Raw genomic sequence first — 72089 nt, 5'->3', positions numbered from 1 at the left:
ACTACAGTTAGCAGGAATTTTTGGAGGAAGGCATGTGGTATAGATGCGACCTCAAGGACTGTAGTCCGACTTATTTTGTCCAGAAATCTAGATTCAGGAAAAGCTTTTCTAACCATTAGAAAAAAACTACAGGACTAGAAACTGAAGCTTAATGCCCCTATGACCACATGTTACTTGCTTCTCCTATCTGTAATTTCCTTACCTTTTACAACATGAAATTTTAAAGTATGCTTTTAGGTATAGATAATCAGTTAGAGGTCCCTTTGACAGATTTAGGTAGAGTACTTTCTAGAGCAGGAATGGGGAACTTTTCCAGTTTGAGAGCCACATTCCCTCATGGATAACCTGCTGAAGGCCGAATGGATATCCTTCTGGGGGATGTGGCCAGATGTGAAAGTGGGCGGAGCAACAGTTATGACTCTTTCCTTTGTACGATAGGCTGCATTCCATGCAAATGCCAAAGGTTTCCGCATGCACACACCTCTGCATCCTCCATCCAGGTGAGCAAAGGTGAGCAAAGCTCAAGGATACACTCCAGCCAGAGAAAAATACTTAAGAAAATACAGAACAGGACCCATTAGGGATGTATCCTAGGGAGCGCTAGATAGAGAGGATTTGAGGAGGGGGGTTGCTGCATGTCCTTTAAGTTCTCTGCCCCTGGTCTAGAGGATGTGGTGCACAGCCCTCCTCAGTACTCTTACCTGTAAACATCAAATAAATAAAGTGGAGCTTATGTCAAAATCAGGACAACAATCCATACTGCTTAAGATCATTGGGGATGCCAGGGTGGTGGCCCTCTTTGGCTCCAAACCAAAGTATCCTGTTTACGTCCCAGCACCACACCCGACAAGAGGCCCCTAAATTCTTTGGAAACTTATTTCTAATGCAAACCACAGTTTCTTATACCTCCTTCCAGAATGAGACCACAGCAGAGGGCAAATAGCTAAAGCTCCCACCATGGTCCCAGCCTGGACTGGAGACTGTGCTTGCAATTTGCAGATAGATTTGGGGAGGGGGGAGGGCTAATGAAGACAGACCCTGTGGGCCAGATGGGAATCCTCTGCAGGCCATATACAGCCTGCTGACGGGCAGCTCTGCACCATCCCTGCCCCAAATGTAGGGAAAAAGGGGTAGAAGAGAGATAATAACTTCTCTGTCATTTTTGCCTACAGCAAGGCAAGGAAAGCAAACACAGTGTTTTGTTTTTTGTATTGTGTTGTGTTCAGTTACATGCAGTGCTTTCTTTTCTTAAAAAATGTTTAGGGGTACTCTCATTTTCCTACCCATATTGAAATACTGCCCCTCAATGAGGCCAAGCTTAGATTCACAAAATGTTTAGAGGTATGCATACCCCTGCGTACCCCCAGGAAAAAAAGCACTGGTTACATGAATACTAGATGCTATACAAATATCCCATTTGCTCTTAAGTCCAAAAGAAAACCTAAGCCTACTTTAGAAGATCATATTTCTCCCACACCCATATACCTTTGAACATGAATCTAAAACTGGAAAAACAAAATCTACAACATATCTCTAAATGAAGCATGCCTTATATTCTAGATTGGTAAATTTACTCCAACCAGTGACAAATTTGCATTTACCAATACGTACAGTGTAAATATAGGAAGCAGAAAGGAAATGTTCTCATTACCTTAATCCTTTTCTCCCCTCCCAGTAAGCATTTGCCAGATATTCTATGACAATAAATCTGGCTTGATCCTAAATTGTCCTCACATTAATTTTTTAGGGGGGGGGGATCATTCTGACAAGTGCTGCCCATTTAATTCTAATGTTTAGCTACAACGGGTAATTGCATTAGTCTTGAAAAGCATTTTGTAAAGTCTACCCCAATCAGATTTTTAATTTAATGCACCATCAGCTGTTTTTATGATAATATTTAATCTGCAGAAACAAAACTAGTGCCCTATGACTATCTATAATATTGGAGAGAGAATGGGGTTTAGCCATTCCTTCCTGAGGGATGAGGCACTGCTCATTACAGTATGAATAATATATGTGGATATATTTATATTTGCCTTACTGTCATGATGCTAAAAATAAGTAATGGGCTGAATATCTCTATCAATTCTTAACAATTAAGTCTGGGAAATGGGCATCGCAAGGAGAGGGAAGCACACACTGTTGTTTTGCCACAACAGTAGTAGTAGCAGCAGTTGTTCTGCGTTCAGCCATTTTGTTTAGAAAGGAGGACTATATTCATAAAACATGGGCGGCTCGTACTGTAAGCAATCTGCTGCACCAGTGCTGCTGAACAGCCTCTGTCCATTTCAGTAAGGCTGCCACAGGGGTTTGCATACAAACCGCTGTCGAAATTGGTCAAAGTTGCTTAGCTAAAAGTGCATTCCTCCTTACAATCTGGGATCAGTACTTATGTACAAGGGCAAATTAGCAGTACTTAGGTCAGCACCGATGAGAGGATGAATAGGAAGCTTGCAGCCCAACCCTCCCTGCCTGTTGACTCAGTAGCAAGTCCCATAGTGTTTAATGAGATTTTGTTCCATGTAAATGTGCACAGGACTGCAGCCTTGATGTTCTGTTAGGAGCTCTCCAGACATCCTTTCTATTATTGGGCATTCAGGATGATTTGAGCCCATGATGGTTGGTGGGTAACAACAACAACAACAACAACAACAACAACAACAATAAATTTATTACTTATACCCCACCCATCTGGCCGGGCCTCCCCAGCCACTCTGGGTGGTCCCAACATAAAACACAATAAAACATCAAACATTAAAAACTTCCCTAAACAGGGCTGCCTTCAGATGTTTTCTAAAAGTCAGGTAGTTGTTTATTTACTTGACATCTGATGGGAGGGCATTCCACAAGCTGGTGCCACTACTGAGAAGGCCGTCTGCCTGGTTCCCTGCAACCTCATTTCTCGCAGTGATGGAACCGCCAGAAGGCCCTCGGCACCATCCTGCTTTAAATATTGCCTGCTAAAGTTTTGGGTGAGCATGTTGCTTCGTGTCCAGTCTGAGCATGTCCCATAGCTTCCCACTGAAATCCTGTAATTTTTTATACCACAAATGTTCATCACGGGGGTCTCACTTTAGTTGCCCTATAGCACAAGAATGTCCCTTGAGTGGCAATAATGCAGTAACATTGGGGAAGCATTGCAGAACAACTAATCAAGCAGAATGGTGTGTGAACGATCCAATATAAATCAATCACTAATGCCCTATTATTACATCAATGATGTGTTGCAGAATACACCAACAGTCTCTAGGGACCCTGAGCTGCCTATTGGCTGTGGAGATTCCATAAGGCAGCACATGAACACCTGTAGGAATGCTGGAATCCAGGGAATCCAGGTGAAGAGTTGGAACAGGTTGGTTGGATAAATATAGGTACGGAAAGGAGAGGTGACAAGCAAATTTGGAAATCCCAGCCAACATCTTGCAATGTGGAGGAAGCTTGAAGGAACATAACACTGCAGGTTGCGAGAAAGCGGGAGTAACTGTTCTGCCCTTCTTGGGAAAGATTCCCACTAAATGCCTGCTAAGTGCAGAGAGAGGCATCTCCCTTAGTCCTGCAGAATCAGGCCCTAAGTTTCTGTCATCGCAGGAATCTGCTGGTGTGTGTCTCTCTGTGTGAGTATGCATTTGTGTTATCTCCTTATCTTACAACTGAATGTCAACTACCTCCTCCGTCCAAATTATGAAAAATATCACGCAGCACCCTGACATATTTACAGTAAGTTTGAACTGCTTCCTGCAATAACATAGATTAATGCTATATGAAATCCCCTTTCATATAACTACAGATATAGATCCATACATCCCTAGAGATATTGGAGTGAGCAGTAATTTATGTTATGGTATGTTACGTTCCTATCATCATACCGTATCGTAGATCATGATCCAGGCACGAAACCAAACCTCAGGAAAATTTATGATGCAATAACTAAAATGAAGGGTGAAAACTTGCTTATTAAAGTGAAATCTCTGCTCACTAAAAATATATATTTCCCTTTCACATGCAATCACAAAAGCGAACTAATCATTGTGACTGGGAGCTATGGATTTTTTGTGTTTATTTTATTCTCTTATTGTTACATTTAAAAAAAATTGGACTTGATAAACGTAATGGTTTTGCATTATGTTCCCAATGTACCTCTAAATGCTCACTTGAGCTCCCTGTTATTAATTTAAGTAGAGAGGGAAGAACTGTGGAAATGGAGTGAAAAATAGTAGCAGTTAACTACTAGTAGTTGTAGGCAGCACTGCTGAGCGTGAACCTCCAGGGGTAACCTGTAATGATGATCACATATTTGTTGTCCTTGGCCCTCTGGAAGGTGGAAATAAAGCTTAAATTGTAGTTTCACTAAATGGTGACCTGATTATCTATTTAATTCAGGAAATGCCATTGTGCTATTGTAACAGCTGCAAGTGAGAGCAGCAAGATAACTGAAGTAAAACAAACCACTCTTGATGCTGTGCACCCGCCTATTTTTATCCAAACAACTTCTGGGGTTTTTTTTTTTTGTTTTGTTTTGTTATCTCCTTCTGTTTGGTTGCTTATTCCCTGGAAATGATGCAGAAGGCTCTTTTTGACTGCTGTGATTAGCTTGTTTGGAAGCTTCCTCTGCTTCTCCCCCCCCCCCCCACTGCCGTCGCCACCCAGCTCTTACCCCTCCTCAAAATTCTCCCTGTCATAAATTTTGCATTACTTGGTGCACACAATAATGCGACATAAAATTAAATAAACAATTTAATTAATTTAATTAAAATTAAATATTAAACATATTGTGTATGAGGATCCCGTGCCTTTGATTTAATTGGGCAGGAGTACCCAAAGCAGTTTGGGTAACAGTGAAGAATAATTAAAAACAACAAGTATGGTTGCCTCTGGGCATGAAGAATAGTCGGGGAGCTTCCTCCTGAGAAAGGTTTACTTAATTAAAACTAAACTAATCTTGCAGAAGAGGAGGGGGGAAACTTGATAAGCATTTCATAATACAAATCATAATCCCCAAAAAGTGAAGCGCATATTCCTTCTACATGGCACATGAAGAGAAACCTAAATCGTTTTTGTTCTGCCACAAGGTCTCTTTGGCCACACATGTGAACACTCAACAGACACACTTAGATGGCCTAGATAAGTAAGTTTTTGTTTTTTTAAAGGCACAAAAGGCCCATCGTCTATGTACCTCAGCTAAAACGCTCTTTATTGCGTCTTACCATTACAAATATATAATAACATGCAGGAAAGCACAGTAATCGTAGTCCCTTTCCTTCCTTTAAATCCACAGCTTTTCTGCCAGCTCCAGTCACCTTATTTAAAAACCAAGCCATGACTCATATTGGCAGGTGGGCCTTTTGGTTACGTTTCCATATGCCAAGAAGAAGGGCTGTGCTGAGCTTTCACAGACATCCCTTAAAACACCTTCCATTCATAATACACCATATTCTTTTCCTTCGCAGAAGGATAGGAGCTGATTTACACACGGCATTCTATCAATACATGGTTTTTGCCAAATAATTGCAGTTATACAATCCACAGCGGCGGGGGTGTGGGGGGGAGACGAGGAATCCGAACGCTATGAAGAAGTTGGATAAGTCCCAAGGTAGCACACTGTACGAGCCAGACATCAAATAGACCCGCTTAGAATTGCCACACAAACCACTGTCCTCCAATGGGCTTACAAAAACGTTGACAGGTTTTATAGCCTGATTCAAAAACAAATGCCTTCTTCTAACACGTTTGGCTGCGGCAACGGTCTCAAGAAAATTACCTTAGCAACCTGGTATTAAGTGAATGTATTGAAATACGTCCTAATTAACATTTTAGGTGGATGGTCCCGACATGAGAGAGTCTTTTAAGCTTGTCTTTTAAAGTCACTGTTTTGTCTGGAGGGAGCTTTGTGAAATAGGAATATACAAGTGAAGACCTGTGTCAATTTATGAATGTTTTGGGTGTATATACATTCTCGGTGTCACGGGTGGGAAAATTCAGGCCCAAATGCAGTCCTTCAGGCCCTTTTATTTGACCTTAAGAACACTTCCCAAGCCGCACTTCCTCAATGGCCCTGCTTTGCCTGCTCCTGCTGTCCAAATGGTTTTATTTACTTGAAATCTGTCCTTGACTTCTAATAATGCCTCTTGCTTAGTTGGACGGAGGCCAGTGACGCATATTTGGGTGTGTGTAGAAAACTGGACTACTGTACAAAAATGAACTTCACCTTAGTTGTTCTGCATCTGACCCACTAGAATGTGGCTCTCAGAAGGTTGCCCAGAAGGGAAAGTGGCCCTCAGATTGAAAAAGGTGCACCACTACTACTCTGTGGCCCCATTCATAAAATAAATTACTCCCACTATTAACCACACCATTAAACCACTAGAATACCACTTTAAACAGCCATAGTTTCCTCCAAAGAATTTTGGAAGTTTCTTAAGGATGCTAAGTGGTGTTAGGAGACCCCCTAGTCCACTCCCAGAGCAATTGTTGTTGTTGTTGTTGTTGTTGTTGTTGTTGTTCTTGTTCTTGTTCTTGTTCTTGTTCTTGTTGTTGTTGTTGCTGCTGCTGTTGTTTATACCCCACCCATCTGGCTGGGTTTCCCCAGCCACACTGGGCAGCTCCCAACAGAATTAAAAGCACCATAAACCATCAAACATTAAAAACTTCCCTAAACAAGGCTGCCTTCTAAAAGTCAGATAGTTGTTTATTTCCTTGACATTTGATGGGAGGGCATTTCACAGGGCAGGCACCACTACCGAAAATGCCCTCTGCCTGGTTTTCTGTAACCTCACTTCTCGCAGGGAGGGAACCACCAGAAGGCCCTCGGAGCTAGACCTCAGTGTCCGGGCAGAATGATGGAGGTGGAGACGCTCCTTTAGGTATACTGGGACGAGGCCGTTTAGGGCTTTAAAGGTCAGCACCAACACTTTGAATTGTGCTCAGAAACGTACTGGGAGCCAATGTAGGTCTTTCAGGACCAGTGTTATATGGTCTCGGCGGCCACTCCCAGTCACCAGTCTAGCTGCCGCATTCTGGATTAGTTTCAGTTTCCAGGTCACCTTCAAAGGTAGCCCCACATAGAGTGCATTGCACTAGTATTCTCAGAATGGCTTAACAATCTTTCAAACAATCTTTCAAAAGGAACTCAGAGAATTCCTCAGAGCTCTTGGGGGGAAATGGGGTCTCCTAACTGTGGGATAACCAATCTCCTATAACCAACATACTTCAATCTAATTAATGCACAAAGGGGTTAATACCATAAAGTAAGCTGTCCTGCCAGGCTTAGTGAGGTCACTTCCTGTTACCATGGGAAGAAATAGGTAAGCAAACCTATTGTTAACTTCCCAGTCTACCTGAGAAGTTCAATTAGGAAAGAGGCTTCAGATTGTTGGTTGCTGGTTGCTCCAGCTCAGACCGCATGGCTCTCATCAGCCACTCTTGAGTTCCTATACCAATTATTTAGGAACTTCCATCATTTTGTAACTAAAACAAGTTTTACTGCCTGTGCAACTTTTTCTGAATGCTTTATGGAAAAGCACATGAATCTGACCTTTGGAGAGTTTGTAAGTAAATCATTTTAAACTTACCTAACATGTTATCTTTTACTATGCTAGGGGAAGAGGAGAACTTTGGAACTCACTTTAAAGGACAGATTTTAAATGTCTAACAGCCTATATTTCCATGCTTTACTTGCTGCATATATTGATATTTAAAATCTCTGCTGGGGTTCACTCCCCAAAGAATACTTTCCTCAAACTAGGATCTTGGTATTCAGCAATTCTCCTTTAACACCTATTTCCCTTTTGCACCAGCACTCTTAAAAACATCACAGCTCCCAGGATTATTGAGGAGAGGGGAGCCATGACTATTCAAAGGGGTATCTTAGTACTTTAAACATATGATGTGAATGTGGCCTATAGCAATTCTCCCTTTATCTTTCCTTAGAGTCCTGCTACCACATTCACACATAAACACACTATAGGCACTCACAGTCGAACAGCTGACCTCAACAGGGTGCTCTAGTCTCTTTCCTGCCATGCTCCTTCCCACCAGCAATGCAAAGCCTATCCATTCCTGGGACTTGAGCTCTGACATATAATTAGCATTCTATTGCACCTCAGCAGCTGAGCCAATGGACTTATCTTATGAATGGCTGCAGAAGCTCTAACAGCCAATAGTCTTTGAGGTCTGAAGGACTGTTCTGCAAGTTGTTGGGGTGTTTCGTTTTTGTCTTGCTTACTTTCTGTTTTCAATTACCGTATTTACTCGAATCCAATGCTCACCTTTTTTTGGCCAAATTACGTTGTGAAAATTAAGGTGCACATTGGCACAGTACAATAAAAATAACAAAAATACCTCCTAACCTCAACTCCCTAAGCCATTTCCAGCAACTTTAGGGTTCACGGTGGGGCAAGAACCACCATATATTGGCAGATATGTGCTCTGTGCCCTGCAGGTTTACTCAGAACTGTGGTGGACTTTGGGCTTTCAAATTTCAGCGGCACCCTGTGTAACACCAACATTTAGCACCCGCCCCTGCCTCTCACCTTCCATTCTAAGTCATGGTTGCAGTGCCCTCTTAGCTCAGTGCCCAGTGCGGGCAATTCAGTCACACTCCCCCAAATCCACCACTGCTCAGAGGTCCAGCTGAGCTCAGGTAAGTTACTATGTGCACATGAGTCTGCCGTGTTAATTTTATCTCTCGGCGGCCATGATAAGCGCTCTAAATTAACCAATGCTGACTTTGCCTTTCCAGATTGTCAAGCAGGCAATTCTTGTGTCTTATCAAGCTATCTCCACGTGTCTCTGTGAACAGCGCCTTTTTGTCCCAGAGTAAAACCAAAACACATGCACGGGGGGGGGGGGGGTTCACTTCCAAAATGAAAGCACTGGAAATAGCAAAGGAAGCAGCATAAAATGCGTTGCAGGCCATGGAAGCATTAAAGAGTAGTGAGGCAACATGCAGTGCAGACAGGCTCTGCCACCCTTTGCACTCTTTGCAGCATTAACCCAAGTACTTTTTATAGTCATTAGCAACTGTACTAACGAGAAGTTCTGTAAGGGAGGGGTGCTCTTACACTGATGTGCAGGCCTGAAGCTTCTACTCTGGCCGTTTTTAGGGCTGAAAGGGTGACATTCGCATCTCCTACCTTTAATTCCTTGTGACTTTGAGAGAGCCATACGATTTTAAGCTCCCTACAGAAACTTTTTTTGACGCCCTCCTCAAATAAGCAAAAAAGGATCTGACTTAAAAGCTTCTTGGCCTTGACCATATTCCCTGCCAATTAGATCCATGAGTTGTGTCAGGTTTCAGAAATGAAATGTTAATCCAGACAAGGCAGAGGAGCTAAGACCATAGCTCAATGAAAAAGCACATGGATTGCATGCAAAAGGTCCCAATTTAAACACCGCCCCCTCCGCCTCGCTTCTCCGGGTATGACTAAGAATTGGAAAGAAATCTGTCTGAAACCTTAGAGAGCAGCTTCCTGTGTTGAGCTAGATGGGCTTATAGTATCAGGCAGTGGCATGTGGTGAATTTTTTCATAGGGCAACAGTTAGGGCCAGAGGTGCCAGTTTACAAGAGCAATAGGGGGAGAGGGCGATGTTGCACGTGTGATGTAGTGACATCCCAACGTCACTGAGCTGATGTTTCCCAGGCTGAAGCTTCCCAGTATCTGACAGGCTACTGGAGCCCTCCAGCCTCCTTCCCCAAGCTGGGCAGGCTTTGGGAAGATGGCGGGAGGGCTCTTGGACCCTGCAGAGCATTGCACCACCTTCTAATTTACAGTTAGGCAACTGGCATAGTTCCAGCCCCCCCCCCCAGCCCACAGACCACACATCTCTGATATCAGGTCCCATCAGCCTATTTTAGATGAGTTTGTGCTCCACATGAAGTAACAGGTTGGCAACTCGGGGGTGCTGGAGAAATCAGGCATTAACCGTGCTCATTCCCTAGTCCAGATAGGATTCCTGCAACAACACAATGATGTGCAACTGCACAAGATATGTGGGCACAAGATATTGGTCATAACATTATGTTTGCTGACTGGGAAAAGTTGTGGACCACCGGTATGAAATTCACGGCATGTAATGCCCTAAGAGAGAATATTATGAAAATGATTTATAGGTGGTACATGACCCCAGTCAAGCTTGCAAAAATTTACCACTTAACTGATAATAAATGTTGGAAATGTAAAGAGACTGAAGGTACATTCTTTCACCTTTGGTGGACATGCCCAAAGATTAAGGCTTTCTGGGAAATGATATATAATGAAATGAAAAAGGTATTTAAATATACCTTCTTGAAGAAACCAGAGGCCTTTCTCCTGGGTATGGTCGGACAATTGGTGCCAAAGAAGGATAGAACATTCTTTATGTATGCTACAACAGCAGCAAGAATACTCATCGCAAAGTATTGGAAGACACAAGATCTACCCACCTTGGAAGAATGGCAGATGAAGGTGATAGACTATATGGGACTGGCAGAAATGACTGGCAGAATCCGAGACCAGGGAAGAGAGACAGCGGAAGAAGATTGGAAGAAATTTAAGGACCATCTTAAGAAACATTGCAAAATTAATGAATGTTAGAATGACGTTGGTTTAGAAATTATGTGGTTTCCAGCTGTAATGGTTAAGTAAAAAGAAAAGAAAGGCTAAAAATTAAATGAAAAATAAGGGAGAGGATTTGCTGAATTAATAATTAGAAATTGGAATACAGAAAGGGGAAGTATGAGGAAGTCGGGGAAGTAAGTTATAAGAAAATAAGAGATTGAAACTATACTTGTTTTTTGTGTTTGTTTGTATTGTTGTTTTGTTTTGTTTTTATATAATCTTTGAAACTTTAATAAATATCTTTTTTTAAAAAAAAAGAGATGTGCAACTGCTGTTCATACCATCTTTCATGACTTAAAGAATCTCAGTTATTTACAAGAGTCTTCAGATTGCCCAAGGTGTACTAAGGGACTGTGCCTAGTAGTATTCTGTTCCATTATAAAATAATATTATGTCTGGGTAGGCTTCCCTGAATACAAAAGTTCTTAGTAAAAATGTTTCTACGCACACGGGGGGGGGGGGGGAGGGATGCATACACACATACACCAGTGGTGAACTATGCCAGGAAGAAGAAAAATGTGATTGTCAGAAAGATTTCCAAAGTACAAAATAGATGTTAAACTCAGCAAGCAGAACAAAACAAAAATACTAGTAATGTTAGTAATGCTACACCCACAAAACATCACAAATCTGTTGCACACCTACAAAAGCTATCATAAACTTCCTGATCCAGCATGCACAATAAACACAAGAGCATGATTCTGATCCTTTAGAACAGGGGTAAGATGTTCTTAGATGACAACTTCAATCATCCCTGATGAATGACCCTGCTGGCTGGGACTGATGAGATCTGGATTCCCACAGCATTTGGAGGGCCACAAGTTTTCAGAGTTGGTGAGGGAAATGTCACAGAATTTAGTAAAAACAAGATCAGAAGATGGTTGTTGTTGTTGTTGCTGCTGCTGCTGCTGTTGTTAGCACAACAACTCTTCAGCCAGACCAAAAGCAGTGCAAATGCCAAGGTACGTCCAGAAAGGCATGTTTAGAAGTTTGGTTTGTGACACATGGTGAAGAGCTCAAAGCAATTCTTCAATCTAAACACCGTGGGCTGGATCTGATGATCTGTTGCAGAGTCATATCTTCATAACAGCCAAAAGTGAAGCTAAAATTTGAGTGAGGCGTGCCACCCCCAATTAGTGATTCAGCTCATTGATGCTAATAAGATAACTCTCCCGAGTAAGTGATGCCAGGTCTGGACAGGCCCTTTTAGAGTTGTCATTCAAAGATTCTCATGATTGCAGTTGCTTGAGCGTGAAGAACAAAGGTTTCTAGTTACAGAACCAACGCCATATACCCCTTTGATTTTGCAGAAATATTTGCTGCAAACCCAACATTCAAATTCTTCTAGCATGGCCTGGCATCATTCGAAGATGCCTATCGTGTAACAGTAGTAACGTAAAACAAATGTCTAGATATTAGATAGGTCTGTTTGGGATAAGCATTCACTAGGTTTCCAGGTTGCTGGGGGTTTTATAATTACAGTTTATTGCAGGACACCAACACGCAGATAGCAATAAATGTGTTGCCTGAAGATGATGTTCTTTGATACATTGGAGGGTTCATAATCCTTTGTAATATACTCTAGCTGGAATCCTTGCTTTCTGTGTGTAAAATATTTCCAGAAATTTCTGGGTGTGCTCCAACCAAAGCAAGGCACTTTTGAGTTTCGCTGTTTTGAATGGGAAGGATGTAAACATATGCTCATATTATTTTATTTGTTAAATTTCTATACCACCCTTCATCCGAGGATCACAGTGGAACTTCACAATGGAGCTTAATTATGGCTGCATCATGCCATCCATAAGCTGTGGAAAATGAACTTCCAGCATTACTAATGACCCTGCTTGCTACAGATATTCTGTGTATCATTCGAGGCAAATCATGGTCCCCCACAAGAGGCTTAGTTGGGGATAGCAATCAGCACTGGGTGGGAGCTGCCATTTTAGCTTCCTACAATCCCCATACATTGCATTGTTCTAGAGCATTGAATGAAATTAAAAGGGTGGCTCCCAGACCCCCAAGGACATTCCCCATGATATCTCCAAGGAACACTGCATTGGGGAACACTGGGGGAAATTAAACAGCAGCCTCCCAGGGCAGGATTCAGTGTAGGACACTGTAGCCCTCAAAAGATTATGTGTAAGGACACTGGACCTCTTTGTGATCATGGCTAAACATAAGTGAATTTCAGATATTCAAGACGGCTTTGTATTAGAGCTTGGACCTGTTGCTTCAGTGGTGAAGTAACTCAAGAGTGAGAGTTTATATAGGAGCTGGCTGTTAGGCAGATCCTGATTCTGGCAGGTGCTTGCATGCATTTCCCCTTCCTCCTAAGTAGCCTCATAGGCAGTTAAACAGCCACTTTGCCAGCAACTCTGAGGCTCTTGCATGGCTCATCATCTCTGTTGCTCCTTTGGTCCTGAGAGTTTTGTCCTATTAAGGACTGGTGGCTGTATGTTTCTCTGCCTACAAGTTTAAATGTCATGACTTCCTGCAAAGAATCTTATTATTATTTCAGCAAGGATATTGAGAATTCTTACAGCACAGCATGAACATAATAAAAACTAAACTAAAAACAGCAACTGCAGCAGCCAACACTGCAACAAATGGACTCTCACATCTCTAGATCCTAAAAGTAGCAAGCAAATGGTATAAACAACAAGGCAATATGAAAGCTTGTGCAAATAAGAATATTTTCACTTCATATGTCAAACTTATGACCACAAGGACCAGGCATGCAGATCTGGCGAGGACACACAACAGGTGATGTGCCACCCATAGAAAAAGCCAGTTCTCCAGTCCCCACCAGCCTGACCCAGAGATGGACCTTCCCAGATGACTTCAAAGCATGGGCATCATACAAGAGTAAGTGGTCCTTGATTTCAATCCTGATTTCAAATCATATTATCCACATGTTACACTGAAAACAGGTAGAAGTTGTCTCTACACAAGTACTAGTGTGGAAGGGTTACAGCTTAGTGCTAGAGCATCTGCTTTGCATGGTTCCAGGTTCAATGTCCAGGTAGGGCTTGGAGATAGCCCTGCCTGCAGTCCTGGAGAGCCACTTCCAGTTAGTGTAGACAGTACTGGGCTAGACAAACCAATGGTCTGACTCGGTAGAAGGCAGCTCCTTATGTTCTTAGGTGTTTGTGAGAAACAGAGTATATTTGTTGATATGTGCAGCTCAGTAATTTGTGTGCACAGATACACAGACTGTACATTTGTCAAACATAACATGTGAACACCCCTGTAGTGGTGGTGGTGGTGGTGGTGGTGGTGGTGGTGGTGTTGTTTCGGTTAATACCAACATTTTTAATTGTGCCCATAAATACGTGGGAAGCCAGCAAAGCTGTTTCAAAACTAGCAGGATGTGTTCTGCATTTCGAACTAATTGCAGTTGCAAAGAGATCCTCAAATACAGTCCCACTGGCAGCATTCCTAGTGAAGGCTGGGTGTTACTGGAGCATGGATAACCATGACTCAGCTACCTTCTGTCCAGGTGGGGTTGCTCTTGCCGCACCACCTAGGCCGGTGAAAGTGCTTTGTGTCACTAATGCTGTTTGAGCATCCAAAGCACTCCCAGTCTGTCTATCTGATCTTTAAGAGCAATGCTATCCAGAAAATATTGAAAATCCCACATGTAAGGGCATCTTGACGGAAAACCTTTTTTAACAGAGAACCAGCGTGTGTTTGTGTTTTAAAGATGCAGTCTACACTCACCTGCCTACTACTGCTTTCAAGGAAACATAAGCAGGTCAAACAGACCATCTACTAACAGCAGCCTCATCTTGTCTTGATGTTGAGCCAGCTGTCATCCATATGCTGATGACATTTTACTCCACTCAGAGGGTGGAGTAATGACATTATCTCACTCAAAGGGTTCATGGAGATTGAGGACAGAATGGAGGACAGGATAGATCTCTAGAAAACATCATAGCACAGATTCCATGGTGCAGAGGGCAGGACTAAAAAGACATGGGCATATTCTTATAGGTACACGGTTGCTTGATTGTTTATTCCTATTGCTTAAGAGGAAATCAAGAGGGTTCGAGATTATGGGGACATGGAATCTTGAGACTAACAGTATAATATAGCTAAAAGCAGATGGGAACTTGCTGCAGAAGCAAAGCAAGGCTCATAGTGCCTGCTTGGGCAAGAGGTTTTGGATAATGGCAGCATGGCAACTGTCTTGAAGATGAATCTAGGCGTGGGACATGGTGTACTGCATTAGGAGCCTTTTGCTCATGAGGATAGAACAGCAAGACAAGGAACTGGGTGATCACTGAGGAGCAGACAAAGATCTGGGGAGTCAACTAGAAAGGACACTGCAAGTTGGGTAGAGATAGAAAAAGGGGGCTAAAAGGTCCGATAGATATAAGTGGCAGAGATATGGGTACGTTCTGGAATGAAGGAACTGAATGAGTAAGTATGAAGCAAGAAGGACCTGGTGTTAGACACATGAGAACCTATGCATGTGTTGTTCATTTTCTTTTATTTCTTGCTTACTCTTCATTTTGTTATAGTTAAATTACATTACAATAAATATTTAAAAACATTTGAAATTGTCTGATCTATCACTGTTTGGTTCCAGAGGTGAGGAGACCCCTGTGAATTCCAGGTTTGCATCTTCAAGCAGAGTTATAGGAGCCTTACTGGCAAGTGTGAAGTGTCACATCATAAAACTTCTCATAAAATGAAATTCCACAGCAACAGCTTCTGGAACTGCCTGTCAAATAGGAATGGAAACATCTGGGTGTGGTACCACTTAGTCCCTACCTGACTAAGTGATCCAGAAGGATGCTTGATGGTGTCAAGGGCTGCTGAGAAGTCTAAAACAATCAGCATGGCCACATTCTGCCCCCACCCCTATCCTTCTTCTAGCATAGGTCAGGATAACCCTGAGGACAACCAAGGCAGTTTTGGTGGCAAGTCTGGATCGAAAGTCACAATGAAAGCGATCAAGGTAACCTGTATTATTTAGGAGTGCCTGGAGATGCAGGACCACCAACCCACTCAAGAGAAAAAGCTATTAGCAACTGGTTGGGTAGCTTATCCTCCACTTCCAGGCTCAGCTTCTTCAGGAGTGGCTTCATGATCACATCCCACAAGGCAGACAGGCCTTCTCTCTGTCTCTCTCCTAATAAAGCATTTAGAGTCTCTTGGAACCAACCAGTCACCACACTTCTATCAGATGTTCTAAGCTGTTGCAGGCAAGGATTGGGTAAAACAGTGCCAAGTCATATTCCTCAGAGCACCCTGTCCACATCCTCGGGTCACAATAACTGAAATTCATCCATGAGAAAATGACTGTGCAACTACCTAGGTGCTGTGATAGATATGAGTGGTTTTGTTCTCAAAGTTATTTATTTATTTTAAATATTTATACACCACACACTCCACTAGAAAATTTAACAGGGTGGTATACAGCAGAAAAACCACAACATTACCATAACATCAGTATAAAAAATATCAAAAATCTATTTTAAAAAACTGGGATATTTTTTAAAAATGCAATTTAAAACAACAACTCTTTCTGAATTCCTATTGGCAAGAAGTTCCACAGGGCAGATCCTGATGCACTAAAGGCTCAGTCCCTAATAAAGGCTGGCTGTATCTCAGGAGCAAAAATGTCCCATTGGAAGATCTTAGGGATGGAGGTGGAGCAAAGGGAATCAGGTAGTTCTTAAGATGTTTTGGACTCAGTTTGTTCAGGGCCCTTGTGAATTTATACAGGAACCTTGAATGGGACCCAACAGCAGATTAGCAACCTTTACAAATGGGTCAAAGACATTCCCTAGTTCCCAGGTAGGCAGCATAATTACCCTCAGTTGTTGGACTACCCACAATCACCTCTGACCAGTGGCCATGTTGGCTGGGGCTGGTGGGAATTGTTGTGCAACAATATCTGGAGGGCACAACACTGACTGCTCCTGCCCTGCCCTTTGGTTATAGAGCTATATTACCCAGGGTTCCCTGGTAAGAGAGAATGACTGTTCAACCAACTGGTAGAGTAGGTATGCCCAAGTATCCAGTGATATGCATGATGCTATAAGTCCACAAAAATATGTAGATGTGTTGTTTTTGTGGCAATGCAAGAGAGTAGCTGTGATTTCAGATTTGGTGGGAACATGAGTAGAGCAAAGAGGACTAATACCAATGGGACTGTACAAAAGACCTAACTCCATTTGGGAGCTTGTCTTGGATGTCTTTCCTCAGCCAATACTAGTCTTGTTTAGATGCTCGGTTTGGCTTGAACCAGAGTGTCTATAGACCTCTGTCTATTTCCTTTCCCCAGCCCCCCACAATAGTAGCCCCAGGGCAATTTCACATACTAGGTAACTACAAATCTGGAGGTCCACCACATGTCTTCTCATAACAGAACCTTAGTCAATCACAGCTTTTTAAAAAGACTTTGTCACCCTCTCTATCCATGTGTTCAGATGTACACCAAAAAAGTATTTGACTACACCTACCAAAAATGTAATGCATGAATGGCATGTTGGAGATTATGTTGGGCAGGATTTTGAAAATGACTTTGGTCCTCAGCAAGAAGAGGTTGGAGAGGAAGAAGATGAAAAAGCCCACCTCGTTTCCCAGTGTCTGGTTGCACCAAAGCCGCATTATTTGGGAAGTGATAAAAGGGTGAGGAATGGTGGTGTCTTTAAGCAGTTAAACATTGCCAATAAAGATCTTGCAAGCTACACAGTTTATGTTAACATTAATCATGTTTAACAAGGTACTTATCAGAGCCAAGAAAGCATAGAACAAAAATTGTTTCAGGCTTTTCCTTCACCTTATTGTAATGAAGAACTGCCAAATGTTTATGATTGATTTACTGGAGGGGGCTTAAAAGATGCCTTGTTCTTTTGAAGAGGTGGCTCTCTCATACTCTTAAGTGACATCCCCCATTCTTCCATTTTTCATTACATTTTTTTTAGTCACCACTTCAAAATAATAAGAAAGCACTTGGGACAGGCCTGTTGTTTTTCTTTCCTTCCTTTTTTTTTTTAATGAATCACTTAATTTCCTTCCCACACCAAAGTTCCTTCCAGGGCCTGCCTGGGTGGGCCAAAGAAGCATTTAATGATGGAAGCAGTGAAGATAGGGCAACATGGTTGACAAACACATTCTCATTCTGCATCCCAAGGCATCTCCAGAGAAATAGCAGCACCTTAATTGCTTGTGCACTTACACCCTGGATGATGCTGAAGGAGTCATGGTCCTTCTCTGTTAAATTCTTCCTGCCCAAAATGTTCTATTTAGCTTTGCCTGGTCTGAATCCTCAGCTTCATGTGAAGTTCGTGTTCTTCCTCCCTCTGATGAATGCTAATTACAGGCTTACATTAAAACTTTAAATTAATGCTAATGACAACCATCTTCTTAATACCTTTTTGAGTGGGTGAAGGGGGACCGAGATGCAAATTGGCAATGGGATTTAAAGGCACTCGGATCTTGAAGACGAGCAAGCAGACCCACTTTGTCAGCTGACTTGAGAATGGAGACCTCCACTGAGGTTAACAGGGGCAAGAAGGAAGAGGACAGCACTTCATAGACTGTATCCATGAGCTTACAGTCCAAAGATACACTCCTATGCACACCTATCTTGCTTCTTAATTGCACTCACTTTGGAATAAATGCATGTAGGCTTGCATTGCAAAGTAATGGATGGTAACCTTTCAACAGTGTCCAATCAAGTCAGTGCCAGCCCTACCATGTGGCAGAGTGAGGCAACCTTATCTCAAGCAGCAAGTGCTCATGGGTTGTTTTTCCTGAGCATCCTGCTCTGTTGCCACACAGCCTGTCCTGGGCTTCCTGTATCTACCTGCTGTTTCAGGTGTGGTTAAGTCTGTTGTCCCAACACTGGTACTGAAGCATGATGCAGCTGCCAGTCCAGTCAGCTTTTGCACATGGAATGAGAAGGGGACTGCTCTCTGGTCCTTCTCCTCACTCAACAAAATACATTTGGTTGACCCCACTCAAAGTACATGGAAGTTAGCTCTATCACCTCCTTTGATGGAACTGTATGAATTGAAAATCCATGTGCTTTGGCTTAATTGGACCTTGGATCAGACATCTGTCTGCCAACAGGAGGCTGACATGGTTTCTTAAAAGACAAAAGATTTTGGAGAGGTGTGTCCATCTCCAAAGGGGACCCTTTGCAGGTGCATCGGTTCTGGCTGATATTTACTTATGAATACAAAACACTCGGGCCTTTAAAATGTTTATAGCCCCAGAAGGGTTGGGCATTCCCACAACATGTGTAGGTATGTGCCTGTGGGAGTGCAGCCTCTTCAACATTTTGGTGAGGTTCCTGGGTGTATCAGTATCAGTTTCCGTGGTGTTAAGTACCACCTGTAGGTGAGTTTCAGGGTGAGTTCTTTTCTTTTAGCTGAGATTGATTTAAAGAGAGGTTTAAACCACATTCTAGTCCATTGGGTGAGGTTAATTTCATAGCCTATGTCATGCTCCCATTGTTTTTTGATTGCATCAAGGGGGTCTGTGGGATTTTTGGAGCAGGATTTTGTATATTGTGGATACCATCCCTTTGTCATGTTCCCCTGCTGTCAGGAGAAGGTTTTTGAAGGTGGTTAGGGACCTAGAAATATGCAAAATAACTAAACAGGTATTAGAACTCACCCCAGAACCAGCACTACTGAACATCTTCCAAGATCATAATGACGACTCACATTATACAGAGCTTATAACTCTCAACAGCCAGAAGCCTCATAGCCAGACAATGGAGAGACCTGTCAGGGTGAACATGGACCAGTGGTACCAAATCGTTGGGAAACAGCCTTACTAGAAAAGCTAAGCAATAAACTGAAACTGACACTGGGACAAATAGAAGAGGACATCTGCACCCCAGTATGCCTCCCTTTATCATATACACAGCCCAACAAGACCAGAACAAGAACCCACCAACAGCATACCAATCAATCTGGCTTACTTGACTCAGCAAGCCCTCCCCTCACCCCCATTGCAGCCAACCACAGACAAGCAATCATACCCTGGTCCCCCAACCAAGGAAATGTAACAAGTGAATAGAAAAAGAACGTATGTGGTTGACGCTGACACGAAACCCCACGTGTACACTGCAAAAATATAAATTTCACCACCTCCCCCCTCTTCTTCCTGACCTTATACTGTACTCAACACTAATGTCTCATAACAAATATAACTGATCTGTAGAAAAGACTGTGCAACTTGAAAAAAGAGACAAGGCATGTACTTTTGTAAGCCAAGAAAATATTTAATAATAATAATAATTAATAATAATATGGCCCCCTTTTGTTTTGTTTTTAAATGAGCATCCATTGATGTTTGAATGCCCCTCTGTCACATCTCCAAATGGCACAGCCTTAGCGGGCGATTCCAAACCAGAGAGAAACCCACCCACCCCCGGGAAACTTGGGAAGTTTGCCGTCCCGGGGGTGTCACCACTCCGGTGGTGGTTTTTGTTGGGTTTGCAGCGCTCCTGGGTTTGAACTTCCAGATCCTTATCTCCTGAAATGGTTTCTGTTAACGTGCTTGCGATTTCACAACCTTGCCCCGTGTCTATACAGCCACTCCACTTCTCCCGATCCAGCTGAGCCTCCCTCCGCCTTCGGGAAGGCGTTCCCCGTAAAAAAATAAAGCAAAAAAATACCGACAGCTATCAAAACGTTTTAATAGACGATCTGAAGATTTCGAGAATATATCTATTTATCATCTATCAAAACGTCCAAGAAAATACCGTATGAGATCTGATCTTCCGAAATTTGTGCCTTCAGCTGGTTTTTATTATCTTGGTTTTGATAATAATAAGAGAACACGCACACCAACCAGCACGCACACACAGAGGACGCCTTTAATTTTCCTAAGGCTCGCCTTCTGTTCATTGTGGGAGACAAGTAATCAATGTTTTGTTTAGCAGCATTCAGGAAAAGGGCGCAAATGCGAGTGTCTCGCTTCAAAACGAGGATATTTTCGATCATCTGGAGCTTGAAGCAAACTAGGCCTTGTGACTTTCGGGGATAGTTTCTCTCTTCGCTACACACACAGTGGAGTTTTTTTTTCCCCTTCCTTTTAACGTCACGAAATAAAAGCACTTGCTCAGTGTGATCTTGTGCGTGTTTACTCAGAAGTAAAGACTGTATACTTCAGCAGAGTTTTCTCTCTAGTTAATAAACGTGGCCTTGTGGGCCTAAATTACCTGCCACACTTTTCGCTCGAAATCATTCTCTATCTAAAAATAAATATTAAAAAAAAAATCTCTTTCTGTCTATCCCTTCTCGCTTTCCGCATTAAATTATTTGCTCAAATTATCTGAACTTTACACCGCTACCTTACAGCGCGATTTCCTTCTTCCTAATAAAGTATACTGCAATAGTGCGATTCTGATATGAGCATCATGCAAATCCATCCCGGAAAAATAAAGGGAGAAGGCAGACTGGCCCAACGCTGCGCAGAGATTTATTGGAGGGGGGAGGGCCGTTGAACTGAATGGGGGTTACTCTCGCATCGGATTGCAGCCTTCACACTGCGAAGAGCTGTCGCTTGGACCCGCTCATTCTAAAATTACACACACAGGCGCGCGCACCCACCCACCCACCCATAGTTGCAGGAAAGTCAAGCTGGTCGTTAACCTGTGTTCTCGAGACTCAAATCAAGTACTCGATGAACGTCCCCTCCCTGCTCCCCCAAATCGCCAAAACATATTTTAAAGTATTTCAAAGTAGTGCATTGGTACTGGATGGGCCGGATAAAAAGTATACTTCTATTACACACACACACTCACACACACTTATATATAATATTTTAAGAAACTGGAGCATTTTTTACTTTTCTGGTAACACCTCAAGCGACATTAAAACAAAAAACAACCATCCTTGCCACTAGCGATCGCCCCATCTTTTAATGCTGAAAGCCACCTTTTCCAAAACGATCCAAGTGGCTCTTTTGTATTCCTGGCCCTGCGTCGCTTCCAGCCATCAAAACTTTCATTATGTAAATAATACACGCTCCTTCGAAGGCAGATGGGGAATCGCGCGCTCCTTTTACATGGAAGATTTGCTCACCTGGTCATCATCGGATCTCGGAGCAAATGGCATTGAGTTCCAGCAACGTCTGAGCTCCCCGGCTTACCCAACCGGGGAAAGGCTTCATTAGCAAGTTTGCGTTCACTCTTTTGACGCCATTTGATTTAGGACCCAATGTACTGCTCCCCGCCCCGCTCCTGACAATTCCAAGAATAAGGGGGGGGGTTGTGTTTAAATGTTTTGCTTTAGTTTAACAATTTAGCACAGAAACTTTAAGCCTTAAGAGTACTAGAGAGGGGGGGCGGAATGCTAAAACGTCCATTCTCTCCTATGTAGCCTTTTCCCGACGTTTTCAGGCTTCAGTTGAAAACTTCTTTTCAAGCTCACGTCCAGTCAAAATCGTGTTTCCTGTTCGGTGGCCTCGTTGATTGATTCGGTAAAATAACATTTATTTACAAACCAGCAAAAAAATGTTGCCGGTTGGAGAAGACTAATGGGCAAATGACCTGAATATACAAGGCACGCTTGTATATTCTTGTGTTGGTCCACTTCCTGGCGACTTTGCACAAAGTTTGCACAAAGTTGCATTTACACCCCCAGAGTTGCATTTACACCTCCAAAGTTGCATTTACACCACCCCAATCGCGGCGAATGTTTTTTAAAAAAACTGTGCGGACACCTAATTACTTCGTGAAATCGCTTAACCCGAGCAAACTTTTTTTTTTTTTTTAGTGATTCTCCTTATGCACACTCAGACAAATTTAACCTCAGTTTCGGAGACCCAGTGTGAGTGTGTTTTCACCTCTGCCCATCTTCATTACCAGAGGGAAAAAATAATATACAAATAATTCCTTATACAGTGAACAACTTTTTCCATGGCACCGATAGGATAGACAAACAAATAGATGATGATAGATGATAGATAGATAGATAGATAGATAGATAGATAGATGATAGATAGATAGATAGACAGATAGACAGATAGACAGATAGACAGATAGATGATAGATGATAGATAGATAGATGATAGATAGATAGATAGATAGATAGATAGATAGATAGATAGATAGATAGATAGATATAGATAGATAGATAGATAGATAGATAGATAGATAGATGCTGCATTTTGCAACCTTTTGCAATCAGCTATAGTGCACAAGAAATCAGCAACCATATCATGGTTGTTATATTTTTTTTAAAAAAAAACAACTCCAACAGCCACCCTTAAAGTCCAGATCTGTTTCCTTATAGGAGGATATATATATATATATATGAGGATTGTATATAGGAGGATTTTTTAAAATCCTGCATATAACCTATTTACTTCGAGAAAATATGTAATCAGGAACGACTTGTTTCTTTGCAAAGAAAGAAAGAAAGGTTTATTTTGACATGTCCTCGGGCTTAAGGAGCCATCAAGTTTTCAACTTCCTAGGAAATATTTCCTTATCCCTCCCTCTTAAGGAAGCGTATAAATACAGGCTAGAGGTGAAGGTCAACCAGGCAGCTGTTTTCAAAGGCACGGGCAGGGTGGGGCACCTTAAGCAAACAGGGGTGTCATTAGGGATGGTGGCAAAGCGCCGGCCTTCACAACTCGCTCTACCTTCTCGTTTCCTTCCATGTCCCGCTGCAGTAGACCAAGGGACTCAAACTCCTGCTCCCCAGCTTTCTCACACACGCAAACTTTTATTTCTGTGATTTGGGGGATTAAAGGAAATCCTTCCCTCTTTTTTTTTGCTATCTGTGTTGAGAAACTTTTTTGTAGCTTAAAAGCAAGAAACTAAAAAGGAGGGGAAGCTATATTTCAGATTACACACACACACACCTTTCCCTCACATTGTTTGGCCATCAAAACAGCCGCCGCGCTCAAGATAAACATCGTTAGCAAATCATTGTAATTGGGACGGTGAAATCTGACCTTTGACCGGGGAAGACAGAGCTCACAATAGTGTCTGCTTTGATTCCTGGAAGGAGGGACAAAGGAACAAGCTCCTTGACAGAAGTCATCGGTAGAGGCACCTCCAGAGGAAGGGGGCAGCGGGGACAAATGAGCGCGTGGCCTTCCCGGGGAAGACCAAAGGGCCCGGCCGAGGCCAGTCAGTCCCCCATCTGAATATGTAAAATAGCGGCGGAACGGTCGACCTTTGCCATGTGCGCTCCGAGCCACGCAGGAACCTCTTACCAGGAAAGGACAGAAAGGCCGGAGAGCTGAGAGGGAGGATGGGGGAGCTTGGAGTGGTGGAGGTGGAGGAGATGGAGGGAGAGACGAGTGATAGGTGTCTTGAAAGATACGTGCAGAGGACCCAATCTGAAGAGGCTCCTAAGAAATGGCTGGTTCACATGTGTAGGCACAACCCTAAACTTCCATGAATGTTGTAAACAAGCATGGGGGTGGTGCGGGTTTGGCTTCGCCTTCTCCCCGCAGTGCTCTTGCTCTCACGCGGGGAAATATTGAGAAAGATGCTTCTGCAATTGCAATCGGATGCCCACAATCCCACCATATTAATTTGCCACCTTATTTTGCTTAGTGTGCAAAAAAAGGTTCTTAATCTATGTTGCTCCCAAAAGCAATCGGACTCATCAAGTTAGATGGCAATGCTATACAGTGGTACATCGGGTTAAGTACTTAATTCGTTCCGGAGGTCCGTTCTTAACCTGAAACTGTTCTTAACCTGAAGCACAACTTTAGCTAATGGGGCCTCCCGCTGCTGTCATGCCGCCGGAGCACGATTTCTGTTCTCATCCTGAAGCAAAGTTCTTAACCGGAGGTACTATTTCTGGGTTAGAGGAGTCTGTAACCTGAAGCGTATGTAACCCGAGGTACCACTGTACTGTGTACCGTTTTAGCAGGAAGTAGAGCCCATTGAACTTGGGGTGCTTCGCCACAGTACAGGGCTGACACGTTTCCCTCTCTCATCTGACGTGAAGCGCAAGGTTGGTGGTTTCAATGTTGTAAACAGACGACCTCCTGATTCTAGCAGCCCTCTTTCGGAGGTGGCTTTCTGGAGAGTGAAAAAAAAAATAGTCCTAAATAGTCAACAGCAAGTCACCTCCCTAACTTCATAACTTGCAGGTGTGTAGTCTGGGGGTGGTCATGGAACTAGCTGTGACACTGAGAGCTTAGTTGCCAGGATTGCCTTTTTCCAGCTTGTAAAGAGAGCTACACTGATTCCTGGACCGGGATGGCTTGAGCACAGTTGCCCAGATTCTGGTGACCTTGGTACGGTTGAATTACCGCAGTGTGAGGAAGGCCCAAAGGCCGCAGCCAATGCAGAAAACTGAGGCTAGGCTGCTTGTGGGAACAGACTACTTGCAGGAGCTGACACCTTCCCTGCTTCCCTGCGGGGTCTGTACTGGTTCCCAGTCTGCTACTGGGCCAAATTCAACATTCTTTTACTAACGTGCAGCTGGAAGCCAGGTTACCCGAGAGACCCCTATAAACCCAGGGGGTCACTACTTTCATCAGGAGAGCTTCTAAAGTCCCAAAAATATCACAACAGCGGGGTTTTCAGGAAAGCTGTCCCTGTTTGGTGGAAGAGCATCCCTGTTGAGCTGCGACAGACACCCACTATTTGTAATTTGTGGGAACCACCGAAAACATTTCTGTTGCCGCCAGCTTTTCCAGCTGGGAGAGAAAGGTGCTTGCTTTTCGGTCTCTGCCTACGGCACCCCGTTTTGTTGTCTTCAGACTTAACTGTGGTCGTTTTCTGTGATGTTTTTAAACTTCCTTTTAGTTACTTTTACCTTGTGCTTATAAATCGCCCTGAGACTATTATTATTATTATTATTATTATTATTATTATACCACCCAGTTGAATATCCTGAAAACTCACTGTCTTTGTTTTGATTGGTAGATGATGGGACAGTCAGTTAAAATTCCACTAGCCGCTTTGAGAAGTGATTCTCCTTCAGGCCTTTTCACTTGAGGAAGAAATAGTGTCAGCTTCCCAGTTCACACACAAACACACGGTGCAAATCGTTAGTAGAGGATGGGATCAGCGTGCATTGGCGATGTGGTATTTTGGGGTCTCTCACACTCAGCTTACAACGTCTCTCTCTCTCTCACACACACACACACACAACGTTGCTTTTTTGGGGTGAAAGGGGATTAAGATCTCTTGGAAATGATCAGGTATCGGGAGAGGAGGGAGCCCCTCTCCGGAAAGCAAAGACGGGACAAGGCGAGCACAGCGCCGGAGGTGGAAACAGCAGGTGGTTGAAGTTCAGTTGCTTTTACGCGGCTCTGGAGATGCTGCTCGCCTTCCTGTTTGCTTGTTAGAGCTGGCAATTGGGGGAGGGGGGTGCATTATTCAAGGGGAAGCATTCCGAAGGTTGCCAAGAGTGAGCCTGGCTCCCTGTGACCCTGAGGGGGAAAGACTGTGGCAAAGAGGGCAGGTGCCTCTCACTCCCTCCTCCCACCTGCTTGGCTAATGTTAGCAAACGGGACGCCGCCTTCGGCATCAGCAACTGCTTTGCGTCCGCTGCTAAAGTCGTAGACTTATTCTGCTGTGAGAACTATTTGCTGTGAAACTTGTTAACAACTTTCGGGAATGGATTTCTGCGAGCTACAGGAAACAACCCCACCAGCCTCACACGCAGATGGGTGTGATTGATCGCCCGCGGTTGTGCACGGGAACCGCTGGCGAGGATTCACCGGCGGAGAGCCGTGCCCAGCACACATCCCGGGGCTAATAGGCAAATGCTTACTCCGTTTTCTCGCCTCGCCTTGCTGGGCGCGCCCTGATCTTTTATTTCAGGCCTCGCCGCTTGAGACAGTATTTGCCTTCTTTCACTAACTTGCCACGCGCAGCGACGGGCCACCTCCGGCCTCCCTTTGCCCTCGAAAGCTAGGGAAACGTTTCTGCTGCACCCTGTCCAAAGCGAAAGGCCAGCCAGGATCACTTCACATGAGCAACGCTTGGCCTTGCCTCCTACTCCGGTATCTATTGCGTGTCCTGTGTTCTGTTGCCCTCTCATGGACGTGAGCTTGATCAAACAAGCACGCGAAGCGCAATCGCCCCTTTCCGAATGGCTCCTTGGACCTCTTTACTGGTCGACATTTTCGTGATTTATGTAGTGTGTGTTAGCCATGTTTATTGAGAGAGGACAAACACTGGGCTACCCTCCTCTGATTCCGATCACTCACGCACATGTCCATTAAAACCATTGGGATTTCAACATTAAAAATAAATTAGGATATTTATTTGTAGAGAGGTGTGCTCGAACATTCTTTTTAGCATGCCCAAAGACGTGGCATTTCGATTGTCCTGCGGCCACACTCCCTCCTGCAGTTTTGCACAGGCCCGAGTCAAAATTCCACTGATCATTTCCGCTTTGCCAACATTCGAGGGTGGAATGTTGGAACTTTACGAACATTCGAACCCGGGGGCGTATCCCTTTTCAACTGGGCTTTGATGGTTCCTTCTTTTTCCCCTTCCTCCTCCTCCTCCTCCTCCTCAATGGAAACAAAGCTCTCCCCTTTGGTATTCAGCTTTCTGGCAAATTCAGAGTGGGCACAGAGTCAAACCTTGTCACGGTGTCTTCTCAAAAACCTGGTGTTGATCAACACGCCGAGAAACAAATGGACAATAGAAACCTTTGTTTGCATGTATGCAGGCCGCTGCAGAAGAAAAGGGAAGCCCTGCGTGATTAGCACGTTTCAACCGCGATTCACAACAAATGCATTTCTGCTCCTTGGAGGAGATAGGAGGGCGTGTGCATGGGATGGGTTAAAAAAGAAGAAGATATAAGCATAAACTTTCATATGCTGAGTTTAAATTATAAAGTGGGCATTCGCCTGCATACATTCATGTGCGCATGTGGTACTTTGGAGAGAAAGATCTACGTTTGTAGATATGAATATATTTGTCCCCACTGAAGTCAATAGCAAAATTTCCCCTGATTAGATACATAAGCTTGCTCTGTTTAAAATCAGCGGGTATTTTGCTACGATGACACCTTACATTTTTATGTATCTGCACGCATTAGGCTTGTGTTAGTAACTGGACCTGGCTTCTGACTAAATAAAAAGAAAGTGCATTATCTCCTTCACAGCTTCAGTAAAAAGGCGTGTCCGTCGACAGGAAGAAACTGAGAGCTGGATTTGTAAGGATTTATATATATATCTATATATATATATATTTTAAAAATTAAATAACAAAGTCCCAAAATGTGGAGGGGGTTTTCTCTTCGGCGTTTTAACGACAGCAAGTAGTTATTTTTTACCCCTTTCTTCCTCCCTGTTCAGCAAATAAAAGAGGAGGTGTGGCAGGTGGGTGGGGCTTACCTTTCTATAAATATCCCTGAGGCTATGAGAGGAGAGAAATAATTAAAACGCCTGCATATCTCTCCGCGAGCAATAATAGCACCGCCCCACCTCCTATTTGCAAAAGGCCGTCGGTTTTCGTGTGAGCGGGTAGGGCGGCTATTTAAACAGCAAGCAGTGCCAAGCAGCAGCTCCGAGAGAAATTAATATATGTTAGTTAGTTTGTTTGTTTACCCGCATCATTTGCCTTTAATCGATACTGTTTGAACTCCAGACTCCATTTAACTTTCTCCTTCTGTAAAGCGACTGAGTAGGAACTGATGCTTCAAGTTCAATTGTTTTGTTTTAATTTTATTTTTATTTTTAAACCCCTTCATCACAGTTCTAAGGCCATTGCAAGTGTAAAAAAGAAAACTCCATTCTTTGAGGTTGCTCCGAAGTATTACCGTATGTATTTCAAAATTACCTTCTGGGTGACTTTGCCCAATCTCTCTCTCTCCATGCAGAAACAGCCTGGAAGCTGGAAGCTAAGAGCAGGGCAGCCTCATCCTAGAAGAGTTTACTGGGAATTTATTTAGTTATGATTTAACAAGATTTATATACCGCCAGAGGTGCCAACTTGAATAAAAGATTGTGGGGGCCTAAGTAAGACCCGCCTCACATAATCGATCACATAACACAGTGCGCGCACACTATCTGAATGGGAGTGGCAATCAACTTTTCATGGGCCCAGCCCCCTCAAATATTTTATCGTGGGGGCCGAAGCCCCCACTGCCCCTAGGAGTTGGCTCCTATGTATACCCCTGAAGCAACCACACCAACAAAGATCTAAACGGTTTACATGAATTTAGTCCCAATTTTGAGGTTTACTCCCAAGTAAGTGTGCATAGGATTGCAGTCTATCAGGGTCCAGAAAGAGGAAGCAGGGCCTAACCGGAAGTGGATGTGTTTAGGACTGCAGCTGTGTTTAGGATGTGTTTAGGACTGCATCTGTGAGATGCTCCTTAAAAAAACAAGGCCCAGATCATGATTAGGAAGCTTAGGCGCCAAATCCATAGAGCAGGGTCAGGGGACCTGTGACCCTCCCAGATGTTGTTGGGCTCAAGTGCCACCTGCCCCAGCCAGCTTCGCCAGACCTCGGGGATGCTGTATCCTGAAAACATCTGGAGGGCGAAGCGTTCTCCATCCCTGCCACAGAGAAATGGAATTGGTTCGAAACAAACAAAAGGCAAGAAATTTGAGCATCGTGTGTGTTTAGGCCACTGGCTTTTGTGGGTGTTGTTAGTTTAGTTAGTTAGTTAGTTAGTTAGTTTTTTGAAAGAGGGGACTAGAAGATCAAACTTTACAGGCAAAGGAGTGGAGTTTCCTACGGGACGAGCAAGTGGGGGAGTCAAATTTTAGTGTAGTATTTTCTATGAAGTACAGCGCTCACTGCCACCCCGATGTCACCTGAGACCAATTCTAGCCTCTTCTAAGGTTAAGCACAAATTAGCTAGATGGTGGCCTCGTGGTCCTCCCGCTGAGCCGTGAAATCCGCTGCGTGAGTTCACCAATGGCCATCTCTCGGCCTGACCTACCTTACGCGGTTGTTGTGAAGGGAACATGGCAGGGCGCCCATGTACGTAAACTCCGTGGAAGGAAAGGTTGGATAAGCTTTGACCAGAATCTAAATCACCTCATTCAGATGGGGTTTCCTCCACCCACACGTTTACGGGAAAGGTTAAGTTTGTTATGGAAGACCTCAAAACTCTCATCAGTTTCACGGGCCACGCTGTCCCCAGCCTTCCTGAACCGGTTGCTGCTTTGGACTACACTCCTATCAACCCAGATCAGGAAGCTGACTTGGGGCTGATGGGAGTTGTAGTCCAAAGCAACTGAAGGGAGCTATGGCACAAGATTGGGGAAGGCTGCTCTGCGTCATTCTCTGAAGGTAGAGGGTGCCCATGTATGGAGGGAGAGGGGAAGCGCTGCGGAATCCTTTCGCTTTATTTTGAACGATGGGCCTATCCACTCAATTCTCTCCTCTGAATTCAATGGTCCCGCCCGGATCCTATGTGCCCTTAACTTGGGAGAAGGTCTCATTGAGCTCAGTGGTGTCCACTCCTGAGTAGACATGCTTAGGATTGCGTTGCAGGTATTGTACCTTACTTGGAAATGGAGCAGAAGGGGGACTGTTGGATCACACTTCTTTGGGCCAGTGTGGAACGGCATGTAAAATTAATGGTGAGCAACAGAGGTGGTGTCAGTTTGTGTCACGAAATGAAATATTTTTCAGACATGGCAGACACGCACACACACACGTCTCCAGAATTTCAGTCACTGGACTTTATCAATGCACCCAAGAAACCCCAGTCTGGACGCGTCGTAGCGGAATATTCGTAGTCTGGGCGCACTTGAATTTGGGCTATAAGCCTTAACACGCTTTGTGCAGAGCGAGTTCCATTGTCCGCAGCAAGACTGTGAGTCAACATGCCAACAGTTCCATTAAACTACAATATTTCCATTAAAGTTGTTGTTTTTTTTTGGGGGGGGAGGGTTGATCTTATCTTAAGGGACTAGATTTCGTTCCAACCCAGCGCCGTGACTTCCTAGTGTGCCAACGTTGCCATTCAGCAGCAACAACAAACATTTAAATTTTTATCTTTTCCGTGCGTGGCCCGTGACCAAAAGAGCAGCGCAATCCTCTTAAGTTCCTGTGAGCTCGATGGGACTTTCTCCGGGATACACGCGTGTAGTAGCACTACACCTTCAAGCGCAGAGGCCCTTTGATTTCAGGGGGAGAAATTTAAATAGTTCCTTCTCTTTCCCACTGGAAGGAAGGGCATTTAAGTGCCTTGGTGGGGAAGTGCCTTGCCTTCTTTCGGTTTTCTGCGTTATGTCAGAATTGACTCAGTGTTACAAATCCCGAGCATTTCAAGGGGAGAGAAATAGACGCTTGTAAACAAAGGATGGCTTTAATAGCGAAGCATCATGAACTGAATTCCACATTGGTCAGTTTTTAATATATACATGAATAAATGAAGGAGTGGAAGGGAAGCGACATAGGAACATCGGCAGCTGCTTTATACTGAGTCAGGCCATTGGGGTACCGAACCTACTGGCTGGCAGCTCTCCCCAAGGGTATCAAATGGGGGCCTCTTCCAGCCCAAACTGGAGATGCTGGAGAGTAAAGCTGGGACCCTCTGCACCAAAATCAGGTGTTCTACCCTTGAGTCAAGGCCCTTTCCCGAATGCTACGTCCGCTATTCCCGCTGTTACCACCCCCACTACCATTACGACTAACAATAATCATACCCACCCAACGGAATTCAAGCAGCCGTCCTAGCCATGTTTTACTTGAAAGCAAAGCCCACTGAAATCAGGGGACATACTTTGGAACAAGGCCGCCCAAACTCTCTGAATTGCGAGTCAGTTGGACTCGCTGTTACCTAGGGATCAGTGGTCCACGTAGCTCAGTAATTGTACGCACTGCCTGAAAATTTACCCGGGAGATGCCAAGGGAAGGAACTCGGGACCTTTGAGGGCAAAGGATGAGCTCTGTTCCTGAAAGTAGTGGGGGGGGGTGGCTGTGCTTAGGGTGCCCCTTTGCAAACGACTGAGATCCGGGACAAGAAAAGAAAGAAAGAAAGAAAGAAAGAAAGAAAGAGGGCGCCCGGCTTTGAGGTCACGCCCAGATGCCCACAAGGTACTTGACAATTTCATGGAAGAGTCACCAGAACACAAAATTAATACTGAGCTCCTACGACCGCGGTGTCTCCAAGCAAATTAAAAATGGTGTCTGTTCTTAATAATGTTGGCCTGCCAGAGAAGGCGGATTTATCCACCTGCTCGTAACTGTTAGTTCAAGTGGCCGTCCTCATGGGCACGGGGGAACTCTCTTGGAAAGCGAGGCCATTTGCTCCATCTCAGTGTTGGGGGTGGGGGGAAGGAGGAGTAAAAAAAAAAAATCCCTAACATTAAAAGGCCGAATTTACTTAAACATTTTAAAAAGGCAATGGCTGCTCGAAGAAGGCCGCGGAGGGAAAGCCACCCACCCCCCCGCCCCGCCATTCATTATGCCGCGCTGCTAAGCAACCGTCTGCAAAGTACCGATCATTTCCCCTCCCCTCCTCCCCTCTCCCTCTCCTGCCTCTATTGCTCTTCCTGGCGAAAAAGCGCCTCAGTAGAAATTCAATATGATCTTGGATGCGAGGCAGGGAGCTGTCAGACAAATTTCTCTCCAACCCATCCTGGAACTCGAAGGAGCCAGGAAATTTCATGACATTATTAGCTTTCATTCATTTCATATTCACACACAAACACACAAATATATCATCTCTGGGACCGAAGCACCTTATTTCTAGATCTTTGGTGGTGTTCAGTCTTCCTCCACAAATATTATACACTAGCTCAGCATATCCCGTTGAAACAAGTTAGCCCGGAAGATAAAAGTCCCTTCTCTTCCCAAGGGACTTAGGCTGAGATTTTGGGTTGTTGTTGGGTGTGGGGGTTTTTGTGTGTTTTTTTTGGGGGGGGGTAGGTCCATTGCACTCAGTAAGACTAATTTCTAAGTAAACATGCTCAGAGTCGGGCAGTTAGTAGGACTACAGTTCATTGGATTGGGGCCCTACTATCCCACCCAGGGATCCAACAGCGAGGGAAGAAGCTGAGAGCAAATGAGCAAGGGAAACAAGACGTTGGTTTTAAAAAAAATTCTCCCCACTTAAAAAAAATAATATGGGAGAGATATATGCCAGATAGATTTAGAGATAAATGTATATAAAGAATAAGAAGAACAGGGTATTTTAATATATTAATGTATTAAAGGGGGAGTGGGGTTGGAGAACAGAGAAGAATTACAGAATCGGTATATATCCTGAACACAATCTACACTTTATTTCAGACTACAGATTTCTGAACATAAGAAAAAAATCTTTGGCTTGCAGCAAGGGGTTCAGTCTCGCAGTCTGTGGGTCATAGTGTTATTGTTCTTACTCGGTAGGGTGGGGGGGAGAGAAGAAGGAGGAGGAAGAAGAAGAAGAAGAAGAAAAAGAAACACCACACGCACACGCAGGAAATGAAAGAGAGGGAGAAAGGCACACACGAAAACGCGACAGGGAAAAGAAGAAAGGGGGAGCAGGGATGTCGGGAAGAGCCAGACAAATTCTTTAAAATCAGGAGGCTGAAAGGGGGGGCTGGAGGAGTTGAGAGCTATAATTAAGAAAAGGAAGGGGGGGGAGAGACCAAAGTGGAGCTGGTGGGCGGGGAGGGGGGAGATCAACGGCTGAGCGAATAGAAAAACGCTACACATCATTATCATCATCATTTCTTACCTGAAATTAAATATATACAAGATCATACGATGTTTGGCTATATAGATAACTTTTTGTTTGTAAGTGTTCGGGGTTTTTGTTTTGTTTTAAATCGGAATCCTTATAACTATGAATAGACAATAAATTTGATTCTTTTCTCTCTCTTAAATAGCACCCTTCCAAGTCCCCCACAACTGTGTGTCACTGCAGGAAAGAAGTCCTTTTGTGTTTGTCGTGTGTTTTGTCTTTTCCCAAATTGTCCTCTCGCGCTCTCTCTCTTTTTAATTGTTCCTCTTTGCTTTTCTTTTGCTTTGTATGGTTATTCTTTGTCTTCCCTGGCGATCAGGTTCATAATAATAATAATAATAATATAATTATAATAATAATAATAATAATATTAAGCATCAAAAAACGAAAAAACAAAATAAACCCGACAAGGTCTGTGCTCTCTGGGCGCGCTCACTCGCTGTCCTCTTTGTCTTGCACGGTAGTGGTGGAATGATTGTAGAGTCCCTGCGCCATGAGGTGCAGCGCCAGACCGTTCTTGATGCCCGTGGCCTTCTTGATCTTGGCGCGCTTGTTCTGGAACCAGATCTTGATCTGCGACTCGTTGAGGCTGAGCTCCTGCGCCAAAGTCTGCCGCCTCTGCTCGGTGATGTAGCGGTTCGCCTGGAACTCCGCCTTGAGTCTCTGCAGCTGCTCCGCCGTAAAAGCAGTGCGAGGCCGCTTGTCCTCCTTCTCGTTCTTCTTCTTCTTCAGCTTCCTCGTGCGGGGACCTACAAAGGGGGGGGGGTGCGAGGGGTGGAGGAGGGAGGGAGAGAGAGAGAAACACACACACGCACACAAAGGGGAAGGAGGAGGGGGTGAGGGGCACGAGAGAGAAAAGGGGACAGCAGTTGCCAGGTCAGAAGCATTCCCAAAACACACACACACACACATGCAACACACATAAAGGGGAGCCTGCCACATGGGAGCAACGCCGGGCATTCCGGAAATTGGGGAGACTCTGTTTTGAAGGAAAGGGGGGGCGCCTCCTTTCCCCTTTCCAAAAGGGGCACCCGGCAACCGTAATGGATGGGCAGGATCAGAACTGATCTGCTTGGATTTCCCCCAACCCACATATATACGTCTTTTCCTCCACTGTTTAAAACGTGGGTGCATTTCTCCCCCACCCCACATCCTTCAGGACGCCTGTTTCCACTACCACCCCCACCCCTGCGCTTTTCAAAACAGTCTAGGCCCTTCTTCGTCCCAAGTTCTGCGCGAGTACATTAGAAGAGCAGCATCGCCCACTTTTAGCTGGCGCGAAGGAGAAGACGCCAATGAAGAAAGGCGAGAGGGGCGAGATGGGAAGCAAAGAAACAAAGGGGAGTGGGGCGGAAAATCCAAAGGGAAACGTTTGTCAGGATAGGTATCGGTCAGGCACGCGGATGCTTCTGCTAACTTTTCCCCGTCCGGGCCCAAGCTCAATTGTTTGATCGCACCAGATCTAAAGCAGTTTCTATTGATCACCATCTATCTGTCTATCCATCTATCTATATCTGCGGATAGACAGTTTGAGAAAGAGACTGAGAGGTAGATCAATCAGTTAATTTGGATTTTTCAAGTCTGGTGCAGCTGGAATCACGCACACATTTCTAATACACAAAAATATATGTATGGGAGAGGCGGTGTTTTGGCCCTCTTCTCCTTAAATGCTCTCATCTCTTAAAGGCAAAGCGTCTTAACTTTACAACACACACTTGGAAAGTGGGGGAGAAGTCTGACTAATTAGTTATGAGCTTCAGCAAAAAGTATCAGAAAGTTTTTTTTAAAAAAAACACACAAATACACACACACACACAGCTTCCTCAGCAGATGGCTGCGTTAGGGAAGCGGGCTCCTCACTTATGGTCCTTCGCTGCAGTTTATATTCATTTAGGAAAGCGTGGGGTTCCTGGATTTGTTTTGTTTTTAAAAATAAAACATATAGTACAGCATTTCCGGCGCTGCTAGAGTTAAATGGTACGTGTTAGAGGTAACACCCCAGGAAACCTTTCCCCACGTCATTCACCCTCAACATACATGTTTACTACAAGGACATGTTTGAAATAATGCAACCAGAAAGTTCTCGCTGAATTGTAAGGATAAATAAGCATCGAGGTAAACAGACTTAAAGACTGGACCCAAAACAAACACTGCAAGCTGTTTAGGAAGCGGGTTCTGTTGTTGCTTGGGCTGGGCCTAACGGTACCACTAGCAGGCACGAAGAGTAACAGCGTAGGCCTCACCCTGTCTACTCGGGAGCAAGTCATACCGAATTTTATTACGCCCCATTAAATTCGGCAGGATCCGCTTCGGAGTAGAAGCTGCTCAGAGGCGCTGGAGGTTCTTATGCGCCGGGACAACACCGGATTTTAAATCGGTTTTGATCCGCAGCGGGACCCAGACTTTCCTCCTCCAAATCAAACCAAGGCGTCGCTCGACAAAGCAAGCCTGGGAAGTTGTATATGTGTGTGTTTAATTTATATTTAATATTATAATTCTGAAAATCATTATTTTCTAAAACAAAAAAAAAACAAAAAATCATCAGGCAATAAATTTAGGCAAGACTCTCGGATTATAAATACCTATTTCAATGTGTGCTCAGCTGTAGACTCATACCTCTTTCCCCTCACAGACAGAAAATAAATTTCTTATTTTGGGAAACTAAGCAACCCCTATTGCAAGCTGGTCCAAAGGCAGCTACTACTACTACTGATGATGATAAGGGAAAATGAATTGCGCTGGATGCTCATTTTTTGAAGCCTGCCGCAAAAGTATATTCTGCAAACGCAAATATACAATTCCAGACAAACCCTCATCTCCTACAATGACTGGGGGAACACTTCACTGAAACCGCTGGTCTCCACTCCACCAAAACCCCTCCAATAAAAGCCGCGGATAAATATATTTTCAAGTGGAGGGCGTTCCTACATTATCTTTCACTGAGAGATCTGGCCTAGCCGGTGTCCTCACGTTCAAAATGCACATCTCTTAAAACCAACGAAACGCGCGCAAGGCTGCTTCCTCGAAGTCCGCGCATTTCTGCTTAGAAGCAGATTCCCAGCAATTTAATATCAACACATCTTGGCCTCGCAGGACTCCAAAACTAGACCCATAGTCTTGGAGGAGCCCTCGGAAATTAAGGCAAATTGTTCTGGATCCCTCTCGTTTCTAAGCGCTCTCTCTCTCTCTTTCTCTGTTAAAGGAAATGGGTGGGAAACTTTTTTTAAAAATTGCAGAAGTGGGGGTGGGGGGGGAGAGAGACTGGAGGAAGTAGATCGTCCCCTTAAATAGAATTCGAGCACTTTAGGCATCAGCCAAGGACTCCGAAACAGTGTGTCCCGAATAAGTACTGGAATAAATCTAGGCAGATCCTTGTTCAAGTCGTTGTCGTTCAGACATCGTCTTTCCAAAGCCGCCTTGTTTTTGCTTTGTTGGGAAATGTATCAAATACAAATTATTTTAGGGAAGGAATATATTCATACGTGGGTAAGATTCCCCTCTTCAAAGCAGTTTATACCGTGAAGGGGGTTCAAAAAGGGTACCCTAAAACGCCATTTTTTAAAATTACGCAAACACTAATATTTTTTTAAAGGGTACAAAATGAAAATGTAGCCTTCCTCCAAAAATCGCCAGCTTTGGGGCCAGTCGCTTGAACGTGAGGAAAACCTTCTCCGGTCAGCAGGCCGCAAAAGTAGCTCTGAGATGACTGGCTGCTTTCAAAACCAGGCTTAAAAATATATAGATGAGAGAAAGAGAGAGAGACGGCTGAATAAACTACAGAAAGGGATTAAACAGAGTCGGCTGAATAAATCTCAAGATATTTCCCCAGTCCCCTCATTTACGGAAAATAACAACAGCCAAGAGAAATTTCCTAGCGGCGAAAACCTCTTTTGGGGGCTGAGATTTTTTGCCGGGGGATAGATGATCGCTGCTCGGATCTCTCTGTTCAGTGGGGAGCAGATTCTAAAGGAGCCGTTCCCAAGAAGCGGGCAGATCTCGGGTGGGGGGCGTGAGAAAGCGAGAGGCGGTGGGGGCAACTGCCAGTCTCAAGAGATCAACACCCCCTATTTCACATCCAGGGAAAGGTGGGCTAAGAGGAGGGCTTGGTGGCCTAGCCGGCTTCGGAGAGGGCCCACCGTCAAGAGCAGCCGCTGCAGCCTCTCTCAAGGAGAGGCCGGTCCTGGCCTCTCCAGGGAGCCGGGGCGCTGCCTTTGCAGGGTGCCGCTACCGGTGGTGGTGGGGAGCCTTCCTATCAAAACACACTTTGCAAGGCAGCGGCCCTGGGAAAGCAGTAATAAAATCATTGCAGTTGGCCGCGGAAGGTAGAGCTGACAGCTCAATCACTCAATCAATCCGTTTAGTCAATCAAAGTGGCTTTTCTGAGTTCCAAGGAGCGGGGATGTGTCAATAGCGGCGTGATCGAGATGGCTGGCGCTGATAGCGGAGGATTGATCAGTCGCCGGCAGAAAGGAGTTCATAAAGAGCCCCGAGCCGGGGCTGGTGAGGTTGGGGGGCGGCGGGAGAGAGCGATGGACGAAGTGGGGCGAAGAAGGCGACCTGGGAGCGCACCCGGCCGGAGCTCCTTCGCCACCAGCCTCCCAGCGCCCAGCTCCGCAGTCTGCCTCGCTCTCTCGGCCCTGAAAGTTGACACAAGCGCAAAGGCGAGCGGTCGCCCTTTTCGGGCGCTTTCGCGGGCGCTGACCCGCAGCGGCTCCCTCGCTCGACTCCTTCGCCCTTACGGGTTGGAGGGGCTGATTCAGAGAGATGGACCCCCTACTTTCTCTCCCTCTCCTCTCGTCACTCTTCTTCCCACACCTCCTTTCCCGGAAGGATTTAAACCCTCCCCTGGAAACCGAAGATTCCTCAACCTCCGAGCGGCATCGAGGATTCTGGGGGGGGTTTTATATGGGGTGGGGATGTGGGGGTCTTCTAGGGGGAGGACACCTTTATTCTCACGGCAGTATCTGGGGCGGGAGGGAGAACCGGCTGCTGGGAAGAGCGAAATGCGGGGTGGGAATTGCTCCCCTCCAGCCGGTCTGGAAGACGGGAATGGAAAAATGAAGGCCTAGGGGCCTAGATTCTTGTGCTCCGCCGCCGGGAGGCCTCCGCGGGTTTCCCAAGAAAGCCCTTTCTTTTTCTGTTCTCTCTCTCTTTCTCTGTCTCTCTCACACACTTCCTCTTTCTTTTTCGGCCCCCGCCAATGCCAGTTCCTTCAAAAACGCATCCTTCACACGGCAACACTTGTCTCCTTCACTCCTCAATTGCTCAGCAGCGAATGTTTCTGAACAACAACAAAAAGCACTGATTGTCTGCAGCTACGTCCCACACCGAAATCACTAATTTTCTCCCAGCCATAGATATATCCGAAAAAAAAGTTTTAGAAAGCACACCATGGTTTCTTCCCCCTTCCCTAACTACAGAAAGAGAGAGGCACCCACCCACCCTTCAAGGCCTGAAAAGGGGAGAGAGAGAGAGGGGAAGACGGCGGCGTGGGCCCTCCAATCTTTCCAGTTTCTGCCTCCACTAGAGACACTTCCACGGACTTCCCAGCCCAGCTTGCGGACATCCCCCGGGGGCATTTTGGTCGCAGCTCCTCCGCAAGCTGCTTCGGGCCGAGGGGGGAATCACCAAGCAGCCTCGGCCCCCCTGTTTTGCAGCCTAAGACTGCAGTCTCCGAAGGGCAAGGCTGGCCGGGGAGGCGCAAAAGACTCTGTTGAACCCCAGGAGCCCCGCAAACCTCGGAGTGGGGCACCCTAAGAAAATGCAGGGGTCGGGGTCGGGCGAGGGAGGGGAAACGCCGACTCAGCTCCACAAAACTCCTAAATACTCTCAAGCCGCCACCTCCCATTTGCTTAATCCAGCGCAGTTTGGGATCCCTCCGCGCGCTCGGCGCCTCAAGTCTTAGCGCACCGTCAGGGTGGCCGGTTTAGGGGCTTGGTTTCCTGGGTTCGGTGGGATGGTTAACGCTCCCCGCAGGATTACACTCATATCACAGAGAGATAGATATATATATATATATATATATATATATAGAAATGGCAGGTGTATATATAAGACAGGGGGGAAGGGGGCAACGCTGAAGGCACGGAAGAGGATTCTTACCCGAGGATGGTCTGTCTGAATACCTAGTGCAGTAAACCCAGGCAGGCCAAACCAGCGGCTGTTGAGAATCGCTCTTGGCAACAGCTCCTCCATTATTGGAGCCCATGAGCAGGATGGCGGGGTTGGCGTGCTCCCCGTACTTCGCCGGGTTAGTTCCACTCCCTTCCGAGCAGGAGGAGGAGGAGGAAGAGGAAGAGGAGGAGGAGGAGGAGGAGATGGGGGGCTTGGCCGTCCCTAGCGCTGCGGCCGCCGCGGCGGGGCTGGCTTTGGAGGCCGTGGAGGAGCTGTCGGGGCTCCCGTGCGACTCCGCGCTAAGGTTGGGGGGCCTGCCGAGCAGAGGGTTGACATTTTCTCTACCTGAGCTGGCCGCGCGGTCAAGGTCCCTGTCCCGGCCGCCGCCCACGCCGCCGCCGGCGCCACCTCCTCCTCCTCCGGCCGCAGTCCCGGCCAGGAGCAAGAGCTGCTCTTTCTTGCAGCCAAAGTCCGGCCTCAGGATGTTGTCGATGAAAAAGTTGGTGGTGCGGTGCTGCTGCTGCTGCTGCGGAGGCGGCGGCGGCCGCTGCTGCGGAGGCGGAGGCGCCTGATGCTGCTGCTGCTGCTGCGGGAGATGGTGCTGGTGGTGCGGAGGGTGGTGGTGGTGGTGCGGGTGGAGAGGCAGGGACACGAGGCACGGCGCGGCCGGGGACAGGGGAGCGTGGCTGCCGGGAGACAGCGGCACGCTCTCGCCATCGCTGCCGCTGGCGCTGGGGCTGCTGCTGCTGGGGCGGCTGCCGGGAGTCGGAGCAGAGTCTCGCAGACTTTTACTGTCCGTCTGCTCTTCCATAGTCAGCTGCCAGCTCCGCAGATGGGCGTCTTGGCTCTTCTTCCACTTCTTCACTCGAGGTCCCCCCCTCCACCTACCACCACCACGCCTCACTTTTCCGGGCGGTGGCAGAGTAGTTGGGTCCTCGCTGCTGCTGCTGCTGCTGTTGTTCTTGGAAAGATGGGGGAAATGCAAAATAAAATCCACTTGTTGGCTCGTCGAGGAATCTAGAGAGAGATATCCAAAGGCTCAGACATTTGGAGCGATTCGCGCTTTTGGGGCAGTTGTTTTATATTTCCTCTCTCGCTCTCGCTCTCGCTCTCTCTTTCTCTCTCCCCCTCCCTCTCTCTCTCACCCCTCTTCCGAAAGAGAGAGGGGGGTGAGAGAGAGAGAGAGACCAAAACAAAACCAGCCCCCCCCAAAGCCCTCCCCTCAAGTCTTCTCACAATCTACCCATCTTTCTCCGAGCGCCGCAGCTTTGGGGTTTCCCCAAATGTCAGAGTCCGCTTTGCCCACGGATCAGCCTTGGCAGATGCTTTAATCGCCCGCTCGCACGTGCATCTTTTCCTCCCACCTTTCCTTCCCCCACTTCTCCTTTAAAAAAAAAAGGAAAAAAGAAAGCAAAAATCTCTGACAGCTCCGATCTTGCAACAAACTCTCCTTAAAAAATCTCTCAGCCACACTTTTTTTTCATTCCGACCGGAAGCACGTGAGGATGGCCCGCACGTGGAAAGAGCCAATGAGCAGCCCGGGAATTCTGTGACGCCCCTGACGTCGGCCAATGAGCTGCATTGGAACTTTGCAGTTACATTATCCAAGGGGTTGGCTGATTCAGAGGGAACGAGAGAGAGAGAGAGACCTAGGGAGCTTTGCGCTTTCCATGGCGCATCTTTTCTAGAGTCTGCTTCTCCTTCCCTTTTCCCTCCTGCCCAGGACTTTTCATTTACTTATGCTTCTCAAAAAGCAAATATCCAAATCAACCCCACAAATGACGCGTTGAAACTCCACAAGATGATTGTATGTTTATCTTCTGAGATTCGGAAAAGAAATTCGGAATGAAATCTTTCCTGTGTTGTTTATTATTATTATTTCTAAAGAGTAGATGCTAAATTCTTTATAGAATGCTTTTCTAAATTCGAAACAAAACAAAAAACACGTTTATGGGGTGGAAGTGTATTCTGAGTATGACTAGTAACCTAACCAATTATGAAATATCTGTTCCAATCCAAACAGATTTATCAGTACTCTGTGTATGTTTGCTGTGGCAGTTATGATTTGTGTTCGCTGTTTTTGTTTGTTGTTTTAAACTTTAAAAAAGGACATAGATGAGCTTTGTCAAAAAGACCATGCAGGGAGTTTCTAAAAGACTAAAAGGGCGCGACCTAACACTATCCAGATTCATTGATTTAAAATAGGAAAGTGGCTGAGCAATCCTGAGCACAGGTGGACTCAGGAATAGATCAGTGGAATTTTTTCCCGGTGTGTGTGCATAGGATTGCAGACGTAAGCACATGCTCCCCTCTCACTCTTTTTTTTTAAAAAAACAAACAAACAACACCCAAACCAAACACAATGGTTAAACGCTGACTTTGGCGCAAGCACTCTTTTCAATTCCAGGGAACATTTATCAATATTTCTTTCATGCAGATAATTCTATCAGCGTGCATATGCCCCCATAATGTCCTCACTCATTAACAGGTGGCATTTGAAAGAACAGGAAAATAGTTGGAGAGCTGAGTGTCGGTTTAAAGGATAGTGTATTCAATCTTAGCCTAACCTGCGGTTGAACGTCCAGGTACAAAAGCGGCCAATTTATCAGCTGGTTCGTTTACATGATAGTGACGGGCCAATGTTACAGACACACGTGATATGAAAGAACACTGAAAAACAAATCATCCTCGTAAAAACTAAAAGCAATAATCCAAACTGGATTCATTTAGTTTATTCGCACACTGAGATTTTTATTTTTTTGCAGACAAAACAGGATTGGCCTGTTGTTGCTTTTCGTTTGCACCACGTTGCCCTCTAATATAATGTTATCCTTGCTTTAATCATTTTTGCATGGATCATTTATTGTCTGCAACGCATTCTTCTCTCTCTCTCAGGCACACACACTCGCTTCCCCTTCCTGGTCAAAACATAACACTGTTATGAAATATTAAAACTGCGTTTTTAATGGAGAGGAGCTGAGAAGGATTCGCTGGGTCCCCGCGGTGGCGATTTATGAGGCCAAACGTTTTACCTTTCAGTGACTCCGCGTCAATTCCAGGTGTTCATAAACATTCTGAGGCTGCAGGTGGAAAGGCCTGAAAACCTGTTCACAGAATAGAGAGAAAGAAGATCGGAGTCACGTGACTTGATTGTTATTTTTCTCTCATCCCTCCCTTTAATTCTCCCTTTTTATTTTTGAGATTGATTTGCAATGGACGCATCCTATAATTTCAATTCTCTTTCTCTCTCTGTGTGTGCATGTGTGTATATGTATATGTATATGCATGTAGGTACTTTTATTTTAAGTACGTTTATTTTAAACAAAAATTAAAAACACCAAAATCACTGAAACGAGGAGATTCCCCCCCAAGGAACTCCAAGAAAGAGTAACTGTTTCTTAATAATTGGATTAGAGTATTCTACAGCGCAACGACTTTAAATCGCGGTTATTCGAGAAAGACCCACGAGAAGGCCCATTTTCGAAGCAACTTCAAGCATATGTATATGTACATTCGTATACATATATACGTTACAACCTGGCAGAGGAGACTCGATGCAAGCCCACAAAAACCCCCAACATTAAATTAGCCAAATCTCGCTATTCCCAAATCTCCTCGGATTTAGCCAACCCCCTCCCCATTTCCCTAAATTTGGGTTTTATTTATATTTTAGTTCACCAAAGGAGGGGGGAGGACAAAAAATTGAAATCTTTATCCCAAAAGCGAGCGTGGGTACTTAATTAAATTCTAATTAGGACACTATCAATATCCCATTTAGCTGCGTAGCCTTTGTGCGCCTCAGTCCCTTTCAGAGTCGTAAATGGGGGCCCGCCGCCTTATCTCGCCTGCAAAGAGACGCCTTGAGAAGGGCTGCGAAAGATAATTTATAGGTTTTAATTACTCTTCATTCCGCCTGATCAGCTTGGCGTTCATCAGAAGACGGCGAATAAAACCTGGTCAAAAAGCACTGTCACTATTCCCTGGCACGGCGCTTAATCAAAGTAAGCAGGGCCCCTATTACACGCTGCGCGCCTCTCCACGTAATTTCCCAGCTGCTGATAAAGCTGGTTGAATAATGCTGCAGTCCTTCGGAGACACCATTTACAGAAATGACTTTATTGACGGCTTAACGTCGGTAATTCATTTTACCTTTCATGGAGTGGGAGCCCGGATTTGTTACAGTAATGGGATGATAAATGCGCTGGCGGACCCATAGCTTTGATTAGGCACTGGAATACACACGCGCACACGCGCGCGCGCGCGCGCATTCAAACGCACACCATCCCGAAATGGGCCAAAACCGGGCAGCGAGAGAACTTGCCAAACCAACCCCGACCTGCCACTAGGAAGGCTGGCTGGCTGGCTGGCTGGCTGGCTGGCTGGCTGGCTGGTAGGAAGGAAGGAAGGAAGGAAGGAAGGAACCTCCGCTTACCTGCATAGCTCCAGGGCTTTGCTGAAACTCCTCCGGTCCTTCCTGGAGGGAGGAGGAGGAGGGTCGTCCTGGAGAATTCAGGGGTTCTCCGTCTTGTGCGGGCATCTGCTGGGTTTGGGGTTTGGTGGGTGGCCAAATGAAGGGAGGAGGAGATTCCGAGGAGGGGTGGGGGTGCGGGAAACTAACGATTGCAACTTTTTATGGCTGCTCCTATGACACTCTCGAACACAGAGCTGTTGTGAGTTAAGGAAGAGAAGCCCACCTACTCCATCCGTCAAGTAGGAAAGGAACAACAACTACCACGACCACCACAAAAGCCTGCTCCCCCGCTTTGAATTTTGGATGGCTCCTTATTCGTGGGCCCAGTCTGTACATATTATATATATATATATAATCGCCAAACACAAGAGAAATTGGAGATGGTGGTGACTGTTATCCTCCCAGTTCCAGAGGCTTGCATGGTATTTTGATTCTTCCTACATTGATCAGTGTTAGACCTTTTTTTTTTTTTTTTTGGTCCAAAGATAGAAAAATCAAACTCAAAGAACACTGTTCTTTCGATCTATATCTATCTAGCTATCTATGGTGCATTCATTAAAATAAGAATTTCAGTGGGGTGTTTCCCCCCCCCCCTTTCCAGCTCTGCTTCCTTCTCCCCCTCCGTGTTTTATTTTAAATTAACCATGGAAAATAAGTCTGCTGCAACCAAAATAAGCCAAAAATAAAAATTACGAAAACGTGGCACGCTTTGAATTTTTAAGAATTAATAATAAAAGCAGCAGCAGAGTGTAGATTTAAAAAAAAAAAAAAAACCAGAGAGGGATGGCTAGAGTTTGTTTTTTCGATGTATATTTTATGCGATTCCTTCGGCCTGCACAGGGTTGCATAGATTTCTACGGCAAGACAACGCCAGATTGCCAGATTTTAAAAAGATACCCCTTCTCCCCTGGACACGTGTGTGTACCCTGCGCCTCTCGCCAGGCTGGCCTTCGCAGTTTCCGTTTAGGAAGTATATATCGCCGCCTTTAATATACACGCTGATAATCCTATTTCTAGGGCCAGATCAGATCTCATTGGGGCCTTTGGTGAAGGACATAAATGAGTTGTTGCAATACAATAGATTTCATCCTTCCTACAGGGACTGGCTGACCAGAGGTTTTGTTAAAAGTGAATGCGAATAGATTTCTCCTACAAGTGCGGCATTATTATTATGAGCGGGAAGGTCAGGCTATACATTCCGGGTCCCCAAAGCCTATAGACCCGGAGAAATGCAGGGGGATCCCACGTCATTGTACCTGACAATCTTCTCAATAGGCTAATTCAATTAGCGCTCGGGGGATTCAGTCTTCATTGCAAAGGCAGAAGAAAGAGAGGGCGATGGAGGGAGCGGGGGGCGGGGGGAGGCAGCCGTGGCCAGATCAACTTTTCGGGGGACCAACTGTGGGGGCCACCGCCGGATTAATTGCAAGACTCGGACCCGCGTGGAATTAAGACTGTTGCAATTTGGATTGTAAAATGTCTGGTTCCAAGACAAACATACATGGATTCCTCTCTCTCTCCGGTCCCAGTCCCTATCCAGTCTTCCTCGGCACCTATTTTGTTATGAGCAGTTAATTCTCCCGCTTCCGAAGTTATATGTGGGAACAGGCAGTATCACCAGGAACAATGATTTGAAACGAACAGTGAATTCGAAACACGTTTTAAGGAGGACTCTCTAAACAAGGCATCTGTGTGTGTGTGCGCGCGCGCCTCTCTCTCTCTCTTACACGCACACGCACACGCACACAAACACACACAGCCCTCACCCTCTCACAGGACCAAAGGCGATGCGGGCAAGATTCAGGGAGTGATTACTGATTTTCCGCCCAACAGCACAAGGAAGGTGGAGTTTCAATGGGAAGGGAGGCGTGCGTGTATGTGTGCAAATTTTATTTTTTTAATAAACAATAACAACATCTTTCCATCGTCTTTTCCCTGCGAGGTGAATTACAGAGCCCCATTCCGTGTGTGTGTGCGTGTGTGTGTGTTAGAAAGAGAGGAGAGAGAGAGAGGGAGAGAGATGCCCCCCTCCCTCCCTCCCTCCCTCCCCCTCCCTTTCTCTCCCTACCTCTGTCTGGAAGCAGGCAGAGCCACCTGAGTGAGCTACCTCACCGCCGGCACAGGAAATGTTTCTTCCTTCCCCAGGTCCCCAGCAGGGAGGGCGTCCGAAGCGGCCACGGCGACATCCTCCTCTCCAGAGCCGAGCCGACCCTCTCTCAGTAGCATTCTGCAGCCCGGCGTCCTTCCCCACCCACCCCGCACCCACCCCGACAATCTGGTTTAAGTTACTGGCGGGAGTGGGGAGGAACGTTGGGATGTCGGGGGGGGGGGCGGCTGAAGAAAGGTTTGCACAGGCAGGTCCCGGAGCTGCTCCGCTCCTAACCGTGGCGGCCAAAGACTTCCTCTCCTCCTCCCTCTCCCCACTCTTCAAACTCACCACCACCCCTGATCACTGGGGAGGAGTGCCCATCCATCCCGGCGAGGCTTAACCCTGGTTGTGTGTGTGTGTGTGTGTGTGTGTGTGTGTGTTTGTAGGAGTTCGCAAATAGAATCCTAACGGTGCCTGAGCATCAGGATAAGTGGGATCCTGGTCCAAAATGGTGATGGGTTGGGGGAGGCCAGTCAGAGAATTAGAATTCCCCCACCCCCCAACCCTACCCTCTTTTTATTTTGCTCACTGGCTTTTGTCTCCGGACTGGAGGGTGTTGATTAGATGTGGAAGCTTTGATCATTGTAGTGCCTTATTGGGGGGGGGGGGGAGAAGCTACAGATGAGTGCGCGCTCTCTCTCTCCGAAATGGAAGGGTTGTCTAAAGTTTAATAATGGGCGAGGATTACCTTTGCAACGACTTGTTTCTATGTGACAGGAGTAGAAGCTGCCCTTCCCTCTTCCTCCTCCTCCTCCCCTTGGAGTCCGGGGATAATAATAATAATAATAATAATAATAATAATAATAATAATAATAATAATAATAATACTTTTGTAGCTTACAGCTCGGCGTGGGGTTGTTGGCAGTTCCATGCGTTTCCACCACCAGGCATCAGGAATTCAGGGCTTTCACTCACACACACACAAACACACACACACCCCCCCCCCGCACTTTTCCTGGTGAGGCCAGTAGGAGAGAGGGGGGAGCCTCCCCGAGGCATGTGGGGTGAGGTGGGGTGAGGCAGAGCTGGCATGTGTCAGGTGGGCAGAATTTTGATCGACGGATTGATGGATATATATACGCATACGCACTTTTATGACGGCAGATGCGCTGCGTCTATCTCGGCGCACGAAAGGAGTCCGTCTCCTTGCGTCTCCCCGTCCACGTCTGCGAGCATCGATACGTATCTCCCGACAGGATAGAGATGCGCTAGGAAACTTCGTCGGCAGCAACAAAAATAAATGCGACAGGGGGAAGGAAACGAAAGCGGCTGGCACGTTATTGGTCCTCAACTTATGATCTGGACAATGGCAGAAAGATAATAAGCAGAAATCACAGGAGCCTAACAAGCAACCTTGCGCTCCCTTACTTACTCGCCGATGCTCTGAAACAATCGGGGGGTGTTGGTACACCTAATTTATTGAGGAGAATCAGTCAATAAATCCGTACAGCTGGATAAGATGGAGACGTCCGTCTAGGGACGCGTTCCCCTAGCCCAAACTACAACAACAACAGCAACAACAACAACAACAACAGGAGACGTGTCTTGGCTTGTAATTTAAGACCGAATATGAACATGTATATATCCACCAGGCTGTTTGTCTGTCTTGATAAAGAGAGCGGGGAGGCAGAAAGTCATAAAGGTATTATTGCCCACGAATGCAATTGCCACATTGATACAGAATAGAAGGGAATCAGTAGTGAATATGAGCGGAAAATATTGCCCACCTTACAGACTGACGGATATGACACCCCCCTCACTGTATAATAAATCTATTTACTAGGTGGAAAACTTCCATACCTTCCCAGATAGAGAGAGAGAGAGAGAGAGAGAGAGAGAGAGAGAGAGAGAGAGAGAGAGAGAGAGAGAGAGATCTGTCCTGTAGGAATATATTTTTGTGTATCTAGTGAGCGATGGAGAGAGATATAATGTGCGCATATTAGAGGGATGTATTGTGAGAGATAAATATATATATATTTGTATGTCAGCCTTTCCTCCCTCCCTCCTTTCTGCGGGTCTCAAGTTCCCAAGCCTTACCCACAGCTACGATTTTTCGGGATTTATGTAAGGACCGTGTCACGGATTTGAGCGGGACTGAGGGAGGCTGCACTTTCTAAACATGCCTGCTGGGAAATAAGTCCCCTTTGAATCCAGCGAGGCGTAGCTCAGGATCGGGTGCGGGCCCACGGCTGCCTCTGGCAAATCTGGACAGCTTTGCTACATTCAGGAGGGCGAAGCTCGCAACTTGGAAGGAGAACGAAGAGGAGGGCAGAGAAGCCCCAGACTCCAAATCGTATCATTGTATTTCCCCCTTAGTTGAAACGAATTAATTCTTCCCCCTCGTCTTCTGATAATAGCTTCTCCCCTTCCTCTGCATGGTAGGGGGTGCGGAGGGGCGCTGGTGTTTCACCCATTTATCACTCATCAAGGGGGAGACATCTGGGACTATGACATTCACTTGTGCTCTAAACCTTCAGCCACCGATGGAGATACAAAGAGACAAAACAAACAAACAAACAACCCTAAAAGGCCATCATTATTATTATTATTATTATTATTATTATTATTATTATTATTATTATTATTATTATTATTATTTTCTAAGTTCCGATTTCTGATCCTAAATCCCTGGGCTTGGTTGGAAGTCAGCTCCACTGAAATTTAGAGGATTCAAGCCTACTAAAGAACAAGCGATGGGGTAAGAGGTATCCTGGATTTCAGTCCTCGGTTATGAAACAACTGCTTAACAAAAAAAAACTCGGCGGTTTCTAAAAGCACCTAGGACATGGAGAAGGGTAGTCACTGGCCTTCGAGGAAGCCCGAGCCAGGAAGCTAGTGTCATCAACTCCTGAAGTTGGCCTGAGAATATTTGTGCAGCGTTAGGTTTGTTCTAATATTTTACATTGTAAACCGCCTTAGGTGCCTTGGCGGAAAGGCGGTATATAAATGCAACCGGCAAATAATAAATAATGTCCCGAGGGTGTGCTATAGCAAGATGGCAGAGAAAGGAGCTGCCAGGTCAGGAATATATATATTTTTTTGGGGGGGAGCAGGTGTCTCCACTCATCAGGATGTACAGAAGAGATGAGGAGTCACACCCATTATCCATCGGAAACTGCCTTCACACCAAGTCAGACCTCTTGGAGTGGTCTCAGGACCGACTAGCAGAGGCTCTCTAGGGCTTCGGACACCAGGATTGAACCCGGAGCCCTTTGTGTGCAACATGTCTGTCGTGCTACTGAGCTTTTACCCCTTTAAAACAAGGAAGGGAGAAAAGACGACCATTCATTCCAGAGCTGTCCTGAGAGGAACTGATGATGGAACACCTCCACCTTTGCTGGAGCTCAGGAGCTGCGGGTCTTCTTGTCAGTGCCTGGAGACCACCCGGAAACCCCTCTGGGCATTGCCTCGAGTCTTTTGGGAGAGGAGAAGAGGCTGAGTTGAAATCTGCCAAATAAACAAAACTTCTCCATATTACTTCCCAGAGATAAACGAGTCTCTGCCCTTTCTTCTTGCCCTGATTCAGACACGGTGGACTGGCAATCATTGAGAGGGGGCGTTTGCCCAGCTCGCCACCCCGCCTATGCCGAGGCTGCCCCCCCCGGTTCCCCAAACACCCGACCCCCCCCCCCCCAGTCTTTCCCTAGATTCCGTCCAAGATGATTTTCTCTGTCTGCCTCGCCGCCGTCCAGGTCGGAAGACGCCGCCAGTTGACAACCCAGAGATGTGAGAAATAATGGGTGGCTTATTAATTTCCCTCAAACGAGGGCTGGGGCAAGTTTCGACACCACAGCAATAATAAAAAGAGGGTGAAATACAGTCGATTGCCGAGGACTCAGGTGTGAGTCGCCTCTCTCCCTTATTCAGGTTCACGAGATTTGTAATTAATTTGTTGTTGATGAGGTTACGTAAGGAGACATGTTTTGAGCGGGGTGGGGAGCCGGATAAGGACAAATGGACAAATGGATAATGGACAAATTAATTTCTCCTCGGGAAAGCAACGCGCCTCGCTGCCTCTTTGCAGAGGAGTGGGCGCCGTGGGACTTACTCCAGAGTAAATCTGTGCAGGGTCGCGACACTCAACCACAATTGCACCAACCCCGTTTCCTTCCCGCTAGCTCTTAACGAGACTTGTCAAAGACGATACGTACGATCCATCCATCCAAGTACATATGCGTACTTATTCGCAAGGAAACTCCATTGAACAAGACGGGGCCGGTTCCCGAAGGAAACATTGGGGGGGGGCTGGGAAGAAGGGTGTCTTAGCATGGGGGGGGGGTCTCCCTGGAGCAGATCCGGCTGTTAGGGGTTGGTTTTGCAACCCGCGTTTAGATGATGCATTGATCAACCCCAACTTCCAAGGAATCCGTTTCCTCCACCGCTTCGCCCCAGCCTCCAGGGTTGAAAGATCTGTGAGGGTCGAGAGAGAGAGAGAGAGAGCAGCCCCAAGGCGGTCGCGCGTGTGGAAGAGACCCACCCGACGGCCGCTGTCCTGGGGGACTTTCGCAAAAGTGACCGAGGATAGCAGCCGCTCTCAGTTGGGGCCGCAAACCCGCCAGCCGGGGGAACCTTTAAGTTTTCAAAGGGGCAGCCCTTGCCCCACCACAGTTGGGGTCCTTCTGTTAAGGGAAAGGTGTGCCTACGAGTGAGATGTGCTTGGGGTGGTGGCGTTTCCTCCCTTGTTAAACAGTTCTCATCTTCCAGCTGAATTTCCTCCTTCTGAAATGGACCAGCCTTCTATCGGGCCTGGGTGGGGCGGCAGTGCCGAGAAGCGGCAAGGAACACGGATAGTGCCTTGGGTACAAGCAAAGGCAAGTTTCCCTGAACCTGGAAGAGGTCTCCACGGAGCCTCGGTTAAATTATCAGGCGCGGTCAACTTGGTACCTGCGCTTCCTCTCAGGTGTCAGGGAGACCCCTTCTATTTCTCCCTCTCCTCTTCTCAAACCCCACTGATTCCGATCGACTTCCCCAGAGCGCACTTTTTCACGTTTGTGTCCCACAGATCGGAGATCTCTCTATCTCTGCTCGTCTGGAGCGGAGAAACCAACTCGATATAGATACTGGACGCCTTACAATGCGAGGGGAGCAAACTCTGTTAACTCCAAAGGGACTTTGTTCCCAGAAACTTTGCAATCTTGGGATCAGGACCCAATAAACAAACTCGCATACTATCAGGCAGTTAAATGTGCCTAGGATTGCAAATTTAATTTTTAACAACCGCCTCCCCCTGTTTCTTAGGCAAATAACGTTTTGCCTGTCAGTCCCTCCGTTCGCGTTAAGGGTGCGACTCTGAGTGGGGTCTCTCTGGGACATCGAGGTTTGTTCCTGCTTCTCCTGAAACCAACAGGGGTTGGGGCCAAATAGAATAAATGATGATTATGATGATGAATGGATGGATGAATGGATAGCCTGATAGATGATAGATAGATAGAGATAGATAGATAGATAGATAGATAGATAGATAGATAGATGATAGATAGATAGATAGATAGATAGATAGATAGATGATAGATAGATAGATAGATAGATAGATAGATAGATAGATAGATAGATAGGCAGGCAGACAGACAGATAGGCAGGCAGGCAGGCAGGCAGGCAGGCAGGCAGATTGTATTCAGTGGGGAAGGGGAATCTCGCCCATTTACTGAATACAGGTTCCACTGCTTAACATAGTTTAATCTCGCTTCGTCTCTGCGTTGAAAGCGCTGCGATTGCTCTTTTAAATGAAACTCTAACTAGAAGGAATGGGTGTGGACATTTGGAAATTGCAGCCGCCAGAGGAGCGAGAATAAACCTCGCACTTTTCCGACGGAGCTCTGCTGGGGGAGAGGAGAGCCGAGAGGAGCCGGAGCTGGGACTGCTTGCTCAGAGCCAGTCCCTTCCATCGGGCTAAAGAGCGGCCGCATTCGAGTCACGTCCTCCCCTTCGCCTCTTTTCGACGGCGGGGACGGGTCCCTCTTTTTGAGATGGTTATGCAAAAGAGGCCGGGACGTGATCTTGGCGCGATACAAGGGAGACAAGCTAAATATGACCGCCAGAGTCAATAAGGGACGGAGCGATTAAGAAACTCATCTCCCAGGCAATTATTTCAGTAATTGGAAATAGCTTTCTCCCCAAATTTCCCAAAGAAACGAAAAGTAAAGAAAAGCAACACGGAAGAGGGATGTTTAGATTGGGGGGGGGGGGAGCGGGGCTAGTTTTTCCCCGAACACTACACTGAAAGGGATTGCGCAGTATTTTGCACATGCAAGCCTCCACTGACGTCACTTTGAAGCATTTCTTGCATTCATTTAAAATCCGAGCTGGGTAGCCAACCTAAACACGGGAAACGAGCGCAGATCCAGAGTCTGTTTAGATTGAAGTATTTAAAGTTAGGCTAACGGACACGCATTGGGTCTTTTCCCATCCTCCCCCGCACCCCGCACCCCACACTTTGACACTTTCGCTCCTTCACTTTCCCTGTGTTATCAAATGCTCGCTTCCGTCCCCGATCCTCAGTTTTAAGTTTTATCTCACAAAGGAACATTATCTTTGAGCCCCCAGCGCGCTCTGCTTCCATTTACTTAGGAGCTGGTTCGGGCAGATGCCATTTGCAAGGGGAAAGCGCCATCTGCTGGCCTCTCTCGGAAAGGCGCGAAGTCTAGTCGTTAGTGCTGTACTGAACTCGCGCCGTGCGCCAGCAAGTTTGGAGAGGGGAAGAAGCAGCGCGTTTTCTTTCGGGCGCTTGTGGATGCCCCTCTCTTTAGAGGTTTCCTAGCACTAGGAGGTGTCTCTTGCTGCGACGAATCGCAATAGTGTCCCTATGGCGAAAGTAGCATTTTCTAGCGTATTGGAGCGTTGCAACTGTGTTGCTTGTAGGTTTTAGAACATTCTTCGCCCTTTTCGGATGCGGAGTGGGGAGGTGCGCGTAATTTAGGGTTAGAAAGACCTTGCCACTTCTTAGCAACTGACGGCTACCTTGACCCTCGCGGTGCTGAGCCCATCTGCTGCAAAAGAGGGCTTCTCCCCAAAGTTTACACCTAGGTGAAAAGGCGCTAGCATTAAGGCTGCAACCCTTATACCTACTTAACTGGAAGTAGATTAAAAAAGAAAAAGAAAGGGAGCTGGATGGTTAAGTCCAGTCAAAGGTGACTATGAGGTTGCAATGCTGATCTCGCTTCAGGCCGAGGGAGCCAGCATTTGTCCATAGACAGCTTTCCAGGTCATGTTGACAGCATGACTAAACCGTTTCTGACGCAATGGTACAGCGTGATGAGTGCCAGAGCGCATGGAAACACCATTTACCTTCCCACCGGAGTGGTACCTATTTATCTACTTGCACTGGTGTGCTTTCGAACTGCTAGGTTGGCAGAAGCTGGGACAGAGCAACGGGAGCTCACCCCATCAGGGGGATTCGAACAGCTGACCTTCCGATTGGCAAGCTCAAGAGGCTCAGTGGTTTAGACCACAGCGCCACCCGCTCCCTTAACTTGGAATAACAGGCATGGATGATTTACTTCCGTGGGATTGCGCTGTGATTTGGAAGTAAGAAGCTACAGATCCCAGCCTCGATGCGACCAAATCAGCCTTCAGAAGGGCGGGAGAAAAGAAAATAGTATCTAAGCAATAATCCGGAGTCAATTCGAATTATGGATAGTTGTCACTTGTCAGGAAGGTAGCAAACGCCTCACCAGTTCAATGGCACCGTCCCCTCCCCATTAGTTCAGTGGTCTGCGCTCTTAACACCTCAGTCCACTTCTCAGTGGCTGGACCCATTCGGACGTTAACTTGTTGACACAGCACCCTCCTGTGCCACATGCTGCTGGCTTGCTCCCTCAGCCTGCCAATGGGCTAATCTTATCCTAAAGAGACACAACACAATCCCGTGGCTGCGTTCCTCTTCCAGCACTTTCCTAATGTGAGGAATCCCTCCACTGGGACTTTCTGTCCTTAGGCTAGGACCCGAGGGTCACACTGGGTTCAGTGGCCTGGACATCCTGAACTCGAGATGCTTAGGATGAGGACCTAGGTAGGATATAGTCCTGCTCTAGAATCTTTAACTAAATAATAACTTTTATGTAATTTGACCTGAAGGGGTTTTCTAGGTTGCCTGGGCTACCATCCAGTTGTTGTTTTTGGGAGCAAGCCCCATTGAACTCAACCTGGATTACTTTTGAGTAGGCAGGGTAGGTTGCCCTGTTAGATGGTATTGATTTCTTCTGCCAATGAATCAAGCACCGAGGTAGGAATGGAGAGCGAAGGCACCCTTCAATCTTGGCTTGGGCAGATTGCTCCAGACCAGGCATAGGCAAACTCGGCCCTCCAGATGTTTTGGGACTACAACTCCCATCATCCCTAGCTAACAGGACCAGGGCTGAGTTTGCCTATGCCTGCTCCAGACCCTCACCCTGATGGTGTTAAGGCATTAGCTCACTGCCTAGGTATAATGTACATGCTTAAAACCTAGATAGCCTTCACCCAAGCTACAGGCCTGACTGGGAACCTCGCCTCCCTTAAAAGATCCTGTACCAAGCAGAATAAAAACAGAAGCAACCACACCCCTTCCCCTCTTCCCGCCAGGAATATTAAACCATCCTCATCCCCCCTCCAAAGAAATTCATGGAGGGCAGTTTGACAGTCGTCTGATTCACATTCGCTCACCATGGTACCAAATGTTGCCCATTGGAATTGGAGTGAAAGACTGCTGAACAGCATTGATCTTTACACAGGTTTGGTCCCCGTGGAATTTACTTGCAAGCGGAGAGTGGATCTGACTGAGGAAGGAAGGGGCTCCTGATATAGGACTGAGGGCATAGAGAAGGTGACAGGTGCTGTTCACTAGAAAAGAAAGGTGCCTGCAGGTCAGGAGAACCACTGCCCTGAAGTGCAGCTGATGGGAAAAGGAGGCAGAGTTAATTATGGAGGCTAATAAAACAACTGATAGCTAAGCTGGCTGATGGCATTAATGCAGCACACAGATATCTATCACAGGTGTGAAGAATTCGCAGAGAGACTGACATGTGTGTGTCTGTGCGTGCATGAGTGTGCACCAAGCAGCACAGAAACTCCCCACACTTAGTGACTTCTTCTTTATTCCAGCAGGCTTTTATATTGAATTCTAATGTTAGTATTTAAACTTTTTATTGATTTCATTGTACTGAGCCTTCTGTACACTCCTTGGAAGCAACTGTGATTAAGTGGCATACAAATGGTTGAAATAAATGAATCAATAACTTTTGGGGTGCTTCCAGGCAGGTGCGCATTGTGGGATCATTGTGGAACGCGTGTATGTGGGTGTGTCCCCCCCAGCATCGACATGATGATGTTTGCATCAGAATGTCAGCCTATATTCTTCCCCACCCTGCTGTTGAATCCAGATTTATGCAGAGCATCTAGTAAGCTTTGGGGGCGGCAGGCAGGGGGATAATCTCAATGATCTGAGGCCAATATTAAGCCCCTGCCCAGAGGCCAATATTGAGCCGCTTCTCTCTGAGCACAAGGCGCATGGCACATGGGCACTCTTTGCCCCTCCCTGCACCCACAAGCAAAGAAGGGAGATGGATCCTGGTGCCAAAGAGAGAAACGCAGGGGGGAAAAGCCCTTCCACCACATTTCATGGTCCTTGTTGCCAGGGGGCAGGAGGGCAGCTACCCCACCTAAATCAAATAGATAGATAGATAGATAGATAGATAGATAGATAGATGATAGATGATAGATGATAGATAGATAGATAGATAGATAGATAGATAGATAGATAGATAGATGATACAAATAATTAACTAAAAGTAGAAATTGTAGAAAGAATTTGGCAGATTTTCCTGAGCACTTGGGGCCAAAAGAAAGTAATTTAAAACAACAGTTGCCGAGACATTTCATTCCAAATCTGCTAGACAGAGCCAAACAGAGGGTGATGACAGGCGGGTGTCCTGCCCCCCCCAATAAGTCCTGGCTTTGCCCATGTTGCCACCTAGACTCAAGATTCCTTGCCTGTCAATGGGTGCTTCTCTTGCACTCCCATAGGGATCCCGTTGCTATAGCAGTCCTATGGAGATGGCTCCATCCCAGTGTCGGTCCTTTGTAAAGCTTCCAGTCTGTTTGGAGTCTGAAATGAACCTGAAAAGAATGGTGCATTTTCACTTCATTTTTAACCCCAAGCATATTATTTCAGTGCAGGGATAGGAAACCTGTGGTATAACATGGTAGGGCAGGGAGAATCTCCTGCACAAAACTCCGGAAAGCTACTACCAGTCAGTGTACACAATGGATGGATTAATGGTCCAGCTCAGTATAATGTAACTTCCTATGAGGAGCATCGTTGCCTCTTTTTCTGGGGATGTCCTTGGGATGTGTGCCTAGCATGGGCGTAGCCAAGGGGGGCAGGGGGGACAGTTGTGCCCCCTAGATCAAGTAAAACAATAGATATACGTAACTAACTTACCAATCATGTCGGTTCTGCCTCCCCAACAAAAGTCCTGCCCCTCTAACAAAAATCCTGGCTACGCCCATGACTAGTGGGGCTGTGGTGATGAGCTCCTGCCCTTTGAAACTGACCACAGCACCACACCCAGCACCTGAAGCTCCCTGTTCTGTGTGTTGGGCAACAAGGCCATTCCTTCTCATCTTAGAAACCAAGCTTTCTTCCCGTAAGCTGGAAAATAATCAAAATGAGCAAGTGGCGATGGAAAGTCACTGAGGCAGCTGTTATAGATAGGCATAGGCTGGCTGTGGGACGTGGGTGGCGCTGTGGGTTAAACCACAGAGCCTAGGACTTGCCGATCAGAAGGTCGGTGGTTCGAATCCCCGAGATAGGGTGAGCTCCATTGGCTCGGTCCCTGCTCCTGCCCACCTAGCAGTTCAAAAGCACGTCAAAGTGCAAGTAGATAAATAGGTACCGCTCTGGCGGGAAGGTAAACGGCGTTTCCGTGCACTGCTCTGGTTTGCCAGAAGCGGCTTAGTCATGCTGGCCACATGACCCGGAAGCTGAATGCCGGCTCCCTCGGCCAATAAAGCGAGACGAGCACTGCAACCCCAGAGTCGGCCACGACTGGACCTAATGGTCAGGGGTCCCTTTACCTTTACTTTAGGCTGGCTGTGGCTAATGAGGATTGGAGAGCTACCAGTTCCCCATCCCTGATGCACTGGAAGGAACTGGGCAGTGTTGGTGAAGAGGGCTTATGATGATTCTGAGAGTCTCAGCAGCGTGGACTCGACTGTTTCCCCCAACTAAAAATGTTGATGGGTTCATTACCGTCTCAGCAGCCCACTCTGTGGAACTCCACTCTCTTATGTCAGGCAACTGTGATATTCATCATGATATATGTCAGCAGACCATTCAACAAGTTTCAGAGAACAAAGCCAGCTCCAAGAATCCCTTGAAGCTGATTTTTTGCTGATCTCATTGCATCAAAGGCCAATTGCGAAGCTGACTCATCCTTATCTGAACATCAAACTTGCTTTCTGTGGTGATGGAAAGACCTGCAAAGGAACAAGGGATTTCCCACAAAGGCTGGAGTGGGTGGGATCGATCAGGTTTCTTTAGCCTGCCTGAGGAAGTCAAGGCTGCACTACCTTGAACTGTGATCTCTGTTTACGTGTGGTCCCAACTCTGCCCTGCAAACAACCAGCTCACCAACCAACATGAGGAGCTGTGTACTCACCATACCTTTAAAGCACCTTCAAAGCACATTTCCTTCCTCAAAGAATTCTGGGCACTGTAGTTTGTTAACAGGAACTGTAACCCTGTGAGAGGTTAACTACAGTGCCCAGAATTCTTTGAGGGGGTGATGTGCTTTGAAGGTACTTTAAAGCTATAGTGTATACACACAGATGTCTTGCACCACTATCAGGTGGTCTATTTGTTAGCTTTTACCTGAGCGCTGCACATTTTATTTCCCTTTGACCTCTTTGCATCCATCCTCAATGCCCCCCCCCCAAACCCCTGTAATTCAGAATAGCACTTCATGCATTTGATGAAACAAATTATCGTCCACAAAAGCTAATGCATAATACATTAGTTTGTCTTTAAGGTGCTGTAAAACCCTTTGCTGGGTTACCCCTCTGAAAAGTTCCTCCTGTTATTGTGACTATTTAAAGAGATACTTAAAAGCTTCCGATGTCCATAGACAGAAAAGAGGAGATGATAATGTATAGCCAAATGTGGCCTGCTTCACATATTCACAAGTCTCATTTGCACAGTAGAATGCTTGGGGGGGTGGGGGCGGGCGGGCGGGGCTGCATTTCATAACTAGTTAAACAGTTTGAGTCATTTCTCTTTCCTTTAAGTTATTCATCCGCTATTCAACTGTCAGATCCTATACAGAGGAAAGTTTAATAAAGACAACTGCATCCACCTTCCTTCTTCTTCTTTGGCAATCACTTGTAGCCGAGTAAGATTGTCTTCCATAAACACGGTTTTAACAGTGAGTCCATAAGTGACTGTGGAGGCCAATTCTGGATCCACACATCCTTCCACAGTGGGGACATTGGTTTCCAGGTGGGAGTTGATCACGGTGTGGATTTGCCAAGCGTGCCTTCCTCCTAGCACGTTTCTCCCTTTCATCCTGAGTTTGAGCATCTTCAAAGCCCACAACACCTTTGGTAAAGGCTGTTCTCTAACTGGAGTGCTTGCAGGCCAGCGTTTCCCCATTGTTGATGTTTATACGACATTTTTTAAGATTTGCCTTGAGAGAATCTTTAAACCTCTTCTGTTGACCACCAGCATTATGCTTTCCATTTTTAAGTTCGGAATAGAGTAGCTGCTTTGGAAGATGATCATCAGGCACTCACACAACATGACCAGTTGGACCTTCCAACTTCACCTTCCATGCAGTTGCAGACCTACATTTTGGAGGCCCTGAAGCTCAAACTGTTATGGGGGGCCCTTCACAATTAGCAATGATGTCTGGGTAGCCACTGTTATCTTCTTCAGTTGACTTATTCTACAACAGATCACCACACACAAAAAATAATTAACTGCTGCATCACAGATTTCGGTTAAAATTACTGCACTGCGTTATCTTACATGTCAAAGTCACTGGCATGAATACAAATTTCCTGTGGCTTATAGTTTTCGAGTTCTGTGATTCAAATTGGGTCTACTAGACCCAAAAAATTGAAGCACTGTAGACTTAAGTGACTTCTGGAGCCGTTCTGGGATTAGGGGCTTAAGCTTCATTAGTTTCATAGTAGATCCACTCCTGCTTCCATGGACTGAGCAAGTTGGGTTGTTGGGTTGCTTTCAATGCTGCCAATCTTGGACTCCAGTGTTACTCATCACTCCCATAAAGGCTGGGTTGGGGAATCTGTGGCACTCCAGCTCCCTTCAGACCCAGCCAGCATCAACAATGGCCAGGCATGATGGAAGTCCAACAGAATCTGGAGGGCCAAAGTTTTCCCACCACTGAATAAAGACACCTTCAATTTGTGTGTGTCTTTTTTTAAAATCCATGCTGTAGACCAAAAAAGAAGAAAAGAAAATGTACTACTTGGTTTGATATGCTACACTTCTGCTTAGCCCTACAGCTATGTTTGAATTCCTTCATCAGGCTAAAAACATGACATTCCTAAACTAGGCAAATGATGAAAGCTCCCAGCAACCCTCTCATGAAAGGACTGCCTCTCACCCCCCCCATGAGCTTTGAGAGGCACATATAATTATCTCTCAACACTTTATGAACACGGGGTTTACTAATTTCTCTTTGATCCAGAGATTTCCCACCCAGAATTTCACGATCATTGTAAATGGAGCCTTGGATAGGGTGATGATGATTTAAGGTTGTCTGATTTTCAGTACTCTTTGAAAGCCCATGCTTCTCGAGTCATCAAAATGTCACTCAGCTCAATTCAGTCTAGTTAAAACTGGAACACTGTACTTGGATAGATTTTGGTTGATCTAGTCCCAGACAGAAAATCCCAAATAGCCTAAACTTAAATTATTCTTACCCCAAAGCACTACAGTGTTGTTGTTGTTTGGTCATTTAGTCGTGTCCGACTCTTCGTGACCCCATGGACCAGAGCACGCCAGACACTCCTGTCTTCCACTGCCTCCCTCAGTTTGGTCAAATTCATGTTTGTAGCTTCGAGAACACTGTCCAACCATCTCATCCTCTGTCGTCCCCTTCTCCTTGTGACCTCCATCTTTCCCAACATCAGGGTCTTTTCCAGGGAGTCTTCTCTTCTCATGAGGTGGCCAAAATATTGGAGCCTCAGCTTCAGGATCTGTCCTTCCAGTGAGCACTAGGGCTGATTTCCTTCAGAATGGAGAGGTTTGATCTTCTTGCAGTCCACGGGACTCTCAAGAGTCTCCTCCAGCACCATAATTCAAAAGCATCAATTCTTCAGCCTTCTTTATGGTCCAGCTCTCACTTCCATACATCACTACTGGGAAAACCATAGCTTTAACTATATGGACCTTTGTTGGCAAGGTGATGTCTTTTTAAGATGCTGTCTAGGTTTGTCATTGCTTTTCTCCCAAGAAGCAGGCGTCTTTTAATTTCGTGACTGCTGTCACCATCTGCAATGATCATGGAACCCAAGAAAGTAAAATCTCTCACTGCCTCCATTTCTTCCCCTTCTATTTGCCAGAAGGTGATGGGACCAGTGGCCATGATCTTAGTTACTTTTATGTTGATCTTCAGACCATATTTTGCTCTCTCCTCTTTCACTCTCATTAAAAAGTTCTTTAATTCCTCCTCACTTTCTGCCATCAAGGTTGTGACAAACCTGTAGACTTCCAGATGTTGTTGGATTACAACTTCCACAATTGCTGACCACAAACTATGCTTGCTGGAGCTGCTGGGAGTTAGAGTTCAATGGGATTTGCTTCCAGAAAAGCATGTACTCAATTTCAGGCTAAATATGGACTAAACTTTCACTGAGTTGGTGTTTGTCTTTCTTTGAAGCATGTAACTTGACTTGCTTGCTTATGTGGAGCCATTGGACTGTATGCCCCTTTCTCCTTTGAATCAGCTCCCTATTCTGAGGCAAATTGTGGTCTGTAGGTTAATTGATGACAAGCAGATGGTCTAAGGAAATAGTTTAGTTGGCATACAGGTCCTTTCCAGTCATTCTGCTAGCATTATGTTGAGATAAATTAGAATACTGTTATGAGTTTGTGGGTGCCAAGCTCCCCCAAATTCCTGGGTTCAGAAGGTGTTAGAATTTAATCAAGGCTTGGAGACTTAAATTGGATCCCAGGCTCCTAATCCCTGGACCCAGCTTCCCTTGTTGAGGAGATCCTCTTGGAGATGGGCCATTAAGAAAGCAAAGGCTCTGGGCTAGGTGGCAAATGGATGGGTGGGGCCCCTCCCTTAGTTAGAAGTCAAAGGCAGAGTTTAGAGTTGGCTGTGACTGAGAGGAAAAAAGGTTGCAGGCTGGTAAAGGCAGCAAACTGGAGAGAAGGTCAGAGCACTGTGGTTGATTACTGTTTGAGTCCAAGGCTGTGCCTATGGGAGAATCTAGAAGCTCTTGGGCTGATGATGCTGTGCTTATTGGGGTGGCATGCAAGAATACCATTGACATTGAGATTCATGGCATAGGGATGGAGATGATTCAGTAGCAGGGGGTGGCAGTGTTTCTCAGAAGGAGAGAGGGACATGGGCCTCACAGCATGCATAATGTAGTCCAGCACCTGAGCTTCTCAATCAGTCATCAGGAATGACCTCATCACCCGCCCTATTTTGGCCCTATGGTGTGTGTTGTCCCTTGTGTCAGAGTCATGGCTGTGCTGTCCACCACTATCATTCCAGCAGGAAATGCAGCCTCTCAGATTATGCCCATGCAAGAACACCCTGCAAGTTAAAAAGGACTTGTGATGATAATGATGATGGTGGTGGCAGCAGTGATGATTAATTCCCGGATCTTGTGCATCTTATTCTCAACTGCAGGTTTCAAGAGACATCTTGTGGCTTTCCTTAGGCACTGCACATCCCTAAGTGGTCCCCACCCCCCTTTTTAATGAAAAAGAATGGCTGCAAATTCTACAGCGCTGCAGAACTATTCTGTGTGCCCAGTGGGACTTGCATGTGTTTATCGAATAGCCACTCTTTCCTCTGCCTTAATACTCAGAGGAGTATTAAGACCCTATTGATGCGCAGACAGTTCAGAAGCAATTTGCAATGCTGTAGAAGCAACCAGAGTGTGTCTGAGAATGTGCAGCAAACTCTCGTGTGCATTTAGCACTGTGGAGTGTAGCTATATTACTAGGAATCCTCATGCAAGAGACGGGACACTGATTTTCTGGTTGTTTGTGGTTTAATAACATTTCATAAAATGGATCTGCCATCCTACTTTTGTAGTTGCCTGGAAAACAAGCTGATGCAAACCATTTCACTATCTGGTCCAGTCCACTCACAGCATATTAATGCACACAATTCGAAATTCTTCTTAGGAGTGTCACCACTATCACAGAGAGGACAACATGGGTATTGTTAATACACACTTAATTCGCCATAGTTGTATGTACATGTAAAACTCATGGACTAGCAGTGGGCCCAAGTTACAGAAATACTTGAAATAACTTGAGCCTTTGTCAGCACCCTGGTAAAAAAATGTCCCAACTGGTTTTAAACTGACTTGCCCCTGATGCTTCATTTCACTACTGCAGATAAATTTAGTGCATTTCCATGTGGATTGTATTGTCCATGTCATTGTTCCCTAGGTCAAACTACTAGGCAGCTACCCCTACCTCCACTCATGCACAGGGCAATCCTGTGGTTAAAAGAAAGCTGTGTACCAGTAAGTAAGGTAGGGTGAATCTGTCAGTTTGTCTCTGTTTCTCATTTCCCCTCCAGTCTTTAATTCAGTTCACCACATTTCTATCTCTGTGTTGTTGTTTTTTTAAAAAAATATTTTTTATTAAAGATTTCTTGGTTTACAAAGTATGTGCCATGTCTCTTTTTTCAAGTTACATTTTCTACAGGTCAGTTTCATTTGTTGAGACATTAGTGTTACATTTCCATCTCTGTTGGCAGATTATTATTATTATTATTATTATTTTAAAAGCTCTCATGAATATTCACCAGCAGTTTAATGAGTATTTATTCTAAATGTGCACATTTTAAAAATGCAATTCTGCCTTACAGATGCATTTTTTGCAAGCAACTTCCCCTAATATAATGCATCTTATGTGTTATTTTCACAAAAAGACACATCTGTTGAATACAGACAGGACCTTTGCTCACACAAGAAAGCAAGTACATCGTGGCAGAAATGGTCTGGTTTCTTCTGAGAGACAATAATAGCTATGTAGCACACAAAGTGGTCCTTTATGCACTAGCTACACACACACAAAAATCAAAACAGGAAAAAAGGAGTTAGATGAAGTTGCTATAGATTGTTGTGATGATTTGGAGATTTAATCTGAAATCAAGCTGGATTTGTTAGTAACTTTTCTCTCTTACATCCTTAATATGGGCCATCACCCATTATGTATACCTGAAGGAGCACCTCTACCCCCATCGTCCAACCCAGACACTGAGGTCTAGCGCCAAGGGCCTTCTGGTGGTTCCCTCACTGCGAGAAGTGAGGTTACAGGGAACCAGGCAGAGGACCTTCTCAGCAGTGGCGCCCGCCCTGTGGAACGTCATCCCATCAGATGTCAAGGAAACAAACAACTATCTGACTTTTGGAAAACATCAAAGGCTTAGGGAAGTTTTTAATGTTTGATGTTTTATTGAGATTTTAATATTCTTTTGGGAGACACCCAGAGTGGCTGGGGAAACCCAGCCAGATGGGGGGGGGTATTATTATTATTATTATTATTTACTAATATTATTGATACAAGTTTGTCATAGCTAGGATAATAAACTTATTAATGTACACTAAAAAAACCCGAACTTGCAGAAATGTTGCCAGTCACCCATTTCCAGTTTCTCAACAACATTAGCAATATTAAGACCCTGCCTGGAAGCTCTCCAACCTGAGATAGCCTTGAGTATGCTGCCCTGAGCTTTTTGGAGGAAGGGCAAGATGTGTGTGCTAGATAGATGGTAGGTAGGTAGGGCTGTACATACACTGGAGTATTTCTTTTTTTTTCTTTTTTAACCTGAGAAATAACCATGTTAGTCTCTTGCAGCAGAAGCAGCAGACCCTTGTGGCAACTTAAAGGCCAAAACACTGCATTCTAAACTTTTGTGGGCTACAGTCCACTGCAACAGATAAATGCAGTGTTATACTGAGTTGAAGGTCTCCTCTCTGTGCCCTTGGAGACAAGGGGCGGAGGGGAACTGAATACAGTAGGACCGGCAGGCTCCCGTTAATCCGTTACAACCTCAGTCCCCACCTTCTCCTCAGCTGCCTGTCCTGCGTCTGCAAGTGCTTTCTGCCTCTTCTTCCTCCCTCTCACTCAAGCCTGTTGCTTGCTCAGCACCCAACCATTCTGCCCCAGAATCATCCTCTGATCGGTCTTCAGTGTCCCACCACCACTCCCCTGGCTCTGATCCTTCATCCTCTGAGGCTTCCCTAGGGGGGTTCTCCGGCTGGAGCTTCTCACCGCTCCTCGTCATCCAGCCAGTCCCCAGCATCCATGCAGATTTCAGTGGAACAGCAAGGGCATAGTTGGCCATGGGACCGTAGCTGCTGGGTGGTGCCATTCTCCGCAAAGGAAACATTGATTTCAATTAAATGATTTGAAGGCAAAAATGGATCCATTTAAAAATAAACATGTAAGAAACTGGGGGGGGGGCGGCTAGTTTGTATTGCGTTATGTATTGATTTTTAAATTTAACAAGTACACATGTGAAGTTGAAGGCATCTGATATACGTAAAGAGGACAGAACCAGTCTTCTCCATTGAATCCAAATCAGGGAGGTCCTTGAACTCTCTGCTGTCCTCTATGTAGTCCAGTCCCCTGTCAATTTCCATGACGATGATTCTGCTCATTATACTGTGAGGCTACAAATGATGTTGGCTTTGCTTTTTCCTATTTGTACTGGCTGAGATGGCCTCATGGTCTGCCAACAAGAAGCCTTGTGGTGCAAACTTCAGCACTGCTTACTCAAAAGGAAGTCCTTTTGCTTTCAGCAAGACTTGTTCCCAAGAAACAATGCAACAGGACTGCAACCTTTCCTTTCCCAGATTGGTCCGATTCTGAGCCGGCACTGATTTTTCAACAGGTGGGAGGCAACCTTATGTAAACACATATTGTTTGGGCACTAATAAAAGATTTACTGCAGGAGCCTGGTTACTTACACTTTTTTCGAGTTCTTATCTAAAGCCATATAATGCCTTCTGGCAAATGTTCCACTTAATGCTTAGAAAAACCTCCTTGCATGCAAGCCACGACTGGCAGCTGTAAGCAGACAGATCGCCTTGTATGGCCAAACAGTCCAGGGATCACGAGAGATGCCTAGCCAAGATCACTGGTAGAGTTGCTGTCAATTCCTTGTCCATATCTGAGGCCCAGAGAATGTCACATCCTTTGCGAGTTTCAAAATGATAAACTATCTTAGTCAAAATCAAAAATAGCTTATGGGTCCAAGATAGACATGTTTATCTTAAACAGCTGCCTTTGAAATAAATTTACCCATGACAAAGGGCAATAGTTTGAGAATGGAAACATGGCGCAAAAAGCATCTGTTCCCGACTCCAAAACACATATTTCACTGAGATAATTGATCGTTTGCACATGGTTTTTTGTGCGCTGATAGACTCTTTGGATAGCTAAGGTGGTGCCTCCAAATATTCTTTTGAAACATGGAATAAACTGGAACTTAGCGTCACAGCCTGGATACCGTGAAGTGCCTCTTTTGTGACTAGTTACTATGTCAGTGTGGGGTTGTGACTAGAATGTTGGACTAGGACAGGGTTTCCCAAACTTGGGTCTCCAGCTGTTTTTGGACTACAACTCCCATAATCAGGGATAATGGGAACTGTAGTCCAGAAACCCTGCACTAGGACCTGGAAGACCGAGTTTCCAATCACTGTTTGTCCACAAAGCTGACTGGGTGAGCTTAGGCCAGTCATTGTGTCTCAGACTTACCTGCCCACACTGTTGCTCTGAGGGTAAAATGAAAATGGGGACCAATCTTGGGCTCCCTGGACAAAAGGTGGGGTGTAAGTGTAATGATTAGAATAAGTAAATATGAAACAACAATCCACATGCCACTACTGCTAGAGGTTCATGTAGATGAGCACATAGTTTCTAAAGACCTGCTTTGTTTTGCCTTTTGAATGAATAGCTTGCCCAACAGCACAGGCTTCACCAGCCAGTACTCTGGTTTCTTGCTGCTGTGAGACTTCTGCTTCATATTAAATAACCAGCAGGTTGAGATTAGATGTGTTTTCCCAGGAGAAGCAATACTTCTGAAGAGCACACCTGCAAGCTGTCCCCTCATTAACACACCTCCCATCTTGACTTTAGGAGAAGAGGGCTCTATGTTCCTCCTCCTCCTCCTTCTCTTGGGCTCCTGATGGAAATGGTTATGGGCTGTTTTCATTGCAGCAATACCTTCACAGCTTTTATAGAAGCTTAAAGAACAGAAGGGACACAGCTGTGTAAATCGGGTGCTGGCTAGTTAAAAATCATGGGCAGCTTGTTTCGATATTAACGGTGAATAATTCCTGTTGGTCAGGTGGCAGTGGGCTCTGTTATCCAAACAAAACAACACTAGGAAGAAGCCGGCTTGATCTTCAGGTGGTGTCCATCAGCTAAGCCCCATAATATAAGTGTTGTTGTGTTGATTTATGTTGACTTGTGTCTGTAATAAATGCATTTCCAAAGGTCAATAGTTCTTTATCCATGGCATCTTTTCTGCAGTGGCGTATCAAGCATAGTCAAAATGGATGAAGTCTAACTAGTGGACTGTAAGTGGGGCCACCTTTGAAGAACAACCTGGAATCTTCAGCTTGTCCAGAACAGTGGTGAAAAACAGTTTACTGGGACTTGACGATTTGATCAAAATGCAACAGTGCTTTGTCTACAATGGCTTCCAGGATGCTCCTGGGCTATGTTTAATAGCTTCCAGGATGCTCCTGATGCTGCTTTTAATCTTATAACATCCCAAACTCAAATATCATATCCTCCCAACTGCTTTAGATTATCTTTTAAGGCACTGCTCTTAGCTGTGCCAAGTGAGGTATAAAGGGCAGCTACTGGGATGAGGGCCTTTTTAATGGTGACACCCCAGTTGTGAAATGTCCACCCCAGAAAGCCTTGCCTATGCTGTGGTATCTTTGGCACAAAGAGAAGAACGTTTGGCTTTTTAAGGCTGGAAACAACCCCATTTAATGTTTTAAGGGCTTGGTTTTTTTTTAAAAAAATAAAAATTTCTGAATGTTTCAAGATGTTTAGGCTTCTGTTGTGCTGTTGAGAATATTGATTTTAGTCTTTGCTGGGAGATGAGAACAGCAGCAGCAGCAGCAGCAGCAGCAACAACAACAACAACAACAACAACAGCTACTACTCTCCATGACATGATGACTGGGAGTCTCTTCAGAGAATACTGCCTCTAATGCACTGGAAATTTAGAGTAATCTAATTCATCTGAAAGTCTTTTTGCTAGAGGGAAAAGCTAGATGTAACTTGATTCATGAACTAATTTGAAATTGGGGTGAGGATAGCAAACTGTGAATTCTTTGTATTACTTGAATTGTCCAAACTCAGATGATTAAAATGGTTTGATTTCTTCGAAGTCCATCAAGTGTACAGTGGTGCCTCGCAAGATGAAATTAATTCGTTCCGCAAGTCTTTTCGTCTTGCGAGTTTTTCGTCTTGCGAAGCACGGTTTCCCATAGGAATGCATTAAAAATCAATTAATGCGTTCCTATGGAAACCGCCTTCAGACCAGGTCCGGGGACAGTCTGTCCCCCGACCTCTTCTGAAGGCGGGCGGGGGGCAAAAGTCTTTGCTCCCCCCCGCCTGCCTTCAAAAGCCATCCGGGATAGCGGGAAGCGCTTCCCTGCTATCCCGGACTGCTTTTAAAATGCTGGCGGTGGGGAGCAAAGCCTTTCGGCCCCCGCCGGCCTTCCTGGACCTCTTCTGAAGGCCGGAGGGGGGGGAAAGGCTTTGCTCCCCACCGCTAGCATTTAAAAGAGGTCCCCGGAGATTTCCCTATGGGCTTTCTTCTTGCGAAGCAAGCCCATAGGGAAATTCGTTTTGCGAAGCGCCTCCAAAACGGAAAACCCTTTCGTCTAGCGGGTTTTTCGTCTTGCGAGGCGTTCGTCTTGCGGGGCACCACTGTACAGTCATTCACAGTCCTTCTGACTTCAGCTGAGCTTTTTCACGAGCAACTGGTTGCTCTTTACATATCAATAACTCATGATCCCTATTATTTTAATTTAGCTCATCAGTACCAAGTATCAACTTCTGCTGTACATTTTCAGATGAGGAATGTGATAGTTTTCAGGTATGTAGAAAGCTCAATGGTTTCTCTCAGTATTTGACCAACCACACGCTTCAGATATCGTGTGGATTACTTGATTCATATAGCAGCAATATACCTTCAAAAGGCTCAACATTTATTTGTCAGCTTTACTGGTTATGAGGTGTTAAGAAAAAGCTTCAGAGATTCTTTTCATTGCTGATTTTGTTTGAGGAACAAGGGAGTCATTATTTGATATGGCACATGTCAATATTAGCTTATTGAAATATAGCGTTGCAGCAGCAGCAGGACCATGTGAATTTGGTAATAATCAACATGATACTCAGAGTGGAGGCTCTCAGCATCTGCTAATGCGAATCAGCAAGGGACAAGGCCCCAGTAATTTTCTCCTACAGAGCCAATGAAATTAAGCTGCAATCTGAAGAAGGACACTTCCTCTCCTCTCAAGCTTTCAGAAACTGGTTTGATGTGAAATGCAGGGTTTGCAGCTGATAGAAAGCAATCCACAGTTAAACCACAAGATGGAGATAGAAGGCCTTTTGCTAGGCATCCTAGATCTTCTCCATAGTGATGCAGAAAACAACCCAAAGAAGTGAAGGCCAGGGGGTCAATCTGGTTAAAGTCAGTAGTCACTCACAGTGCAATCCTAAGCATGTTAAGTTCAGTGAGGCTTGCTCCCTAGTAAGGCTATTTAGATTCACTGCCTTAGGCTGAAAATACTATGCACTTGGTAGGAAATTCCATTGACCCAGGGGCTGGACTGCCTGTGGCTGTCACATTAATTTCATGCAGACTTTGGTCTAAGTTAATATGGGTGGCAGGAAGAGAGAGGGAGGCTCTGATCACACCCACTTTTGTCTCTGGCCCTGCCTACCCACAGTGTGTGGATCCTGACAGATTACCCCTGTGGGAAATCAGGCTCCAACAGAAGCGGGAGGGGGGGAGGTTGCCCACTTCTGCATTGGACTCAGCAGGACTTCTGTCTGGGAAAACATGCATCAAACTGCTCTGCATGTCCCACTGAACCAATGAGTCGTGGCTATGGATGGAGGAGAAATTTGATTCAGTTCACATTTAAAGGCCAGCTTGGCAAAGTTGCACTTTCCAAAGCAATATGCGAATCAAAAGGCAGCCACCGTTCGAAATTTGTGCCTTTCTGAATTTTGCAGCACAGTTCTCCAGCAGACCATTATACACAAATATGCATATACTGGAGTAACACATGCATATGAATGCATACGTCAGTGAAAACAGCATACATAAATTCATTATATTGGGGAAGATTGCTTGCAAAAAAAAAAAAGTGTATACAAGGAGAAATCCACACTAAAAGGCTGGGGGTTTTTTAAATTAAGAAAAAAATCACAAATTGCTGCAGAAATGTGGAGAGCTGAATTTAAGACAGGCAAAATGAGAAACAGAGAGAAGCGATAATTGACAGATTTATCCATCCCAGTTGTGACAAACCTAACTCCCGTGGAGAACCTAATGAGAACTGGCTAGCATCACTTTCTCTCGATCTTCCCCACCCTTCCGCCAATGAATTCAGGGTTATATACACCACGCCCACCTTGTACTTTATCCCCATACCTAGAGGCAGAGAATCCTTCTCTCCCCTGGTGATCAGGCCAAAATGATAAAAGGTTGGGAGGCAGGCATCTCGTTCTCTAGGACCCAGCAGCAGGCTGCTGAGCCTTGTTCACTTTGCCTTGGAAGCTGTTTGTTTACTGCAAACAGCACCTTCAGGGACATAAAGCACCCATGGGGGAAGGGTTTTTTGGCAGGTAACTGGTGTGGGGCCCTGAGTGGGAGCAGGACCATGTTTTGGATCGGAGACCCATGGCTACTTTTTCTTCAAAATAAAAGTTCCCTGTATGACCACACTTTTGGTTATTATTGAACGTAGTCTGGTATTTTGAGCAAAGCTGAGCGAGAGATATTAGACTTCTTTCAGGCTCCAGTTACACCCAGCTGAGATTGATAGTGAGTTCTGAAAAGGGAGCTTCAATTTTTTTTACCAATCTATACTACTCATGAACTCACTTCTATCTCTTCAGTACCGTTGGGATCACTCTTGTTTTTGTTTTGTTTTAAAAATAATATTGCCCCAGTTTACAGCTTGCCTTCACCTTTTGAAACAGAGCGAACTTATTATCTAACTGCCTGGTCCTAAGCATCTTTATTTAGAAGAAAATTTATTTTAATATTAATGTCTGTGTAATTTATAAGAACAAGCCAATGCTTTGATTCCTTTTAGGTCAATGTAAAGAAAAAAGGGAGGGAGCTTATAATGACCACTCCCCACATTAAATGGGGGGGCGTCCTTTGCATGGTCACGCTCAGCCCCTGGACCCTATGCAGCAACATTTAGCACAGGCTTGGTTTCGCCTTCCCCCAGGTGGGATACCTGGAGGTCTCCGCCTACCTCAGTCAGTTGCCCAATCCCGCCTGGGGAAGCGTTGCCAAGGTGATCAGGCCAGGTAGGGGGAGGGACCACCTTCCCACATAATAGAGGGAGGAGCTTACCTGGGAATCTTCAGTTGGCTCCAGAGCTCCATTATTTGCTTATCAAACAAGCAGGTGTGAATATGTTCCTGAAAAGCAGGCAACATTAATCTCCATCTATGACACTAATACACCTCCCCAATCTTAAATGTACTTCAGGGATTTGTGAACTTACAAGAACCCAGTGAGATGGGTTAGGGAGAGAGAGAGAGAGAGAGAGAGAGAGAGAGAGAGAGAGAGAGAGAGAGACTGGTTGGCTGCATGTCAACCAGTGAATTTCATGGCTGAGGCAGGATATGAAGTGGAACTCCATAAAGGTGGGGTTGCCACGCTTAAACATAGATGACGCTAATAGATTTGGGGTAAGCCCAAAGGAGTCTATGAAGAGTTCTGAAAGATTTCTCCAGACTCCAAAACCAATTTCGGGGAGAAATGAGATCCTCCCTCAATAGTGGACACAATAGGAAAGTAAAGCACATCAGGCCTACTTTCCTAAGTCTGTTCTTCATTTTTGTCAGTTAGGCAAATTATACGTTCTAAGCCACAAATGAATGTAACTTTCCAGATCTTCTTTCCCTTGAGGCTGACTGTGAACACGAATGACCCTTTGACTAGCTGCATAGAGAAGTGCTTCATTTACTTCATTTCCCCCTTACTTAAGAGGAAGGCTCTTGCCAATGCCTTCCTCATAGAGCGGTGGTTCTCAGACTTTCTACCCTGAGGGACCCCTTGAGGTAGCTAAAAGTCATTGAAAGAGAATAATAGTCAGGGACAGGAGGACGAGGTACTAGCCAAACGGCAATGTGCAAATATTTCCAGAAAGGCCAACCAATTCCCCTGATTCAATCTGTGGCCCGTGTTTGTAAATACAGATCCAGCCTGGACTGATCCAGACCTCATTTGACCCAACTTGGATCTGAATCCAAATAAGACATTGTATTATTTGTGTGTGGCCCCCTATATTTCGGCATAGCAGCTCACAGCATTCTGCCGAGGATAAGCTTTCAGTTTTATAACATACATTTATTTATTTATTTATTTATTTATTTATTTATTTATTTATTTATTTATTTATTTAATTTTTGTAAAAGGACACATGTGCACTGGAACTTGTTCCCTTTTGGACAAGCTGCACTAGAATTCGTTTCGTTTCAACGTGAAATTTCCAAGCATTACTCCATTGTGAGCGCTCTGAAAGTCCTAAATTTCCCAGAATCTCTGTGGCGTAAGTGATTTGAGGACTGTTATTATCGGGAATCTGACAGAAAAGATCATACTAACTTCAAAGACTCTGCATCAAGCCCCAAATTTGTCTCGGAAAGGCAGCATTCCACACGGGAGTGTCTGCGAACATCT

General features: G+C 45.6%; 1 protein-coding gene and 1 long non-coding RNA gene across 2 annotated transcripts; one reads left to right on the top strand and one right to left on the bottom strand.

The window, feature by feature from the left end:
- Positions 1-7324: 7324 nt before the first annotated feature.
- On the top strand, positions 7325-17296 carry LOC310852204. Its single transcript, XR_014568035.1, has 3 exons — positions 7325-7544; positions 13323-13460; positions 17036-17296. It is a non-coding gene; the product is annotated as an uncharacterized lncRNA (long non-coding RNA).
- Positions 17297-32729: 15433 nt separating this feature from the next.
- EN1 (engrailed homeobox 1) lies at positions 32730-44069 on the bottom strand. The gene is made up of 4 exons (XM_083700468.1): positions 43743-44069; positions 42343-42414; positions 39299-40327; positions 32730-33945 (listed from the first exon to the last, which is right to left on the bottom strand). The coding sequence occupies exons 3-4, from the start codon at positions 40119-40121 to the stop codon at positions 33629-33631; spliced, it is 1140 nt and encodes a 379-aa protein (XP_083556594.1). The 5' UTR covers positions 40122-40327; positions 42343-42414; positions 43743-44069; the 3' UTR covers positions 32730-33628.
- Positions 44070-72089: the final 28020 nt, after the last annotated feature.

The sequence above is a fragment of the Podarcis gaigeae genome, assembly GCF_964106915.1.
Source record: "Podarcis gaigeae genome assembly, chromosome: 1".
Classification (NCBI taxonomy): domain Eukaryota; kingdom Metazoa; phylum Chordata; class Lepidosauria; order Squamata; family Lacertidae; genus Podarcis; species Podarcis gaigeae.
This window is presented reverse-complemented; position numbering and strand designations above follow the sequence as displayed.

Bases quoted from the DNA above. Each gene is read 5' to 3' on its own strand.
- EN1 (XM_083700468.1), bottom strand. From the start codon at position 40,121: ATGGAAGAGCAGACGGACAGTAAAAGTCTGCGAGACTCTGCTCCGACT. The intron at 33,946-39,298 runs GTAAGAATCCTC...CCCCCTTTGTAG, and splicing joins TTCAGACAGACCATCCTCGG to GTCCCCGCACGAGGAAGCTG.